Source organism: Schistocerca cancellata, chromosome 5, assembly GCF_023864275.1.
Source record: "Schistocerca cancellata isolate TAMUIC-IGC-003103 chromosome 5, iqSchCanc2.1, whole genome shotgun sequence".
Lineage (NCBI taxonomy): Eukaryota > Metazoa > Arthropoda > Insecta > Orthoptera > Acrididae > Schistocerca > Schistocerca cancellata.
In genome coordinates, this window is record NC_064630.1 from 126,513,977 (window position 1) to 126,586,065 (window position 72,089).

Here is a 72,089-nt window from a genome sequence, read left to right on the forward strand (position 1 = left end):
AAAATCAAATAGGGGTAATGGAGGAGTCGGTTTAATAATGAATAACAAAATAGGAGTGCGGGTAAGCTACTACAAACAGCACAGTGAACGCATTATTGTGGCCAAGATAGACATGAAGCCCACGCCTCCTACAGTAGTACAAGTTTATATGCCAACTAGTTCTGCAGATGACGAAGAAATTGAAGAAATCTATGATGAGATAAAAGAAATTATTCAGATAGTGAAGGGAGACGAAAATTTAATAGTCATGGGTGACTGGAATTCGGTAGTAGGAAAAGGAAGAGAAGGAAACGTAGTAGGTGAATATGGATTGGGGCTTATAAATGAAAGAGGAAGCCGCCTGGTAGAATTTTGCACAGAGCACAACTTAATCATGGTTCAAGAACCATGAAAGAAGGTTGTATATATGGAAGAAGCCTGGAGATACTAGAAGGTTTCAGATAGATTATATAATGGTAAGACAGAGATTTAGGAACCAGGTTTTAAATTGTAAGACATTTCCAGGGGCAGATGTGGACTCTGACCACAATCTATTGGTTATGAGCTGTAGCTTAAAACTGAAGAAACTGCAAAAAAGTGGGAATTTAAGGAGATGGGACCTGGATAAACTGACTAAACCAGAGGTTGTACAGAGGTTCAGGGAGAGCATAAGGGAACAATTGACAGGAATGGCGGAAAGAAATGCAGTAGAAGAAGAATGGGTAGCTTTGAGGAATGAAATAGCGAAGGCAGCAGAGGATCAAGTAGGTAAAAAGACGAGGGCTAGTAGAAATCCTTGGGTAACAGAAGAAATATTGAATTTAATTGATGAAAGAAGAAAATATAAAAATGCAGTAAATGAAGCAGGCAAAAAGGAATACAAACGTCTCAAAAATGAGATCGACAGGAAGTGCAAAATGGCTAAGCAGGGATGGCTAGAGGACAAATGTAAGGATGTAGAGGCTTATCTCACTTGGGGTGAGATAGATACTACCTACAGGAAAATTAAACAGACTTTTGGAGAAAAGAGAACCACTTGTATGAATATCAAGGGCTCAGATGGAAACCCAGTTCTAAGCAAAGAAGGGAAAGCAGAAAGGTGGAAGGAGTATATACAGGCTCTATACAAGGGCGACGTACTTGAGGACAATATTATGGAAATGGAAGAGGATGTAGATGAAGATGAAATGCGAGATACGATGCTGCGTGAAGAGTTTGACAGAGCACTGAAAGACCTGAGTCGAAACAAGGCCCCGGGAGTAGACAACATTCCATTAGAACTACTGACGGCCTTGGGAGAGCCAGTCCTGACAAAACTCTACCATCTGGTGAGCAAGATGTATGAGACAGGCGAAATACCCTCAGACTTCAAGAAGGATCCCAAAGAAAGTAAGTGTTGACAGATGTGAAAATTACCGAACAATCAGTTTAATGAGTCACGGATGCAAAATACTAACGCGAATTCTTTACAGACGAATGGAAAAACTGGTAGAAGCCGACCTCGGGGAAGATCAGTTTGGATTCCGTAGAAATATTGGAACACGTGAGGCAATACTGACCTTACGACTTATCTTAGAAGCTAGATTAAGGAAAGGCAAACCTACGTTTCTAGTATTTGTAGACTTAGAGAAAACTTTTGACAATGTTGACTGGAATACTCTCTTTCAAATTCTGAAGGTGGCAGGGGTAAAACACAGGGAGCCCCAGGCTATTTACAACTTGTACAGAAACCAGAAGGCAGTTATAAGAGTCGAGGGACATGAAAGGGAAACAGTGGTTGGGAAGGGAGTGAGACAGAGTTGTAGCCTCTCCCTGATGTTATTCAATCTGTATATTGAGCAAGCAGTGAAGGAAACAAAAGAAAAATTCGGAGTAGGTATTAAAATCCATGGAGAAGAAATAAAAACTTTGAGGTTCGCCGATGACATTGTAATTCTGTCAGAGACAGCAAAGGAATTAGAAGAGCAGTTGATGGAATGGACAGTGTCTTGAAAGGAGGATATAAGATGACCATCAACAAAAGCAAAACGGTGGTCGACGACGTCACCCGGCAGCAAACCCGTAAGATATTTGAAATTCTCTGGTTGTTAGCCGCTTATCGACACGGATGAGTTGATCAAGACACTCTTCACTGCGAGGGATGACAGCTGAGCAGGGTCGACCGGATCGTGGTATGTCATACACATCCTTTTCACCACCTTGAAAACGCTGTAGGCTTACCCATCGCCTTACATTGCTCGCGTCTATTGCATCGTCTCCATACACCTTCAGCAATCATTGATTGATTTCAATCGGCGCAATTTCTTCAACAGTGAGGAATTCAGTCACAGATTGCTGTTTTACACGCGCGTCCGCATCAGACTCCGTTTTGGAACACTCTTCTGCTGGCGCCAACTATCGCAGAACAACGGAACCACCTGCAAATGAAAGAGAAAAGTTCAAGCATTAGCGCTACACCAAAGACAGCTTGCTCCGACATCCCAAATCACCACAAAAAAGGGAGGCATTACTTTCGGAACGACCCATGTACAATTGTTACTGGAGTGCCTTCTACGCTCTCAGAACCTTTGCAGAGGGTGTAATTTTCGATGATGGATATTTTCCCAGTGCATCAGCATCGGAAATTATGTTCTTAATCGCATGCTTTACTTCTGCTAAGGTATGTGGATCGCGTTTCCGCAGATCATTGGCAATTGTTGGGCATGTGAAAAACAGGAGTCTATGGCCGCCGCTGCATACGATTTCAGGATCTCGAATGTTTCCACTAGCATTTTCTGATCTTGTGGGTGTGTAGCCCTGCCTGATTTGCGATCTTTGATGATCCTTTTGGGTAGAGGTGCTTGGGGTGAACTAAGGGCATTTACTATTACTTAGCAGTTGTTCATTTTGCTCCTCCAACGATATACTTCGGTCGCTGTTACGAAGACGTTGTATGACGTTTCATATTCCGGAAAAGAAAAATCTATATCTTAATGATGTTTCTTTTTTATACAGATTCCAAGTTCACAACAAGAATGGCCAATTATTGCACAACAATTTGAGAAAAAGTGAGATTTTCCACATGATACGCACGGAAAACGTATGTTACAACGCAGGTACTGAATACTGTAACTGGAAGCAACTTTTCAGCACTGTCTAACTTGCTCTAGTGGATGCGGATTACTGTTAGCTATATGTGGATGTTGGCTGTCAGGAAAGGATATGCGATGGCAGTATCTTCAACAATACCCAGTTATGCAATAAACTACAAGGAAAATCATTGAACATTCCTTCCCTGACTGTCCTACAAGTACCATATCAATCTAACTTCATCATTTTACCTTATCAGGCACAACAGTTGCATTAAACGAATATGCAGTGAAACCATTTGAAGGAAAAACTGATGGAAGCTGTATGAAAAGATCAATTATTGATTCACAAAGTCACGCAGAGTGGCGGAAAATGCTTTTTGTTATAGTCGGCGCATGTGCGATGGGCCACAGCATCTCCGCAATAGCGATGAAGTGGGGATTTTCCTGAACGACCATTTCACGAGTGTATCGTGAATATCAGGAACCCGGTAAAACATCAAATCTCCGACATTGCAGCGGCCGGATTAAGATCCTGCAAGAACGGGACCAACGAGGACTGAAGAAAATCGTTCAACGTGACGGAAGTGCAACCCTTCCGCAATTTGTTGCAGGTTTCAATGCTGGACCATTAACAAGTGTCAGCGGGCGAACCATTCAATAAAACATCATCGATATGGATTTTCAGAGCTGAAGGCCCAGTCGTATACCCTTGATGACTACACGACAGAAAGCTTTACACCTCGCCTGGGCCCGTCAACACTGACATTGGACTGTTGATGACTGGGAAGATGTTACCTGGTCGGACGGGTCTCGTTTCAAATTGTATCGAGCGGATGGTCGTGTACAGGTATGGAGACAACCTCATGAATCCATGGACCCTGCATGTGAGCAGGGGACTGTTCAAGCTGGTGGAGGCTCTTTAATGTTTTGAGTCGTGTGCAGTTGGAGTGATATGGCACCCCTGATACGTCTAGAAATGACTCTGACAGGGACACGCACGTAAGCATCCTGTCTGATCACCTGCATCAATCCATGTGCATTGTGCATTCCGACAGACTTGGGCAATTCCAGTAGAACAATGTGACACCCCACACGTACAGAATTGCTGCAGAGTGGGTCCAAGAACACTCTTCTGCGTTGAAATACTTTCGTTGGTCACCAAACTTCCCAGATATGAACATTACTGAGCATATCTGGGATGCCTTGCAACATGCTGTTCAGAAGAGATCTCCACCCCCTTGTACTCTTACGGATTTATGGACAGCCCTGCAGGATTCATGATGTTAATTCCCTCCAGCACTACTTCAGACATTTGTTGAGTTCATGCCACGTCGTGTTGCAGCACTTCTGCGTGATCGTAGAGGCCCTACACGATATTAGGCAGGTGTACCAGTTTCTATGGCTCTTCAGTGTAGAACATATAAAAACTCGGTTCTGATCACGCAGGGATGGGACAGCATTCACTTTAGCAACTTGAGGAAACCATGTAAAACTCGGTGTGGTCGGATGGATGGACGGATGGATGGAAGGATGGATGGATGGAAGTTCGAACCCTGCTTCTCCCGCTGTACACTGTGCCACCTTACTCGGTATATGATTTTCCTACAAGCATGTTAAAACTCTGTTCTCAATCATAATAAGAGCCAAAGTTTTGTTTTTTCGAATAATAAGAGAAATTTTTGCATCCAGAAAAGTTTTCTACCTGAGAAGTAGCAGGCTTAATGCTTTGCACACAGCAAAAATGAAAGCACAGTGGCAGTCGAAATGCCAGGCTTCCAGTGGTATATTGCTGGTGAGAGCACTTCAGCTCACTCGTTGTCAAATGCCAGCTATTTTAAATCGGGCTACGGTGAACAGTCCCAAGATATACTTTGTCACATAGGTAGATCGTTCAGGTTGTCATCTGATGTAAGCTCAGCTAGTGGCCAATGACGACGGCCTCAGTCATAGCATCCATAGAATTACTGTAGTGGTTATAGAATTAAATATTGAAAAACAAGAAATGCTGTCACCGTTTGATTGTCATACCACTAAAAGGATAAGTAATGTAAATAACAATAATAGTGGTGTTGATCGACAGTGAAAAAGCTTAACAGAGCCCGTAGAGTCTCCATCAGATCATCTATAAAAACCACTGGAAACATGCTTCTATCAGAGCACGAAGAAGGCGAACATGTTCCTGTTTAAAAGACTCTAGCTGAAAAGCAGGGTACCAGCTGCCCTATTCTTCCCTCCTCAACACCTTTGAAAACCTTCCTAAAAATTTTGGCATGCAGACATATTCAGGTCTTTTTAACACACAAGCTCCCCTAAATGTAACTCGTTCTTGTCCAGTAATCCATCACTGTAAGTCGCTCATACCCATCCACTCCCACTTGATTATTCTCACTTGCTCATTCATCACAATTTCTTGTCATTGCATCTTCGTGTCTCTCTGTCTCCGTCCCCTCTTTCACAGCCACAGTCTCCTTCGTTCTGTCCAACTACCTCTGTCTTCTATCACTGTCACTGTCTCCCTCCTGCTCTCTCGTACTGCTACTATCTCATTCATTCCTTCCGATCGATGCTGTATCTATTCACTGTCATTATCTCTACCCTTCTCGTTGTCATTGTCATAGACTCCGTCTCCTACTATCGCTGGCCCCCGCTCACCTCCACTTTCTTCTTGATTCCTCTCCCAAAGACACTGTTTCCTTCACTTTTTTTCCTAGCACTGCTCTGTCGGTGTCAACTTTGTTTCACTGCCACTGTGTCCTCCTCTTTCTCTAAGACTCCTATTGTTTCCTACGCTCTTTCTACACCACAACCACTGTTCACTATCATCCAGTACTTATCACTTTCCCTTCTCTTTCCCACTGCCATTTCCTCCTCCTCTCCCAGCATAAAAAAGCGCGAATATGTTCGTATGCCAAAATATTTTGGAGAATTTTTAAAGGAGCTAAGGAAAGTAGGTTCAAATGGCTCTGAGCACTATGGGACTTAACTTCTGAGGTCATCAGTCCCCTAGAACTTAGAACTACTTAAACCTAACTAACCTAAGGACATCACACACACCCATGCCCGAGGCAGGATTCGAACCTGCGACCGGAGCGGTCGCGCGGTTCCAGACTGTAGCGCCTAGAACCGCTCGGCCACCTCGGCCGGCAAGGAAAGTAGAATAAGATAGCTGGTACTCCACTTTTCAGTCAGTCTTTTAAACAGGAGCATATTCGCCTGTTTTGTTCTCTGACAGGAGTTTTCTCCGCTGGTTCCCTTCTTTCCCTGCAAGGCATGTCATTCATATGAGAAGCACTCTACGGGTCAATAAAATTTTGATAGTTTACAGTACTTGTATGAAGGTGAAATAACGCAAAACTAGTTTTGCACCTCAGACCGTATTTTACGTACACAAAAATTTTGCACTTCAATACTACGATATGGGGTCCCCAATAGCCTTCTAATGATAACGGTAACACTAGAGCATATTTCACGGTGCTACGCCACTTTATAAATACGTTTCCGCCTCACGACGGATTTCACATGCGTATTTTACGTGTGCAGGTGGGGTAACTTTGAACCTCTGTATCTCGGGAACGGGTACAGATATCATGAAAATTTTCAAGAGTGGTTGAGATTAGGATCTTAGGAAGATATGATTAAAATTTCCGCCATTTGCGGTGGACGCCGTCTTCGACTCCGCGGCTCGGTTTTGTTACGAAAAAATGGTAAAAAAAAGCTTTTTTTTGGGGGGGGGGCGAGGGAGGGAGGGGTTCAAAGTAACCGCCCATTAATTAATAAGGATTTTTGAAAACAAGAAGATTACTCTTGCAGGTAAACGCTTAGAGATTATACTGTAAAAATTGGAGCAATTTTTTCTGTTATTTATTGTTTACATGTCGCTTCTTACCGGATTTTACGTGCGTATTTTAGAGCAGAAGTGGGGTAATTTTGAATCTCTGTATATCAGAAACAGATAAATATATAAAGCAAATTTTCGAAGTTTCACAAGATAGGGATCTTAGGAATAAATACATCATAAAAATTTCTGTCATTTGCGGCGCATAGCCGTCTTGGAATCCGCGGTTCGGTTTCGGTACGAAAAAATTATGAACCTTTTTTGAGGTTTTCTAAAGAACCGCTCATGAACTAACGATGCCTCCATAAGCCCCTTAAGGGGCACCATACACCCGCATCAATTGCAAAAATAATCAACCAATTTGCTCCATTTGCCTAAGCAGTAGGAATGTGTAATATTCATACTTTAACCATATACTGTAGGACAGTTACAGTAAGACGATCCTTCTGTTGGGTATACAAATGGTCCCTCGCCCACGGACTATCAAAAACACTTGACAGTACCATTCTATCAACAACATAATCCGTGGTATGAGCCCCAGAAGAACTGTAATTCTTCAGTGGCATTTTGGAACAAGTTAGGTAGCGTATGCTCGCATGCGTACCGATTGCAAGTGATTTTGCTCCATCTTTAATCATAATTTACCAGAGACATACTGAGCACAGAATTGTTTCCAGTGATTGGAAGACCAAAAATGTCACTTTATTTATTTATGTTTTAAGATCCCATAGTAATCTACAATATTACCATCCTGTATTCAAGAGGTATAATAAAACACATAAATACTAATAACTTGTATTAGCTTCTTTAGTATTATTACAGCACCAAGTCTGTGAGGAAGGTTTTCCACAAGCTTACGCTACACAGACGGTGGAATTTATTTCCAATTTTCTTAAAGCGTGAGGAATGGAGTTTCTTTATATTAACGTGAACGAATGGCATGCAGCAATACATTATGTAAGGTTACACTTACCCCTGTAACATATTTTTATTTATTAATTTTTTTCTTATACCTTCATAAAATACCATGAAAAACTGTTAGCAGATTTTTAGTAACCAATATTAATTACGAACAAACGTTGAAATAGATTTGATAATGGTACAGGGTGATTCAGTTGCCCACACCGATCGGTTTTATGCAATCCACAACAGCTTCATTTACCACGTGCAAGAATTTCATATTCTTTCTCTCGCTAAATGCAAACTATTAGTCCTACAGAAAAAAAATGAACAGGACCGCTTTGTAGGAAATTTAAGTAGCTAAATTTTGTACTGGAACTCTTTTTCGCTAGAGGCAGTAGTTCCAGAATTATTCAAGGCAAATGTACAAAAGGGACCTTCAGACACGTTTTTCTCGAATAACTCTAAAATCGTGGCCTCCAGTGGAAACGTATCCAGTACAAAATTTAACTACATTAAAATTCCTACAAAATGGTCTGAAGTGGTAATGTATGGGATCGGCACCTACAAGTTAGTTATGTAGTGGGTCGGTCTTTTTGCCGCACACACTCACTGTGCTCAAAGTGTAGAACGTTGTGATAGTGTTTGACGGAAACTTGGCCGCACAACGGTATATTTATTTGTGGCAGAAATACACAACCAATTAACAATATCTTGTAGTGCCGAAAGTCTGTGCTCTTGTGATCGCAGTAACAGCCACCGCACAATAGATGTGCTCGAATACTGTTCCCAGAGGGTATACGCTCCCCAGTGATCGAGCACCTCGTGCGATCGCGTAACAGCGAGAAAAGCGATGGATGCGTAAGCGGACAAAACTGATAACCGTCCGCCGACGCGCAGGGCACCGAATACTTCGCGGTAGTAATGTAACAAGGTGAACGATTGATTGATTGATTTCTTTATTAATCCATGTAACAATTTACATTATATAGATTTCGTCAGCAAAATCATATAGCCTACAGTACAATATGCCTACAATTTATAGTACACATAAAATTAATATCTACACACATTTTTAAAGTATCTTACATTAGTTTTATATCCTTATGTAATTTTATTATAGTACTGTACAATTCTGGATTTCATATTATAATTATTTCCTCATGTATTACAATGCAGGCTACTTTAATTACACTATATGTTTTAATTCAGATAGTCCGTTACTGCATAATAACTTTTATTTAATAAAAATTTTTTAGTTTTGTTTTGAACTGTCCAATTGTGTCAATATCTTTTATATTTTGGGGTAATTTATTATATAATTTAACGGCATTGTACAACAAGCTCTGCTGAGTTTTAACTTTATTTTTCCTCTCTAGATGCAGATTGTATTGGTTTCATAGCTGGGTACTAAATAATTTTTAACTTAGCAGTCAATATTTTTTTTTACATACATAATACTTTGAAAAATGTATTCACAGGGGTCAGTTAGGATGTCCAGCTTTTGGAAATGTTCAAGGCAGTGAGCCCTACTGCCACTCTTGGTTATTATACGAATTGCTCTTTTCTGTAATTTGAGAACTATTTGAATATTTTTACTGTTGACTCCCCAAAATATTATTCCATAGGTAATAACAGAGTGGATATAAGAAAAATATACAGATCTGACACATGTAATATCACACACTGCAGTCAGAATTCAAAGAGCATTGCATGCTGTAGCGATTCTGTTACGAAGTATTTTAATGTGTTCTTTCCACTGACTGTCAACATGCATACCGAGAAATTTTGTGTAGTCTACACATTCTATAGTTTCATCATTTTACTTGGAGTTGTTATAGTGTGGTTTTTTGCAGACATATAAGTTAACAGCATTTTTTTTTTAAATTTAGTGTTAGTTTATTATTGGATACCCACTCACGTACACTGTTTAGTGTTTGTTCGGATTTTTCTTTCAGTGCATCTGGTGATTTGTCACTGATTAGAACATTTGAGTCATCTGCAAACAATATTGTTTGTCCATGCTTGATGCTCTGTGGGAAGTCATTTATGTAAATGAGGAATAGTATTGGGCCAAGGACACTACCCTGTGGGACACCTATATTTACATAATTTGGGTCTGAAGTATATTTTACAATATAGTTTGAGCAACTTGAAATATGTGAGATTTCAGTTATCTGTCTTCTATTTTTTAGATACGACTGGAACCACTTTTTCACAAGTCCCCTTATTGCCAGTTCATTTAACTTATTTAACACTATGTTGTGGTCTACGAACGAACTGCGCTGTCTGAATAATCCCATACGCGTCGTGGGGAGCTCACGTTAAGCTCGACCCACATGCCCCGCAGCAAGCAGAATCGTATACCTGGAGACACACCTACACTCGTCCGTTGCTTAGCTCTCGCATTGCCGTCTATTTCGTCTTGTGCGCGCTCGTGCGCGTCGGGCCATTGCCAAAATTTTGCCTAACGGTTAAACTGAAGGCGCGCCGGCGGATGCTGGGCACCGCTTGCTTGTGCTGGCTGTTAACTACGCCTACCGCATTTCTCGCTGCGGCTGTCCTGTTCATTTTTTCTGTGAGACTAATAGTTTGTGCGTAGCGAGCGAAAGAATATAAAATCTCTTTTGGAAGATACTGTAAACTGCAGTCGCTTGTTGGTGTATGTCTCTATACGCAGGCTAGTCTCAGCCACTAAGGGAAAATGCTTGATATACTGTAGCAGTCGGAATCAAATCTTGTTCTTATAGAAAAATCTGACTACTTTGTTGCTGAGGTGGACATTGATGTTTTCACTAACGCAAAAAATTACCGAATAATTTCACACAGTTTAAATAGGTTTCCAAAGTTCTGCAGCCAACATCAGAGAATTTTGAATATATTAACAATATTTAGACCTCTGTATTTCACTGTTGTCATGCTCAATCTCAAACACAATGTAGCTGGCAAGAGCACTTAGGGTAACTATAACCTATGGAATTTGCTATGTGAGCTATGACCATACTTAACATAATTATGAATGAACATTAATATTATTGAATTTAATAAGGGTATGACAATCTCAGTTTGTAGTGGTCTACTGCATTTCCATCTTGAGAGGGACTGCAAGTGCTGTTCCTAAAAAGCACACAAAATAGTATGGACACACATTCATCACAATTGTGCAATCTGGGTTCTGTCGGATTCCAAGTGTATTTATCGAATGATGACATTGCGACAACTTCATAAACTCTTTTTCATCATTTTATTCCAATGCTAAAAGTAATTGTGTATAGTGGACATTGGAACAGTCTAACAAAGTTTGCTGTTGAGAATGAAATAACTGTGTGCTGGAGCTGACTCGAAGTTATATTCCTGCTTTTCACTAGCAGTTGCTGAAGCTGTGATTAAGTCTGACATTCTGCTGTATTATTTCTCCAAAGGATATTAGTAGCACAACTTGGTGATGGAGCATCTGTAGAATTTGCAAGGTTTGGAAAAGATCCAATGATAGGGTGAAGCTTCAAGTAGGCACATGTGGTAAAATTTCCCCACATGGCATGGGCCTGGTGTAGAGAGCTGTTCTGCACAGTATTGCAACAAATGTCAATGAAAGCTTACACTCTACTAAAGAGTAAACAGACTGCCATTTCATCACACAACTTTGTTAAGAATACTTCTACTGCTAAATAATAGCAGCTTAAACTGAAATTTAGTAATTAAATTCCCTTGCACTACTAATTTTGCTCTTGGGCTTTCCTTAAAAATGTGCAAGGCACTTTCAAACATCTACGACTTCATCTTACTGAGATATGCATGGATTTTTATGTGACATGTTTGTATTTTCTAAATAGACTCTGTAAGGGGATTGTAGACTCTTTTATTGATATAGCAAAATGTGGCAGCTATAATGCAATTTGATGGGCACAACTGAAACCGGATTTGAATGCAGTGAGAGACAGGATACCTGGTGTACATGTAAAGAAATGTTTGCACTAGTAAACCAGATGAATGTATGAAACACATCTTTGAGAAGACTGACGTCACTGTTGATATTAAGGCATTTGGTCAATCAATTAATGGGCAAGAAGCTATCAGACAAAACAGAGTTACCTTCATACCTATGGTAGAAGTGCAAGAAAATCTAGGGATTACAGACCTATCAAGGGAAATTTATGAACTTTCTGCAGACCCCTTAAATATTGCCTTTAGAAAATGTGGGGATGTGCTGAAAAGTATGTCTCCAAATTCTCTTTTGTGAAAACTCTTAAATATATTTAAATAAAATGAATGTCATTAACATTTTACATCTTTATTCTTCATCTCTAAATATTTGCAGTCCTCTGCCACTAGAAGGCTCCAAATTGTGTCATTTAACATGGTGGCGTGTAAAATAACTATGCCAGTGCATGAGAAACATCGTGCTGTGATCGAGTTTTGAATTTGAGGAGTTTGTCCACACATGAAGCATCTATCCTTCAGATCACAATGTCAGAACACATATGAGCACTGCAACATCCACACCAATCTGATGCCTCAGATTTACCATCATCACTCATCCTCTATTTAGTCCTGACTTGGCCTCCTCTGTAGTTTCATCCGTTTCCAAAATGTAAAGAACATCTTTGAAGACTTCATCTTATTAATGATGAAGCAGTACAGGCAGAAGTGGAGTTGTGTCTCTATCAACAAAGTAAAATATTCTACAGTGATGGTGTCAATGAACTGGTCTTTCACTGGGAGACGTGTGTTCATTGCCAAGGTGACTATGTTGAAAAATAAACATGTAGACATGAAGAATAAAACTGTAGAATGTTAATAATGTTTGTTTTATTTAAAGAGATTTAAGAGTTTTCACATAAGAAATCTGGAGGCATTACTTTTCAGTATGGCTTCGTACATTACCACAGTATTATGGAGAAACCCTGCTGTTTACAGCCCCAACAAGCCCATTCAAACCTCCACCTCTCCCATCCTTCAACCACAAGCTCAAAAATAGAAACAAGAGGAGTGAAATAGTAGCAGTGTCATGAAAACTGTGGAAAAAGTGAAAATGTGTTCATATCTACATAATGACTTTAATCAAGCAATAAATGAACCGAGTAAATATGACACAAAGAATATCAAAAATTAATTTTATGTTTATTGTTTCTGTGTTTTTATGACATTGCAAAAACACAGGCTACAATACTATCAAGAATTGTAAACTTAACTATTTAAACTTTGGCTCATGCAAAATTTCCACTTTTTCCTTCTAACTTTCAAATTTGACAAATAAGTGTAGCATGTTTTTCATTTATTCCCTTCATAAGTGAACAATTTAGTAAATTATTTTGAACATTTTTGTAATTGTATAATTATTTTCAAGTTCATAAAATCTAACAATGCCTGGTACAATGTTTATCACTATCTTCATATCCAATGAAATGTTTTGCTACCTAAAACCTTCTTTACATGAAACTAGTTAAATATATTTCCAGTATACCTGCTCTTGTAAAACATTATCCAAATACCAAAAATCTAAAAAGACTGAGTGTATTGTGTATCTTGGAGTGTAAAACTTTCAAAATATGCCTTGTATAATGTTTTGTTTCTAGTGGGCATGCCCAATGTATTAATATCATAACAATGCATTTCATGATGACTTTGTTTGCCTTGCTAAAAACGTATATAATTGAAAGTGTCTTTATTATGCCTACTGTAATAAAACTGCATTTTAAGTAATAAAAGTTTACAGTGCCTAATATTATATATATATATATATATATATATATATATATATATATATATATATATATATATATAAAATAGAGGGAAACATTCCACGTGGGAAAAATATATTTAAAAAGAAAGATGATGAGACTTACCCAACAAAAGCGCTGGCAGGTCGATAGACACACAAATAAACACAAACATACACACAAAACTCTAGCTTTCGCAACCAACGGTTGCCTCGTCAGGAAAGAGGGAAGGAGAAGGAAAGACAAAAGGATTGGGTTTTAAGGGAGAGGGTAAGGAGTCATTCCAATCCCGGGAGCGGAAAGACTTACCTTAGGGGGAAAAAAGGACAGGTTTACACTCGCACACACACACACATATCCATCCACACATACACAGACACAAGCAGACATTTGTAAAGGCAAAGAGTTTGGGCTTCTTTAGCTAGAGTTTTGTGTGTATGTTTGTGTTTATTTGTGTGTCTATCGACCTGCCAGCGCTTTTGTTGGGTAAGTCTCATCATCTTTCTTTTTATATATATATATATATATATATATATATATATATATATATATATATATATATATATATATATATATAATACAGGGAAACATTCCACGTGGGAAAAATATATCTAAAAGGAAAGATGATGAAACTTACCAAACAAAAGCGCTGGCAGGTCAATAGACACACAAACATACACACAAAATTCTAGCTTTCGCAACCAATGGTTGCCTCATCAGGAAAGAGGGAAGGAGAGGGAAAGACGAAAGGATGTGGGTTTTAAGGGAGAGGGTAAGGAGTCATTCTAGTCCCGGGAGCGGAAAGACTTACCTTAGGGGGAAAAAAGGACGGGTACACACTCGCACACACACACATATCCATCCACACATATACAGACACAAGCAGACATCTTTTTTAAAGACAAAGAGTTTGGGCAGAGATGTCAGTCGAGGCAGAAGTGCAGAGGCAAAGATGTTGTTGAATGACAGGTGAGGTATGAGTGGCGGCAACTTGAAATTAGCGGAGATTGAGGCCCGGTGGATAACGGGAAGAGAGGATATATTGAAGAGCAAGTTCCCATCTCCGGAGTTCGGATAGGTTGGTATTAGTAGGAAGTATCCAGATAACCCGGACGGTGTAACACTGCGCCAAGATGTGCTGGTCGTGCACCAAGGCATGTTTAGCCACAGGGTGATCCTCATTACCAACAAACACTGTCTGCCTGTGTCCATTCATGCAAATGGACAGTTTGTTGCTGGTCATTCCCACATAGAATGCATCACAGTGTAGGCAGGTCAGTTGGTAGATCACGTGGGTGCTTTCACACGTGGCTCTGCCTTTGATTGTGTACACCTTCCGGGTTACAGGACTGGAGTAGGTGGTGGTGGGAGGTTATGGTGACCCCATCTCCTTTTCTACGTTTTCCGTAGATGTTCTACATTGCTGACATCGATGAACCGATTCTCGGTATGGATTTTTTGTCTCATTATGAAGTATCTCCAAACGTCATACAGGGTTCAGTGCTCCACCATCCTACGAACACTCACATACCGTGCACCCTCACCTATGCCCAACATTCTGTTTCCACCACAACATACGATATCATATGCAAGTGCTCCGCCCTCATGGGCAACATTGTGACCTGTTACTGACCTACTGTCAGAATACGACTCGGTGATGCATCTCCACTAGGACAATGAGAAGCTCAAACAATGCATCACATCCACTTACAGTGAGCTCGTGGCGGCTTGTACCTCATTCTGCAATCCATGGCACCGCCCTCTAAACATGATTGCTTGGCCGAGCCTAGCTCAAACTCTCACCGGGTTAGTACACAAACTTTACTTGTGTGTGATGTTCCAACCACCTGTTGCGCTCAGCTTATCCAGTGCTGTGTGTTTCAAACAGTGCTGTTAATGACAGTCGCACACGCGTTGTGACCATGCCCACCTCTCAGGCAGCTACTGCACTTGTTGATAAACATTACTCCTCTCTCACTCACCAGCCACATGACCCAGCGGCCATTGTGGCCCCACATGCGACGCCAGCGCTGCTCTCGTCCGTGCTGGTTGTCCAGTGCAAGGTTAACAGCAGACAGTCACCGCCTGTTCCCCTTCACTCAGCACTGCATGTGCACCCACCCCCTCCACACAAGCACACCCGTGCTCCCGTAAGAGACATGTGACTTTCGTGCTACCTTTCCCCACTCACACTAATGGCTACACCTCATTGCGCCCTACTCATCTGAGGACTCGGCGACAGCACGTTAACCAATCTTATGTGCAGTTCTCAGTTTCTTCCGTCACTCATGGAATGACATGCAAGATAGTTACCACTGCCGGCCCTCCTATTAGGCATAAGATCTGATGCCTCAATCCTGTCAAGTTGCGTGTGGCCCGACAGCAGATTAACGGACTTTTGGCAGCAGGTGTTCTGCAACCGTCAGACAGCAACTAGTCTTCACCAATCCACCTCATCCCCAAACACGATGGATCTTTCTGAATGTGCGGTGATTACAGATGGTTAAACGCTCTTACCGTCATGGACAATTACGCAGTGCCAAACATCAATGACTTAACTCATATGTTATCGGTCTTCAAGGCTCTGAAGACGCCTTTAGCTCACGCTGTGACGCTCGCCCACCCTGACCCCTCGGCCGAGTTATTCATCACTAAGGATGCCAGCGACATTGTGGTGGGGCCAGTGTTGCAACAACACTAAGCCGACACGGTTTCCCCCCTTCATTTCTTCTCCAAGAAACTATCTATGGCCCAGAGAAAATACTCTGCTTTCGATAGAGAGCCCCTTGCTGTTTACGAGGCAATCAAACATTTTCGCCCTGACGTCGAGGGACGTTCGTTTTTTGTCCTCGCTGATCACAAACCACTGGCAGAAGCATTCTGCAACCCACCTGAGGACCCACCCCCTTGGCATTACCGCCACTTTGACTTTGTTTCTCAATTCACAACAGACGTCCATTACATAAAGGGCGCAGATGACCTCACTGCGGATTTCTTCTCACGGATCAGTGCCATTTCCTGCATCGTTGATCTTTCCTATCTGGCCTCCCACCAAGCTTCTGACGAAGATCCTCAGGCTCTCCTACGAGACCCACAAACATCACTTGTTTTCGCAAAGGCTAAATTTCCTGGCATTTCCGACATGTGTGGTGTGATTCTTCGACTGGCACTCTATGCCCTTTGCTCCTACCCAGGCTGCGCCAACAGGTTTTCGACCCCCTGCATAACCTAGCCCACCTAGGTGTTCAATCCACCACACATCTCCTGTCAGAATGTTTTGTTTTGAAGAATATCAAACGGGACTGTCAAACCTGGGCACACAGCTGCGTTGCTTGCCAGCACAACAAGATCAGCCACCACACCTGCCCGCCTCTGGGCAAGTTCGACATTCCTGCAAGACGATTCCGTCACGTACATATTGATCTGATCAGGCCTCTTCCTCCTTTGGAGGGCCATAGATATATCTTATCAACTATCAACCGTTTGTCTCGCTGGGTCGAGGCTGTCCCTCTCCCTAATGTTACTGCTGAGACATTAGCCGAGGCTTTCATTGGCTTGTGGATCACTTGTTTCGGGTGCCCGACCACTATCACCTGGGTTGGTGGAGCGATGGCATCGCACCCTCAAGACGGCCCTTCGATGCCATGATTGTCTCTGGTCTCTGGCTACTTGGTTTACGCTTGACCTATAAACCTGATCTACAGGGGACTATATCCAAATTTGTTTTCGGCAAGAATCCGGTCCTACCGGAGGAACTTATTCTTTCCCAGGTTAGTGAGGATCTTCCCTCCTCACCAGATTTCATTAGCCAGATGCGCACGCAATTTCAACAAACACGTTTGCACCCACCCATCAGTCACTCAACACCTGAGACTTATGTCACCTCTGCACTCTCTGACTGCTCCCACATCATGCTGTGTCATGATGTGGGTAGGCAGCCTCTTCAACCTCATTATCTTGGCCCCTATAAGGTCCTGCAGTGGGGGGGACATGACTTTTGATACCACGATAAAAGACCGCACACAGACAGTTTCTCTGCGTTGCCTGAAACTGACTTTTGTTGACCCTGACAGCCTCACACTGCCACAGTCTGACTCTGCAGATGATCCATCCTTGATTGAGAATGAAGATGTCCTCCCATCAGCCTCACCACACACCTCTTCCACCGAATACTGTTTGCCACCATTCGCTGGTTTCCCAACCTCACCTCCTGTTTCACCCTGCACATGTTTCGCGCCCTCACCTCCAACATCAGACACACACACACCTACTATCAGTTCGTCCTGCAGCAAGCTGCCGCACCAAGTGAATGACATTTTATAGTGAAGTTCGACAACCGAGTGGTCATTTTTTTGACAGATACCGAGGTCCCGCCATCAGACGGTCCCTCACACATCAACATTGCACACAACCTCACACTCCTGCATGAGTGTGACTGAGCATCTCTACTTGCTTTCATTTCTACGGACGGCTCGATCCACTTAAGGGCCTCACATGCCTCCACCATGCCGTCGACCACCCCATCCGCTTACTCCCGGGACGGCCGCTGTCTCATCCGGTCATGGTGGCTGACTGACTACAAAGTGGACCTGCCTCTTGCCACTCTGCCTGCACAACCCATCTCGTTTGAGATGGAAGTATCTGTGGTGCACCTGACTACGTGCAAGATTTCCACCAACACCAACATCCTGCACGCCCTCACCCTTGGACATCTTTAGTACTCCGTACTGCGGGGGTGGGGTTGGGGGGGGGGGGGGGGGGGGCTGTGTGGCATTGATAGTTCGTATCGACCATGAAACTTAATATCTGTGAACTCTAAGTGCTCTGTCGAGCCTCCATCTTACATTTACTTTAGCCAGTTCTTTGTTATACTTCATTCTGTATGGTCACAGTGTCAAGTGTAAATATATACAAGCTACAACATATATGGGAGTTAAATTTTCTATATCTTGATTACTGATCCTGTTCCCATAATCTGATACAGGAACAAAGCGAGCTGAGTTTCACAAGATCTCTTTTTGCAAAACCCATGCCAATTTTTATACACGAGATCTTCATTGCAAAACAATCATAATTCTTGAGCATAAAACATTCTCCATAATTCTGCAACAGATTGATGTTGACGATAAAGGCCTATAATTATATGCATCCGTCCTATGACCCTTCTTAAAAGTTACAATTACTACAGACAGATTGGTAGTATCAGTTACTACTCACAATTTGTTACCTTCTGTTATTTCAGAGAACTTATTGTCATCTTAATTACTATGAGTATGCCACATCCTGTCATTATTGATATCAGCCAACAATGAGACATTAATAGCTTCTGCTACTACTGAGACTTTACCAGCTCCTGGTAGCACAAAAATATTTTACCAGCTTTAACTTCTACTGAGAATATACTATATCCAAATATTACAAAAAATATGCCATGTTCTGTGGTTACTGATAATTTACTGTCTTCAGTAATAAATGCCAAACAGTTATGCTCTTTTCTTGTTAATAGATTACTAATAGTAGTTTTGTTACCGGATACTGTTAATGGTGTCTTATGTTACCAGTACTATTTTACTAGTTGAGTTTGGAACCTCATTACAAAGTTTTAAAGACAACAGATATGTTATAAATGAGTCACACATTAGTAAATGCTTATACTTTGGTTATGACATATGTGAGCTGAGTATACAGTCAAGTAATTTATATTTTGGATGCAAGAAGAGTGTGTTCCAGGTAAGAAAACATTGAGAAGGCTTAGTGTGTATCGGCACAGGCGTCATCTGCACTGAATTATTGGGGAGGGGAGACTCAGCAAAAAGGGTATAGATCATGAGAGGGTCCAAACAGGAGATCCCCTTGGAAAATTTGGAAAATGAAACTAGGGCCTAATACCACATTTTGGAGCATCCTGGATGCCTCAGACCATATACTGTACTGGCACTTAAAACTCCTAAAGTGTGCCAATTGATGCCTGGATTACAATGCATATTGTGATTACTGAGTATAAAAGTAACAGACAACGACCTCTATATTTTTAAATACTGTATTAATAATATTATGAAAAGAAAAGTTAGCTCCCTCCAACCATCACACAGAATCCAGAACCTCACACAGAATCCAGAACCTAAACAGAGCCAAAATACTGTCATGAACCTTTCCTTCAGAAACCTTAGCCTCACAGAAATGTCAGTCCTTTCCAAAGGCTTCACCTTCTGCCCCACTCCAAAATTCAATCATGGAGGACTTGTTAAAGATCTTCTCTTCTTCTCCCAGTCCCTACAGTGGAACCACTTTTTTGCCACCAACCCTACCAATAGAGACTCAACCAAAGACCAATGTTGAACCTGCCTAACTCAGTTCACTCCTCCATCCAACTGTGATCCATCCCAACTGTGATCCATCCCAACTGCCCCCAGATGACCCCCTGTTAACCTTCCAGAATTTCTTAACCTTGAACCTTGCCTCACCATCATTCCCCAAATCCCTCAACATGCAAACTAATCTTACATCCACAGAAAGAACCACAGCCTACCATCTAAAAACTGATCTTGACCTTATAATCCTACCGCAGACAAAGGCTCCACCACTGTAGTTTTGAACCGCAAGGATTACCTGTCAGAAGAACTCTGCCAGCTATCAGATACATCCACCTACAAACCTTGCCACAGAGACCCCATTCTAGAAATACAGCAGGATCTCTAGACACTCTTCAAATCCTTAGGCTCATCCCAGAACCTCTCCTCGAAGTACACCTCTTATTCATCCCCACCACTCCCTGCACTCCTACCTTCTACATGCTTCCTAAAATTCATAAACCCAACCACCCAGGATGCCCCATTGTGGCCGGTTACTGTGCCCCCAGTGGGAGAATCTCTGCTCTTGTAGACCAACACCTTCACTCTACTATGCGGAACCTACCCTCCTATATAAAAGATACCAACCATTTCCTCCACCGACTCTCCACAGTTCCTGTCCCTTTACCATACGGTGCCCCGCTCACCACCATTGATGCTGCCTCCCTTTACACTAACATCCCTAATGCTCATGGCCTTACCGTTATTGAACACTACCTTTCCCAATGCTTGCCAGATTCTAGACCATAAACCACCTCCCTAGTCCGCATGACCAACTATATATTCACCCTTAATTACTTCTCCTTTGAAGGCATTACCTACAAACAAATCTGAGGTGCAGCAATAGGCACCCACGTGACACCATCCTATGCCAACTTGTGCATGGGCTATCTAGAGGAAGCCTTCCTAAAAACCCAGAATCCTAAACCCCTCACCTGGTTCAGATTCATTCAGATTCATTGATGACATCTTTGCTATCTGGATTGAGGGTGAGGACAGCCTATCCACATTCTTCCAGAACCTCAACAACTTCTCTCCCATTTGCTTCACCTGGCCCTACTTAACCCAACAAGCCACCTTCTTAGATGTTGACCTCCACCTTAAAGGTGGCTACATCAGTACCTCTGTCCATATCAAACCTACTAACCACCAGCAATATCTCCACTTCGACAGCTGCCACCTATTCCATTCCGAGTATTCCCTTCCATACAGCCTAGCCACCCACGGTCATTACAACTGCAGTGATGAGCAGTCCCTCTCAAAATATATTAAGGGACTCACTGAAGCCTTCACAGACTTTAATTATCCTCCGAACCTCGTACAAAAAGAAATCTCTCATGCTTTATCTTTCTAGTCTCCCACCACCTCTGGAAGTCCCACCATCTGGAAATCCCACCATTCCCCTTGTAACTCAGCACCACCCAGGACCGAAGCAATGAATTACATTCACTGCCAGGGTTTCGACTACCTCTCATTGTGCCCTGAAATGAGAGATGTCCTGCCCACTATCCTTCCCACCCCTCCCACAGTGGTATTCTGCTGTCCACCGAGCCTACACAATGTACTTGTCCATTCCCACACAACTCCTCCTCCCAACTCCTTACCTCATGGCTCATACCCCTGTAACAGACCTAGACACAAGACCTGTCCCATACATCCTCCCACCACCACTTACTCCAGTCTGGTCACAAACACCTATATCATCAAAGGCAGGGCTACCAATAAAACCAAGCATGCAATCTACAAGCTAAGCTGCAACCACTGTGATGCATTCTATGTGAGCATGACAACCAACAAACTCTCTATCCGCATGAATGGTCATTGACAAACTGTGGCCAAGAAACAAGGATCACCTGGCTGCTGAGCATGCTGTCAAACATGACATCCTTCATTTCAATGACTACTTCACAGCCTGTGCGATATGGATCCTTCCCACAAACACCAGCTGTTCTTAACTGCACAGACAGGAACTTTCCCTGCAATAAAAAAAAAAAAAAAAATGTGTGACTAGGGCCTCCTGTTGAGTAGACTGCTCGCCTAGTGCAATTCTTTCGATTTGACGCCACTTCGGCGAACTGCGCATCGATGGAGATGAAATATTGATGATTAAGACAACACAACACTCTGTCCCTGAGTGGAGAAAATCTCCAACTCAGCCTGGAATTGAACCCGGGCCCTTAGGACTGACATTCTGTTGTACTGACCACTCAGCTACCAGGGGCTGACTTCCCTGCAATATATCCTACATTCTCGTAACCCTCCTGGCCTCAACCTTCGTTAGTCATTGTCTTCACCTGTCCAGCCTCCCTGTTTCCATTCCAGCCCTATACAGCTCTCATTCCATTGTCACACCCAGTCTTTTTACTTCTCTCCTTTTTTGCTAACTGCCCCCCCGCCCCCCCCCCCCCCTCACCTCTTCCCTACCCTCTGTCAAACTTCCTGACTGCACACAGCTTCCCACCCTCTCTCCATCTCGCCCCTGCATGATCCCCAGCAGCACTGCACTGTTCGCTGCCTCTACTCTACTATCCCTTCCCCTCCCTGCTCCAGCCTCCTTCTTACCCCCACCCAGTGACCACATCCATCATCCATTGGTGCTGCTGCTTGCAGTGTGGCTACAGTTGCCTGAGACTGCAGTCACATGTGTGTGAGCTGCGTTTGCTTGAGTGCGTGTCTGTCATCTGTTTTTGACAAAGGCCTTATGGGCCAAAAGCTTTATTTGTGACAGTCTTTTTTGTTGTGCCTATATGTTACTCAGCATCTCTGCTATACGGTGAGTGGCTACTTTCCTTTTCGTAATATTGTTAAATACTGTATTAATTTGATTTTAAAATTGGTTTAAGAAAGTGAAAACAATTCACCATAAAAACTATGTATTTCATAGTTTGAAATAGACACCTATTCTTTTGAATATGGGAATGCTGGAAACCTAATACTTTACAACAGGGGCGGGCAAACGTTGCACGCGGCTCATGAGCGCACAGCGCTGCACGTGTGCTGCTCGCGTGCAGGCATCGACCGGGGCTGGGGCGACAGCCGGCAGGTTGCGGCAGTGTAGTGCCAGGCTGAGCTGCGGACGTTGATGCGAAGCGAGCACTATTTAGTGGACGTTGTATTTCAAGAAACGGAGAAGTGGAGATTTGCTATCTTTTAAAAGTAATGGGAGAATCATTTTTCTTTGTGCAAAAACGTGAAAATTCGAAATGTTTAATATGTGGCAGTATTCTCGCTGGTCAACGGAAGTTTAGTATTGAAGGCCATTATAATAAATTTCACAAGGACGAGTATAATTTATTGTCAGATTCTGAGTGGATGGGGAATTGACTGAGCTTAAGAAGAGCAATCTGACGATACCAGATGAATCTGTCGTAGTTGGCCGGCCGGAGTGGCCGAGCGGTTCTAGGCACTACAGTCTGGAACTGCGCGACTGCTATGGTCGCAGGTTCGAATCCTGTCTCGGGCATGGATGTGTGTGATGTCCTTAGGTTAGTTAGGTTTAAGTAGTTCTAAGTTCTAGGGGACTGATGATCACAGCAGTTAAGTCCCATAGTGCTCAGAGCCATTTGAATTTGTCGTAGTTGCTGTTGTCACGAGAGATCTGCGACTTTCTCTCGTCATGTCTCTCATCTAACTGATGTAACATTTTATGGAGCACTGTTTTCAAGTTTTCAGGATGACAACAACAATAGCCCAGCGGTATGTGCAAGTTATAAGACTGCGCTTAATATTGCGAGAGCTGGAAAACCATTTGCTGAATTAATAAGTCTCGGTTAAGAGCAAACATCAGTGATGAAAATTTATGTAACTGTTTGTGTTTGTCTGTATGTAGAAATCTTGTTCCAGATATTAAACATATTGTAAACTCCACCTGTGATAATTAAATAAAACGTATCGTACGTAATAGGTACTCTTTCAAACCATGATTTCTTTCAAGCACTCCTACTAACCTTATTCATTCACTCAATTAAGCAAGCTAGGAAACAAAACGCATTACAGAGGAAGGAGCGGACAGAAGGTATGGTGGGGATGGGAGATAAGCGGGTGGCCAGCTTGCCCCTGTGTGCACGCGGAACACCTGTTAACTGCACGCATGTAAGTGCACTGCACATGTGCAGGATTCCTGCCCACCCCTGCTTTACAAGAATACCCTCCAAAAATTTAAACTATGTAGCTTTTTTTTAACTGAGTAACATGAGCGAAGCTACACCAAGTGGATTGCTAGTTTTTAATATATCTTTTTGTAGAGAAGAGCCGAGGAAAAATAATATCTGAAGTGTATAATTGGCTATATTTAGATCACTTTCAGAGTCAACTGATAAATCCTTTAAACAAGATCTTCTGCTACGCAGTAATAGTAAAACTGAGTGTGTTGGAATACATTTTGTATTAAATATTTACTTGCCATCATTTCTTTGTCTTTTACAAAAAGACAATATTGATGAATTGCACTGAACTCTCTTCATAGGAATTCATCTTGACATGTGCACTGACTATAACTTTATTATTATACCAACACCAGACTGCAAGTGGCAGTTGTATGGTGTTCGACTGTTAGCCATCTACCTCTTGGCCACTCCTCCTTCAAACTTAACAGCCAAACCCAGCAGATTTGTGCTTGACACAATTAATTAAAACTGGTATAATTGTCTCTTTATGAATAATATAAGTGGATTTGATATACTGGCACTTTAGTAAATCCTGCAAAGCATTAAATCTTATGGCTCAAAAGCTTTTAGTATGTGTAATTAGTTAAGCCTGGATGCACTCATTCAGTGGTGTCCGGCTTTGTCAACTAAAACTCAAGGAACTGAAATTACTTTTCCAAAAATATTTGGGTGGGGTGGGGGGTGAGGAGGACGATATTCCTACCCACCCCCATCCCCCACCCCCTTGCCTGTGGTGATGCCCATGTGTGTCAGAAAGTGAAAGTATTTATTACAAGTGCATATAATACTTGATTTTTAATAATACAAGAGGTATTTAGTAACTTTATGGCAGTGAACCGCATTGGTCACCTACCTTGTTTCTGGGGGGAATGGAAGGCACCCCCACAGGCATACATTTGTGTAATATACACACTTATAGAGACTAGAATTATTATTGGATGTGACACATGAATACTAACAATAAGTATTACTGAATTTAAAATAGAACTACTGAAAATACAAACAGAATGCAAAAACTATGAAATGCTTTACCAAGTGACCAATGTACCGATTTCAAAATTTACGTACTGTGGTCCTTGCAGGATCTTCAGAATATGATCGGGAACTTAGGGGAGAAAACATTTGGCACTGCAATGATTTCAGATTACATCTATTTTGGAAGTTTCATAGATAACAATACATTTGTCTTATTGACTGTTGGGACTGCTAGAAGGTAAGTGGTTACATCATCATAATGGAAATAAGAGTAACTAGTAGTGAGTGAAGTGGAAATATTTTTATGTACACATGGAATGATATACGTAAGTATTATTTTGAGTTTGTCTAAGGAACTTTCATGTTCTGGTTTGCTGGTGTACCTATTAAGGTTCATTATGATGGGTCAAATAACGTGAAGATTCATGAGGAACCTTAACATTAATATTGAGGTCAAGCAATCATTTTTTTCTCTTTAAGAGGTGTGCACCTACAAGTGTAGTTTAATGAAGTGTGGAGTGGGGACTCAGAGAGTCTACCACGATTCCATCCTTCCTCTGTGGAAGGAAGAAATCTTCCTTTCCTTGCTACAGAGGAGTATTTACTTAACAGTAATTGTCGTGGTCTTTGTACCCTTTTCACTTGGTGTAGAGAGCAATATTTTTTTCTGCCATGAAAGATGGCCAGTTTCTTGTTGGAATTTGCTCTAATACAAGAATCTGCCAGAAATTGCTGTGGTCAAGTACTGTCCCTGGCAACTTGCATTGAAAATGGTTTTTAGAAGTAATTCAATATGCTAGTGACCTTCACTGATCTAATCTTTGTCTATGACACAGTCAGGAAGGAAGGCCTATTGGTAAAACTCTACAGCCCAGTTCCCTGCAAAGATTTCCTCCAGCTTATGACTGGAAAACTAAGTGATAGAATCTTTCAAGTAGTTTAAACAGAAGAAAAAGCAAATTATGAAGCCTTCCTCATTGCTCTGTTATGGCCCCACTTCTGTTCAACATTTACACATCATTGGCATAATATTAATGAACAACTACTGCAAAGATTACGTCACTGTATCCAGTATACAAGGAAATGTTATTTCACAATAACAATTTGAATGCAGTGCAGTGATGTGAGTGCAGTCTAGCTGCCTATGGAAATATACCTAAAAAACAAAGATGATGTGACTTACCAAATGAAAGTGCTGGCAGGTCGACAGACACACAAACGAACACAAACATACACACAAAATTCAAGCTTTCGCAACAAACTGTTGCCTCATCAGGAAAGAGGGAAGGAGAGGGAAAGACGAAAGGATGTGGGTTTTAAGGGAGAGGGTAAGGAGTCATTCCAGTCCCGGGAGCGGAAAGACTTACCTTATGGGGAAAAAAGGACGGGTATACACTCGCACACACACACATATCCATCCACACATATACAGACACAAGCAGACATATTTAAAGACCTAAATATGTCTGCTTGTGTCTGTATATGTGTGGATGGATATGTGTGTGTGTGCGCGAGTGTATACCCGTCCTTTTTTCCCCATAAGGTAAGTCTTTCCGCTCCCGGGACTGGAATGACTCCTTACCCTCTCCCTTAAAACCCACATCCTTTCGTCTTTCCCTCTCCTTCCCTCTTTCCTGATGAGGCAACAGTTTGTTGCGAAAGCTTGAATTTTGTGTGTATGTTTGTGTTCGTTTGTGTGTCTGTCGACCTGCCAGCACTTTCATTTGGTAAGTCACATCATCTTTGTTTTTTAGGTATATTTTTCCTTCATGGAATGTTTCCTTCTATTATGCCTATGGAAATAGATTGATATGATCACACATCACACCTGGGGGCACTGTAGAGTGATAATATATGCAAACAGGATCTGTGATTATTGACATGTTCCAAACCTGAAGAGGAAGGTACAAAAACTAATGAAAATCTGTAGTCTTCGTCAAAAGGTCAAGCCTCCTAACTAAAGGCTGTCGAGATGCAGTAAATTTGATTTTACATAGAAAACATTTACAAATTGTCTCTGCTGATGTATGTGGTCCACTGCCTTGAGGAAGAGCATGTGTGAAGCATTTAGTGGCTTTCAGTGATATCTTCACCATGTATGTGAAGATCTCTCTAATAAAAACTGCAGTGAGCAAGCCTCAATATTCCTCATGTTGGTAAACCACTCACATTGTTGTCCGACACTGCTACCAATTTTAAGGGATATCAATGAAGAAACTTTTTAGAATGAATTCAAATTAAACAGATATTAACTTCCCACTAACATCCCAAAGCAAATCCCATGGAAATGATGTTTCTTGAGCTAATTGGATTTATACAGACACACAGTCACAACTGTCAAACTGCTTGGATAGATTGTCTCCATCCACATGAAGAAATTTTTAATAATTTGAGACACCCACCAACTAACTGCACTCCTGCAGAGATTGCTTAGGAAAACTGAAAAGAATGAGTGGGTGGATAAAATCCCACAAATCCTGGCAATAACAATTTGCGGGGAGAAAAAATAGACCAGCGTTAATCACCTTGATAGTGAAAGCCTGGAATTGAAACAAATACTTTGATGAAAAGATTCATAAGTTTGAGGTGGCTATTACTGTATGTAAGCCCATTTGATATTTTAAGATTACCACGTCTGGGAGTTTATTTTAAACGTGTGTAAAGAAATAAACAATTTTGTAGTTTGTAAGTAGTAGTTTACACTGTGTACCTGTAATTACAACTCAAATGCTTTAATCATGCATCTAATGAAGGTTTTTTTATGTATTAATTTGTGTGTGTATATTAATGGGAAAATGATTTAAGAATATATAGACATAAATGTGAAGAGACTTCACCAAGAAGTAATATAATATAATACATTTCATGTTTTGTATGTATATTTATGTAAGATTTTTTACAGGATTACAACAGATATGTTATTAGATGTTTACATCTAGTTGTTCCTCAGAATAATTGAACTAAGTGAATGTTAGAAATGAAGGCTAACAAATAAATTCATGAAATGAGCCTCAACCTGTAAACCTATAAATCTATAGAGACATGTTTGATAAGGACTGTCTACCTGAATTTTGAATGGATAATTATGTATTTTTTTTGTCAAGTTAGGCAGACTTGTCCTATATCTGTTTTAAGGAGGATTTTTGCATTCGAAGTATTACTGCATAAATCTCATAGCCTTCGTACTAGTTTGGTTGTTTATGGGGATGAGTACTGATGTGCTATAGCATTGTCTTTGATGATTCCTTATGTCAATTGTTGCACTTGTGTCTACAGGAGCTAGGCAAGCAGAGGTAGGCTGTAGAAAGATAATTTTGTTAATTCTTTAGAACTGCAATTGAAGTTGCATTCTTTTAGACTAGCTGAACTGTCTGGAGATGTAGCGCAGTCAAGGTTAATTGCGCAGAGTTAAAATGACTGAACTAATGGATCATAAAATTATGCTCACTGTTGTTAGATGGATTGAAAACAGTGACACGTGAAGTGTGATCTATTTTGCAAAGTTTTTGAAATTGACACATGAGATGACTTGTGAGTTGATATGAACTCGTGGTTTTTGTGTGTGTGATTATGTGGAAATCATGAACACTATGTAAGAGTGTTATGAGAATGTGGCATAAGTGAGATGCACATGAACTGCTGCAGAAACTTATGCTATCCTCACACACTGCTTAGCAACAGTTACATTGCTTGAGATAGTATTATTGAGACAATAGTGTTACAAGGCCAGGACTCAAAGATTTTCAAAATAAAATGAGAAACTTGGTGTTGTTTTCTATCCAAAAATGGACACAGTGGCTGTGCCATAGAGGCAACAACAAATTTCCATGCTATCTGTGAGATCATTTACTCAGTATGGACTGAATCACATGTTGATTGTAAGGCTGCACTCACGTAATAGACTGCTCATTCTATATTTACCTTGAAGACTCTTACTACCAGTTAAACAGTATTACTCATGAATACCTCTGCTGCCTATTCATTCATTTCTGTACAGGCAGTTGCAGATTGATTTATTCTTCTTCTTATTATTATTTTTGTGGTTATGACTTACTAATTTTTATCATCTGCCTGATGGCACCCTTCCCAAGCCAGTTTCATCATCTCTGAGTGTGTTTGCTGATGGCCATACCTCACAAGTTTGGCTGGTACTTGTCTGGCTGATCCCACTGCTCTATGTACTATGTCATAATTTACCACATTACCAAGAATGCTGACACCATTCTAATGTCACAGCTGGGTTACTATAGTCTTCAAGAGCAAAACAATAATACAAAGATTTTTTTCTGCTATCAGCAACATGCTCAAACTCTTCGTAATTCTCCACTTACATCAAAACAAAATGAACATTATACATAATGCTTGTTCATATATGTTATGCACTGAAACCAATAATTACATTGACAAGTTTTTCAACTTCATGAAACTAGTGAACTGCAGTGCATCCAGTACACGTTTGTTGTTGTGTAATAATATATCTGGGCTGTTATATTATGACTATTTCTTGTTCACTTTTCTCCATAAATTTAATGATTAACTGAATGCAAGTGCTGATCATTTAGGGATCAGACAATGATGGAATTGTTTGAGAATGATGATTGTTAAGAGATCATGAACTGTATGTTTTATTATGTATACTTGAGAATTATGAACACTTTTAATTACACATTGCTAAGCCACATTCCACATGCCACAATATGTTACTGGTCACATTCACAGTGAAACTTACACAGCAACTAACCACAATGCAAATGACCATTTTAAGAACTCATTAGCAAAACAGCCTAAGTCCTGGCTAGTACACTGCTTTGACTTAACTCCCATACTGCTACGCTGCAACTACAACACTCATGCTCATGTGACAACAATTACTGTCCCCTGAAAAGCACTGCCTCTGACTCAGATACACCACAGGTGGCTGTAATACACACTCCATGGCCTGCTGGACCAATAACTTTGCCATTTAAATTAATAACTGACATCAGTTATCTTGTTGTGTGATGGTACCATACCCTCAAACATCTCTGGATCTCAATAAATAAATTTCATCTTGAAATTTGTGGTGACATAAAGTTTCAGAGCGAAATTGATCACCCAAGATGGGCCCCAGTAAATAGGAAAGACACAACAGAACAAGAATATGTGTAATTAAATTGACAAATTCTTAAAATATTCCATTTAGACTGTGTGTAAACAAATAAAAATATATTTAAGGCTGTAGTGACTGTCACTTCAGCTACAAACTTTATATTATGATCATCAAAGCAATGCAGAGGAGAGCTGTGAGATTTGTTACCAGTAGGTTTGAACAAAACATAACTGTTACAGAGAAGTTTTGGGAACTCAAATGGGAATCCCTGGAGGGAAGGCAGCATTCTTTACAGGAAATGCTATTAAGAAAATTTAGAGAGCCAGCATTTTAAGCTGGCTGCTGAACAATTCAGCTCCCACTAACATACATCATGCATAAGAACCACAAAGATAAGATGCAAGAAATAGGGCTTATACGGAGTCTTACAGACAGTGGTTTTTCCCTCACTCTGTTTGCAAGTGGAACAGGAGGGGAAAAGACAAATAGTGGTATAGGGTACCCTCCACCTTATGGTCAATTATGGAGTATCTACATAGATGTAGATGTAGATCATGTAAATGTTGCTAAAGAAAGATAGAAATGAAATTATTCACCGTAAGTGTCTGTGACAAACAGCTGTAATTGCTACTCAGTCGACAGGTGCACTTGAAGTGCACATTTTTAATTAAGAATGAATATTTTAGTTAGTAAGAGAAATAATTACTGAGTCTATGGCAAATGCATGTAATCATATGATATTTTGACATAAAAGTTTTCTGGGTATGGTATCGCATCATATTGTATAAAGGCTTGTAACATCTCTTAGCAAAAGACATATTATGTAATAAAGAGAAAACATTGTGTATCATGTTTTGTTCTTGTATAAAATTATGTACTTTTTTTTTATTATTTATTTTAGATAATATCTGTGTCGGCGAGTACTGAAACTGCCACAGACGATACTTATTAAATATCAAACAAAGATGAGAATATGTGACTAGTATAAATAATACAGAACGAAAATTAATTTCTCTGTCGTCTTCTTGGAGTTACGTGAGTAGGATAGCCTGTGACGTTATATTGTACGCTAGCATAGCATTCTTTTGTCAAGTTTGTAAGAGGGACGCCATTAAGTAAGGTTTTGGAAAGGTGTGTAATTAATCGAATTGTTTAAATGTTTTGAATAGAGTTACTTAGTGAAACCTTGCATTATGATTTGTAATAAGCTTGCCTGGTATTTTATCCCATCCCTTCAAGACATTTTCAGTTATTTAAATATTATTCGTGGTGCAGAGCTGTGCTACGAACAAACGAGCCGTTGCCGCGGCGCATTCAAATTGCATTAAATGAAATCTATCATACCGCAAAGAAGTGGGCAGGTAATAGTGAAGTACAATTATTTCTTTCAGCTTTCGGAGTTACAGAGCAGAGCAGCAGATTTTATGATGTGTTTTACAGGTTGATGCGGGCTGCTGATAATGTATTACTAACAGTGCAAAAAGATAATTTACTTTCATCACATAAAAGAAATCTTGCTGTGCGTAGTTCTGGTCTGGCAACCTTATATAAAAAACATCTTTTTTCTCCAATAATAGTCTCATGTTCTCGTGTTAGTCGTGGTACTTATTGTTGTTTTACTGTTAACAAAAATCCACTGTAAAATTATGACGTTGAACAATCATTGCGTACTGTAACATCAGTATTGATAACGAAGTAATTTTCATTAACCTTTTCAATAACTATAAAGTAAGGAAGATATGTTGAACTTTATGGCGAGTTACAGTAACAAAAAAATGTTCCTTTAATAGAAAGCCAGATCCAGAACAATAAGAACATAATATATTTTGTTTTGTTGAAAATTAATGATCCATAGAAAGGCATAGCACAGCATCACTAAAAGGTATTTCGGGTCTCTTTTCGTAGTAACATATTTTACCTCATACATTAGTTGTTACGCGAATAATAATAATAATAAAACAAAACAAATAGAAAAGAGACGAAGCAAAACTGGCGGCCAACGTGGGGACCGAATTTGCAGTGAAAATAACTGTTTTATGTGTTTTCTTTCATTGTCTATTGTTATATACATGTATGTATTTAGTGATAAATGTATGAATGTGTATCATGATTAATGCCATGTATTAAAGAATGTACAAACATTCTTTCATGAAAAAACGCACCACTGCAAGCGAGTCAGAGGAAACGATCCTGATAGTACTGAGAAACTGTAACGACTAAATAATCCGGGGGCAGCCGAACCCCGAAATCAGATAAACTAAAGGTAAGACTACAGTGTAGTTGTTCTGTTTGTAGAAGCTTAACTCCAGTGAAGTGATCTCATATCGCTAGTGGTGTGCCTAGTTTGACGTTAGTATTTATGACAGGCAAAGTTGAGTGTAGATAGTAATTTTTAGTGTGCAGAGTATTGTAGATAAATTAACATATTTTGTGTGCAAGTGGCAAAACTGTCAGATCTTGTGTTCGAGTAGGTAATTTATGAATATGGTTAAATTGCGTAGTCAACGTCTGAGCAATATGGAAACTGAGGAACAGCCATTAGTTAGTGCAGGAAATGTAGAAACGGGTGTATTAAGCAGTACAAGTACTCTCTTTGAGGATATACCAGGCGAAAATGTGGGGGCAGGGGCACAGGAAGTGATGCCACCGCCCACCAGTGCTCAAGGAGATGTAGATAAAGAAATTGCACCAACCCCAGAAAAGCAGGAACCAGAGAGTGGTAAACTGCCTGGTGGGTATTCACTTCAGGCGATATTAGAGCACGTGCTGGATTACCAGTCAAAATTTGCACAACAACAAGCTGAAAAGGACGAAAAAATTGAGATCTTTCTCGCACAGCAAGCTGAGCAGGATCGCCAGCAAGCTGAGCGGGATCGCCAGCAAGCTGAGCGGGATCAGCAACTTGTGCAATCGTTAGAAATTATGAAAAAAGAGATTGCCTGTATGAAACAGAATTATGAGTTGATACCTAAGGCCGTGCAGGAGCTGACCGTACAGGTCAACAACCTGCAAGTAGCAAACACTAACATTGTAGGTGAGATAGGTGTCTTGGCCAACCGATTAGAGAAGCTAGAAATAGATTCCACACAGCTTGTAGAGCAGAAGTGGAATGAACAAGTGACTAAACTTGAAACTGAATTCAACTCTTGGATAGAAGCAAAAGAGAGCGAGATCGACAAAAATATTAATTCTAAGGTACAAGCAGCCATGGCAGATAGAGATTCTGAATCATTCAGTACTGCAGTAAATAGTCAAGTACAGAACGACGTGCAAACCATCAAACAACTACTCAGTGAGGATATTCCGCAGTGGCAAGTGAATATAAGCAAACGGATATCTGACTTGGAAAAGGGTTTAGCACAGAGCAGCAAACATCTTGAACATGAAACTATGCCAACAGCCAATGTTTTTGGCAACGCACAAACTTATACGCGACGCAACAATGGTGAATCTTTAGGCGATAATGCGAAGAGCTTAGCTTCGGTTCGGAGCACACAGCCTATGTCCCAGGAGCAAACCAGTACAGTCCAAAAATATTGGTTGAAGAAAGTTTGATAAAAATAGGCAGCTCCAAACGTTTACTACTGAACGGAAGTCAGTACACCCAGTAGTATTCATAAAAAGCTTTAAAAATATCTTGCCTAGTGTGTGGAACGAAGCACAGAAAATTCAATACGTAATGTCATACATTCAGGGTGATGCAGCATTGTGGGCTACGGAAGTAGCAGACAGCTGCATGACGTATGAACAGTTCGAAAGGGCGTTTTTGTCAAAATACTGGCCGCCTGGTATACAAGAGCAGCTAAGAAAAGAAGTATACAATCCTGAACCATACTCACCCCGTCTTGGGAATCTGAGACGGTATTTCGAGAAGTATATAAACAAGACACGCTACTGGGATGAGCCTATCTCACCAAGAGACATAATAAGATTCCTAAAATCACATTTACCCATTCATATCAAAGAGAAACTAATACACGTACCAGAGAACGACATGGAACATTTCCTGTCTGTTCTAGATTCAATAGACTTAATCCAGGAAGACGCAAAAGCAGCGTGTGATCACTCGCGGAATAATGGATCAGGGTGTAAACATGACAGAAATAATAGTGCACAAAACCACAACCATGGAAATGGTGGGGGTGGTAACAAGCGGCAAGAGCACTCGCAAAATTGTAATAATGGGGGAAGTCAGAACGGGTATGGTCAACTGTCCCATAATAAAAAGCGTCAATTTGACGACCGGTACGATTTCGGACTGCCAGGGACCAACCGCTGGAAAAATGCGTGAGGTCAATGGCATAGCAATTACAGCGACAGTAATCGAAATTGGAATCAGAGTCAGCGACCAAGCCCAGAATGGCAAGGTAATGACCGGTACGATAACAACAGACCACCACTGAAAAACGCGCCTATTGCGCAGTCGTGGCGGCCTACAAATCAAAATGTACACATAGTAGAGGTCGCGGACAATAGCCGTCCAAGTACCTTGCAAGCAAGTCATCCAACAAACTAGAATCGGCCACGATATGCTCTCCATCGCTGGCCGAGGGGTGGAGTGAGAGCAACACGAATGACAATAATATCCCTGGAATACATATGCTGCAATACAACGACGGTATCAGTATGGATAAAGATCTACTGACCAAACCGCATGAATGTAAGGAAGATAGCAACGAAACTGTGCAAGCCACAATAGAAGCGAAAATCAATGATGTTGCCATGAATAGAATCATCGACACAGGTGCCTCGGTGAGTGTAATGAGTACAGAATTGTTTAAAGCGCTGGGGAAAGGACGTAGCATACCGACTTTCTCGTTTAATAATTGCAAGGTGTCTGGAGCTATAAGTGCACAGAGCCAATTAGTTAAGTACCAGGTGCAGGTGGAGATTTGTAAGGAGGGCGAAGGCATAGTGAGCTCGTTCCTCATTGTTAAAGGGTGAAAGGTGGCCTGCATTCTGGGAGTAGATTTTCTCCGTGAGAGGGACGCAGTGATCGACCTCTCCTTGGTAAAACTAAGCATAGTTAATAAAGGTAGAAGGATTGAGTTGTCTATGATGAAATCATAGGAGGTACTTGTGCCATGTTGCAACCAAATAAATATCAAATGTAGGAACCCCTGGGTACTACACCTCGATGATTATTCACACGTGGCAGATCTCTATTATCCTAGTATTGAATATAGAAATTCTGAAACAAATGTTGATGCATTTCAAACCAAAGTACAGGAATCTGAAAGTTTAAGCAACATACAAAAGCAACAGTTGACGCAGCTGCTATTGGAATATACCATGGTATTTACCGACCGACCAGGAATAATAAAGGGGTACCACTATCACATAGAGGTGATGCCCCACAAAACATACTGTCGCGCATATTACTCCATCCCTTGGTCGAAGAGGGAAGTAGTGGCTAAAGAGATTCGAAAGATGTTAGAATGTAATAGTAAAATTATTAATTCAATGACCTGTCAGATGTAAACAGTAGCAGAAGATTTCAACTGGGTTTTAGAGTATAAGTATGTTAGCTTTAAGAAAGAATTTGTGTGTATTTAAAATTTTGAGGAAGCAAAACATAAATAACTAAGCATAGCATGAAAGTAGAATCAGTAAACTGAGCAATAGCATGCAGGACAGTACGACCACCAACAGGTTTCACCAGAGTTTTTTGACCACAAAGGGCGCATGGCCAGTGTGTGCGGAAAACTCTTGTTGTTGCCACTTTGAGCTCCAGGCCACCCCCCCCCCCCCCCCACCCTCTCCTCACCCATGGGGGCCTCGATTCTGACCATACAACCGCACGCTCCTTCCGCAGTACTGTCTGTGTCTGCGTATGCTGCACCAGCCATCTACGTCATTCCCAAGTTTGACAATGTCAGTGCTATTCCTGCAATTTCTGGTCCAGTTTATGGGCCCTCATTACGCGCGGCTCACCCCGTTCGCTTCCACAGTAATGACAGTGCCTGCTGTGCCTTGTTTTCGGGTGTCTTCAGAGACATTACAACCAGCCGTTGTTCCGAACGTATGTGCTAGTAACATTTCTGCTCCTGTGATGCCAGACCCCAGCATGGACTCTTGTGCAGCGGGACCACAGGCCTTCCAAGACACACTGCACCTCCAGGCCACCTACCCAAGGTACCTCCCCTATATGAGGACAATCCAATTTTATTGTTCACACTGGTGGAGCAGTTCTTCGAGTTGCATCAAGTGACTGATGACAACTCCAAGTTCCTATGTTTGGTCAAATACCTTCACGACCACTCAGATTAAATTTGTGATCTCCTACTTTTGCCTCCACTGCCACCGAAGTATGAGTTCACCAAGAAAACGATACTGGACTGTCTTGCCTGCTCACCACAGGAATTGATAATCAAGATTCTGTACGAGGAACCCCTGGGGGACCGCACTCCATCACATCTTTGGGGCTGCCTCAGGTTACTCGTGAGTGAACACATGATGCCAGACATCACCCTGTGGATGGTATGGTCTGCCAAGTTACCTACCAACCTACAGATACACCTATTGCTGCACTCTTTTGAGTCTATCGGTTCTCACCCATGCATCACAGATCAGCTGTATGCGTTCCTGCACCAGAAACACCCAGCTCATCCACCATCACTGTGTGACACTACACCTCCAGTTTACTGGCCGTCTGCAGGCAGGGGTGGGGACCGTTCCACTTCCATGCCTTCTATGCCACCAGGCAGTACTCGTTCACTCTCTCCTCTTGCCAAGCACTCAAGAATCGCCCATGATCCATACATGCTGGTTTACATCCTAGAACAGATCAACGAGGACAAGCCTCCCCTGCTATCACAGTCACCGCCACATCCGGCTCATCCATACTGTTGCTACCACAAGATTTTTGGGGCTGAGGCCTAGAAGTGCAGGTTACCTTGCCAACACCCAAACACTGACCACAGGAACTAAGCTATGCCGAGTCCCGCAGAGAATTTCACAGGTGTCCCCTCACATTGCACTCTGTCCACTCGTCCCCTCGGCTGAGTGGTCGTTTATACGTGACAGACATTTCATCGCAGTTTGTCTACCTAATTGGCACTGGCACTGATGTGTAAATCATACCTCAATCGCTGGCTCCTACCGACTTTTCACTGATGAAGTCTCTCCTACGAGCTGTCAATGCATCAACATTACAAACTGTCCGTTCTGTGAAAGTGATGGTGCACCTATCCTCTTCTCTGCATTTCCCGTGGATCTTCTACGTCGCCAACATCTCGTTATGGATTTTTTGTCCCATTACAAGCTCTTCCCAAATGTAGTCCAGTGTTCAATGTTACAGCACCTGTCTAACACTCGGATTCTCCTTGTTCAGTTTACGCCGCACTTGGGATTTACTTCGAGAGTGTTCCACCCTCGTGGGCAAGATTATGACCTGCGTCATTAACCTACTTTCAGAATATGACTCAGTGGTGCACCTCCACTGGCGAGAACGACGAGCTGAAACAACGCATTGCTCACACTTACAATAAGCTCGCTGTGGTCCACACCTCGCTGTTGAAAGTGCAATCTGCAATTCCTTCACCAGATCAAACTTCATTGCCAAGCATCTGTTCGAACACTCATCAGGTTAGTTCAAAAACATTCACTGCGTGTGACGATTCGTGTTCAGTGACCTCTGCACTGCTCAAGTGCCCACTACGCGCAGTGCCTGATGTTTCAAACAGTGTCTCTAATAACAGTCGTTTTCACAGCACGACCACGCCCACTTCACAGGCATCCGCTCCGCTTGTTGATAAACATTCCTCCTCTCCCGTGTGCCAGCCAAGGAACTCGGTGGCCATTGCTGTCCCTTGCGTGACGCCAGCGCCTCTCTCACCCGTGCCAGTTGCCCAAGGCAAAGTTAACAACAGAGAGTTGCTGCGCGTCCCACTCTGTTCCATGCTGCACACACTGCCGACCTCTACAAACAAGCGCACGCTGTGCTCGCGTAATAGGCATGTGGCTTTCATGCTGCCTTTTCCCACTCACGCTAACTTCTACGCCTCATGTCCTCCCACTCCTCCCAAAACTCCACGTCAGAACATTACTCAGCCTCGTGTGCAGTTCTCAGTCTCTTACGTCAATGATGGAATGACACACAAGATAATTACACTGCCAGCCCTCCTATTTGACACAAGGTTAAACGCCTCAACCCCATTAAGTTGCATGCAACCGGCAGCAAATTAACGATCTTCTGGAGGCAGGCATCCCACAGCTATCGGACAGCAACTGGTCTTCACCAATTCCCTTGTCACCAACACAACGGTTCTTTTCGAATTGTGATTACAGATGTTTAAATGCTCACACTGTCATGGACAACTACCCCATGCCAAACATAAATGATTCCTCTCATATGTTATCGGGTGCCACAGTCTTCAGTGTGATTGACTGCACATGTGCTTATCACCAGATTCCCGTAGCGCCGGAAGACATTCCAAAGACTGTGATCATCATGCTGCTCGGTTTGTTCCAGTACAACTTCATGTCATTCAGTTTAAAGAATGCGGCACAAACGTGGCAACATTTCATTGACTCAATCTTACGACGATTCGAGCTTCACATACCTGGATGACATACTCATTTTCAGCAAAGTGACTGAAGACCTTGAAGACCATTTGTCCCAGGTCCTCCAGACTTTGGCATCCAACAGTGTCGAGGTCAACAAAGAAAAATTCCAATTATGTCAGTCTTCTGTGACGTTTCTGGGTTACACTGTCTCCGCAGACGGAATACAGCCTCCCAAATCCCGTGTGCAGGCTATCACGTCATTGCCACTGACAGCTACATACAAAGAACTCAGACGTTTCCTAGGTACTATAAATTACAACTGCTGTCATCTACCTTCTGCTGCCACCGTGCTGGCCCCGCTGACGGACTCATCCTCCAGAAAACAAACTTCGGGCGTTAAATCTGTCTGTTGGACTGAACCCACACTAGAGGCTTTCAGGGATCTTAAAACAGCTTTAGCTCACGCAGTCATATTTGCCCACCCTGATCCATCTGCCAATTTGTTCATCACTACAGATGCCAGTGACATCACGGTCGGGGCAGTATTACAACAGAGCAAAGCCTACACAGTTTCACCACTTCATTTCTTCTCCAAAAAACTGTCTACAGCACAGAAGAAATATTCCACTTTTGATAGAGAGCTTCTGGTGGTGTACGAGGCCATCAAACATTTCTGCACTGACATCGAGGGCCGTCCTTTCTTCATTCTTACTGATCACAAACCACTGGCAGACACCTTCTGCAACCCCTCAGAGGATCCTCCCCCCCCGACGCTTCCGCCACTTTGACCTGGTCTCTCAATTTACTACAGACGTACACTATATCAAAGGCATGGAGAACATCCCCACTGATTTCCTCTCGCAGATCAATGCCGTTTCAAGTATTGTTGATTTATCTGACCTCGCCACTCTACAGGCTTCGGATGAAGACACTCGGGGTCTGCTCACAGACCCGCGGTCTTCGCTCGTGTTTGCCAAGGCTAAGTTCCCTGGCATTTCGGACAAAGTGTGCTGCGACTCTTCTATGGGCATTCTGCAGCCTTTGCTCCCGCCCATTCTACGCCAACAGGTTTTTGACGCTTTGCATAATCAGCCCACCTTGGTGTCCGAGCCACCACTCACTTCATCACCGAGTGTTTTGTGTGGAAAGATGTAAAATGGGACTGTCAAACATGGGCAGACAGCTGCATTTTCTGTCAACAAAACAAAATAGGATGTCACACCTCTCCACCACTCAGGAAGTTTGACATCCCTAAGGGATGTTTCCAATATGTACATACCAACCTTATCGGTCCCCTGTCTCTGTTGGAGGGCCACAGGTATATCCTGTTCACAATAAACCGAATGTCTCATTGGGTGGAAGCTGTCCCCTTACCCAACATCACAGCAGAAACTGGCCAAGGGATTCATTTCTTCCTGTATCATTAGGTTCGGCTGTCTGTCCACCAGCACAACTGACCAGGGTCGACAGTTCGAATCTGCACTTTTTATGATTCTCAGTAATCTTTGCAGTATTAAGAAGATCCATACCTGCCTGCCCTCCACAAAGCGATGGGTTGGTGGAACGATGGCACTGCACCCCTATAACTGCACTCAGGTACCACGACTGTCTCCAGTCCGAGGCACTTCCTTGGGTGTTGCTGCGCCTACATTCTATATTTAAATCAGATTTACACATGATGATTTCTGAATTCGTTTTTGGTGAAAATCCGGTTTTACCTGGGGAACTAATTCTCCCCCAAGATCTTGGGGATTCTCCCTCCTTCCCAGACTTTATCAGAAGGATGCGTGCACACTTTAGAAACACCCAGCTACACCCAACTGTCAGCCACTCCCCACCTGACACTTACATGCTGACTGCACTCAGCTCTTGCTCATATGTCATGCTCAGGGATGACTCTGTCAGACAACCCTTACAGCTCTCTTACCTTGGCCCTTTCAAACTACTCTGGAGGGGCGAGACAACGTTCAACATTGTGGTAAAAGATCGCCCGCAAACCGTTTCTCTACACAGGCTCAAGCCTGCCTTTGTAGACTCCGACACCCCTCTGCCATCCCAGTTGGACTGCCCAAGCACATGTTCTTTTGACAGACCCACTAACGAGTCTGTTCAACCTACGGTTGGGTTTTCTCTGTCCAATGATTCACCATCACAGTTCGCATGTTCCTCAGACATGTCGTCATATCCATTCACAGATTTTGAAGACATTTCTGGTACTAGAGATGCAGACACCCCGTCCTTCGTTTTGCGCTGCAATGTACCACCTGACCGCATCGACGACATGTCGATTATGGTGTTAGACAATCGTATGCTTGTACGTCACATGTTTGAGCTTTCATTTCTTCGGACGGCTCAGTATGCATTCGGGGAAGGCACGCTCACATGCTGCCTCCTCTCCCATACTGCTACTCCCAAGTTGGCAAACACATCATTCCCCTCCCCATTGTTTTCCTGCTTCCCTGCTAGAAAGCAGGAATTGCAGTCACAGACTGAGAAAATTTTTATTGATATTGATAATGAATGTTCATTGTTAACAGCAATTGTGTAAAGACTGTGATAGTATTAAAACTTACTTCTGTTTGAGTCCTTGGAATAATAAGATACAAACTTGTATGCTAATATTTTAACATGTGGATGGAAAGGCCTGTGATGTGATAATTTCTGTTTGTTACCTCAGAATATAATTATTGTTCATTAACATAAAATAACTGATGTTATTTAATGTTCACATGTGTTTAAAGCACCTTACCTCCAAGTTATTGCCATTTTCACCATTGTTGACTGCTATTGCTGCAACATCCTCTAAGTTGGGCGTGGTACCCACATATTGGCTAAAAACTGGCTTCATTAATCAAGAGAAGTAATATGTGCAAGCAATATAAGCACACGTGGTCAGAATTTTAAATTATTTCGGGTACAACAGGATGTGGCCAGCAGCATATGTTAAACAATGATGCAGCTCATTTTCTTTTACTATTTTACTACTTATAAATGTTTTCTATGTCTGTAGCAGCCATACATGCAGAAACCACATTTCCCCAGAAAATAAGATACCTCATGTTCTACTGTTTAATTTTCTGTTTAAGAGAATAGTTGTCTTCACACTCTTATAAAGATAGCCACAAGGCAAATGGTCATTATTGTCAGACTTTCAACTAACTGTATGTTCTATTACATGATATGTACATCGTTCTCTTAACAGTGTTGCATAAAAAACTTACATGAACCTTGTATGAAACTTAAAGAACTTTCAAAGCAAAGCTTTAAGGGATAATAATCACTATTTTTCTTTTATATTTTTCATAAAGTTTACAGAAATTAAATGCAAATTTTTTGCCTTTATTCATCACATACATTTTTAATGAGTTGGGATATATTACAATATGATTAGGCTACAAATTGAAAGCAGCAGCATATGCAGAAGAACATGGAAACAGAACAGCTGAGTGGCATTTCGTTGCACCAAATAACAGAAAAAACCATTCCTAATATTGACAGGGTAGTAAAGAAGGGTTAAAAAATAAGGAAGACTGAATATGCAAATAGAAGACTGAATGCAAAATGGCCACAACTACAAGAAGATGTACTGAAATGGATTCAAGGACAACATCAAAATGGCACCGGAATTAACACAAAAATGATTCAATTACACACTCATAAGCCAGTGCTACAGTGGAACTTACCAGTGAGCTAAAATAAAAATATCTCAGAAAATGCCGCAAGAGTACAAAGATGAAATATTATCTTTCCATTGCTTCATTATTTTACATCAAAAGAAAACAAGTGTGGAATTGAGCCAAATAGTGAATATGGATGAAATTCCTATGACATTTGATGTGCTGAGTACCAGGACTGTTACCATGAAAGGTGCTAAAACTGTAACTATAAAAACATGTGGACATGAAAAAAATGCACTACACTGTTGTCATTTCGTGTTGTGCTGATGGTATTAAACTTCATCCAATGATTATTTTCAAGCACAAAACAACGCCAAAACCTTCTTGAATACCACCAGATGGTGGTGTATACATACATGAAAAGGGTTGGATGGACAAGGCTGGTATGAAATTATGGATTAATAGTGTGTGGGAGAGAAGGAAAGGTGCTTTATTGAAGAAGAGTTTTCTTTTTGTGCTAGATAAGTTTAGTAAGCATTTGAAAAATTCTGTTAAGGAGAAACTGAGACAGGGAAATACAGAGATTGCTATTACCCTGAGAGGACTTACTCCACAATTGCAACCTACTGATGTCTCAATAAATAAGCCATTTAAATTGTATATGGAGAGGAATGGAGCAAATGGATTATGGATGAAATCCAGCACAAATTCATACAAAAGGCAGCTTTAAAACAACCTTCAGTCAAACGAGTGTGTCAGTGGATAAAACAGATGTGGCCTACAGTGAGAGAAAACATTATTGTTAAATCTTTCAAGAAGTGTGGCATAAATTGTGCTCTTGATAGCAGTGAAGACCATCTTAAATGTGAACAGAAGAACAATGATGATGAAGAGGAGGATGAGGATGAGGATGAGGATGAGGAAGAAGGAGAAGAAGAAGGAGAAGGAGATAGTTTAGATGATTTTCAGGGATTTTAAAGGCCAGTTCGGTTTTGGAATTTTGAAGGTAAGTCTGGTTTTATAAACTAAGGTTTTTTTTCTGGCTTTACAATCAAATAATAAAAATGGTAAAAATTTTATTTTTTATAAAAGGTGCTAAATTTTTAAGTGGTGTCTTGTAGTCTGTATGGTCCAATAGTCCATAAAGTAAGGTAACTGATGTCAAATACCTTGCTATGTGATAGTACCATACCCTCACATGACCTTGTCTCAAGACTGGTTTAAAGCAGCTCTTCATGTTGTTCTGTCTTGTGCAAGCCTCTTCATCTCTGAATAACTACTGTAACCTGCATCCTTTTGAACCTGCTTACTACATTCATCCCCTTGTCTCCCTATGCAATGTTTATCCCCACACTTCCATCCAATACTGAACTGGTGATCCCTTGATGTCTTAGAATGTGCTCTATCAACTGATTCTGTCATGCTATGACACAAATTTCTTTTCTCCCCTACTGTATTTAGTACATCCTCATTGCTTAGATGATCTTCCATCTACTCTTCAGCATTCTTTTATAGCATCACATTTCAAAAGCTTCTGTTCTCTTCTTCTCTGAACTGGTTATCATCCACATCTCACTTCTATTCAAGGCTACACTCCAGACTACCTTCAGAAATGACTTCCTAACTCTCAAATCTATATCTCTGCTTTGACCATCATTTGTAATTTTACCACCCAAGTAGCAAAACTCATTGTCTACTTTCGGTATCTCATTTCCTAAGTTAATTCCCTCAGCATTATCTGACTTAATTTGACAACATTTCATTTTCCTTGGTTTGCTTTTGCTGATGTTGATCTTATATCCTCTTTTCAAGGCAATGTCCAGTCCATTCATCTGCTCTTCCAAGTCCTTTTCCGTCTCTGACAGAATTACAGTGTCATTGGTAAAAGTTTTTACTTCTTCTCCCTGAACTAAATTCCCTCTCCACATTTTTCTTTGGTTTCCTTTACTGCTTACTCAATGTACAGACTGAACAACATTGAGGATAGGCTACAACCCTTCCTGATGCTTTTCTCAACCAATGCTTGCATTTTGTGTCCTTTGGCTCTTACAAGTTCTGTCTGGTTTCTGTGCAAGATGTAAATAATTTACCCTTGTTACCTTCAGAATTCAAAGAGTGTATCCCAGTCAACAATGTCAAAAGCCTTTTTCAAATCTACAACAAATATAAACATATGTTTACTTTTCCTTAACCTATCTTCTAAGATAAGTCATAGGTTTAGTACTGCTTCATGTGTCCCTAAATTTCACTGTAATCAAAACTGATCTTTCCTGGCACCGGCTTCTACTAGTTTTTCCATTCTTCTGTAAATAACTTGTGTCAGTATTTGTAACCATGATGTACTAGACTCATAGTTTGATAATATTCACACCTGTCAGCATGTGCTTTCTTTGGAATGGGGTGTAAACTAGCTCACGTCCACAGTAGAATTACTGCACATGCACCCTGGGTAACGCTAAATGAGCTAGAGCGATTTTTGGCAGTCAGACTAAATCTTTGATCTCCTGGCTAATGGATCCAAGAAGACCAGTAAGTCAAGGTCTTTATCAGGCCCAAATGACAAAGGACCTTGGAAAAATAATCCGTATATGCCAACTAAATGCTGATGGAATTAGCAGAGCCAAGAGTGACCATATCTCAAAGCTCCTGCTAGAAGAAAATATTGACATGGCCTTGATCCATGAAACTCATGTAGAAAACGACAACTAGCAACACTATAGGTGTAAAATTCATGGATATGAACTACTAAGTGCAACCTATTATTGATCATACGGTGTCACGACCTATGTCCGGAACAACATCGAAAATGCCCAACTAGTACAGTCGAGCACAAATGGCAATATCTATTAATTAACTGCCAAAATAGCTGATATAACTGTTGTTAACATATATAAGCCACCGCAAATACAATGGCCCCAAAGGATGTCATATGTCCATCCACACCCAACTATATATCCTGGCGACTTTAATAGTAATCATACAACTTGGAAATATAGAACAACAGATCAAAACGGAGAACAACTTTTAAATTGGGCAGATTCTCATAATCTCAGCTTAATTTTCAGTGCAAAAGATAGGGGAATCTTTAGATTGGTGGCATGGAACATGGAAACGAACCCAGACCTATGCTTTGTTACACAGGACACCCAAAACCATCCAGTGACAGTTTCAAGGAGGATATTGAACGACTTCCCACATACACTGCATTGCCCTATTATACTTGAGGTTGGCATAAAAATTCCAGTTATTCATTCCACTCCCAGACCCAGATGGGACCTGAAGAAAGCAAACTGGGGCAAATTTGCAGCACAGTTATATGGGATTGTCAGGTGGATATCTATAAAAATATGAACTATGATCGGTTTACAAGAGCTGTCATCTCCACAGCAAAGAGGTTTGTACCATGTGGCTTCCATAAGGAATATATCCCTGATTGGAACAGCGAAACTGAGGAGCTGTATCAGGAGTTCCAGAACGGTGGAGACCCTGAGGTATCAGACGAGCTTCTCCACCAACTTGACATGGAACAACTTAAGAAATGGGAAGAAATGACTAGCAATATAGATTTTAAAAGATCAACCAGGAAAGTTTGGAGTCTCTTGAGGAAACTAGGTAGCACTAATAACCCCCACCTGGGAAATACCAGAGGTAACAGCTGACGGAATTGCCACACGAATTGTAACGCTCTCCAGGGCTCCCAGCATGAAACAGCACACAAAAGGTATCAAAAAGCAGCTAAAAACTCTTTACTGGTCAGCAGGAGCTCATCCAGAATACTCAAGACCTTTCAACATAACAGAAATAACAGAGCATTAGATGACACCAAATCTGGCAAGGCCCCTGGCACCCAGAATTTCTCAATAACTGTGGAAAACTTAGAAAGATGTGGCTGGCTAAATTTTACTCAAACATCTTATCAACAGGATATCTCATGCAAAATCAAAAAAGAGCTGAAGTTATCTCACTATTAAAACCAAATAAACTGAAGAACCTGCCAGAGAGCTACCGACCTATTGCACTTCTTAGCGCATGCTACAAATTACTAGAAAGGATGCTTCTAAACAGATTAGGCCCTGTTATATTGGAAAGTGTCCCAGTGGAACAGGCAGGTTTTAGACCACAGCACAGCTGTGCTGACCAAGTATTAAGCCTCACAACACACATAGAAGTTGGATTTGAATGTCAAGTAAAAACCACTGCTGTTTTTGTCTACTTAACTGCGGCCTATGATACAGTTTGGAGAGAGTGCCTTCTTTATGAACTTCTGAGTAAAATACCACACATCCAAATAGTATCCTTAATAAATAACATGCTTTGTGAGCGGCCTTTTCAAATAGTCATGGGAGAAAGCAAGAGCAAAGTAAGGAAACTGAATAATGGCCTACCCCAAGGATCGGTGCTCGCACCTACTCTTTTCAATCTATACATCTCTGACCTGCCTCAAACAAGATCCAAGAAATATGGTTATGCTGATGACCTAGCACTGACTGCCTGCAGTAAAATCATAGAAAAGGCCAGCAATATTCTCAAAGAGGACCTCTCCATGGTGGGAAAATACTTCGCTGACTGGAGACTTACTCCTAAAATGAATAAAACTGAAGTGTCCAGTTTTCATTTCCAACAATGGACAAGCAAATAAGCAACCAGTAATATATTTTAACAACCACCTCCTATCCTACAATCCATACTCCAAATTCCTGGGCATCACACTGGATAGAACACTGTTGTATAAAAGGCACTTGGAGAACACCACAGCCAGAATTAATACAAGGAACAACATAATCCACAAATTATGCACCACAACCTGGGGTGCAAACGCATCCAAACTTAGAACTTCAGCTCTTAGCCTGTTGTATTCCATTGCTGAATACTGCTCCCTGGCTTGGCTAAATAGTTGGTTAAATAGTAGGTTCCTCTCAGAGTATGCTGATACACTAGCTCCATATTTATCAATTATATACAACCACTCGCTCACAGAAAGATCTGTACCTAAAGACTGGAAAATTGCTCAAGTCACACCAATACCCAAAAAGGGAAGTAGGAGTAATCCATTAAATTACAGGCCCATATCACTAATGTCAATTTGTGGTAGGGGTTTGGAACATATAATGTATTCGAACATTATGAAGTTCCTTGAAGAAAATGATTTACTGATACACAGTCAGCATGGATTCAGAAAATACCGTTCTTGCGAAACACAACTAGCTCTTTATACTCATGAAGTAATGAGTGCTATTGACAGGGCATGTCAAATGGATTCCATATTTTTAGATTTACAGAAGGATATTGACTCCATTTCTCACAAGCGTCTTCTAAACCAAACTGCGTGCCTATAGAATATTGCCTCAGTTCTGTGGCTGGATTTGTGATTTCCTGTCAGAGTTCATAATAATAGACAGGAAGTCATCAAGTAAAACAGAAGTAACATCTGGTGTTCTCCAAGGAAGTGTTATAGGCCCTCTATTGTTCTTGATCTATATTAATGATATAGGAGATAATCTGAGTAGCCCTCTTAGATTTTTACAGATGATGCTGTCATTTACCATCTTGTAAAGCCATCAGATGACCAAAACAAATTGCAAAATGATTTAGATATCTGTATAGTGTGAAAAGTGGTAATTGACCCTGAATAAAGAAAAGTGTGAAGTTATTCACATGAGAAGTAAAATAAATCCACTAAATTTCGATTACGTGATAAGTCACACAAGTCTTAAGGCTGTAAATTCAACTATATACCTTGGGATTACAATTACAAATATCCTAAATTGGAACAATCACATACATAATGTTCTGAGTAGAGCAAACCAAAGACTGCAATTCATTGGCAGAACACTTAGAAGGTGCAACAGGTCTACTAAAGAGACTGCTTACACTACACTTGTCCACTCTATTCTGGAGTATTGCTGTGCAGTGTGGGATCTGCATCAGGTGGGACTGTTGGATGACACTGAAAAAGTGCAAAGAAGGGCAGCTTGTTTTGTATTATCATGAAACAAGGGAGATAGTGCCACAGACATGATATATGAATTGGAGTGGCACACCAATTTTCTCCTCCAATTGCGAAAACGTTCTGTTGGCACCCACCTACATAGGGAGAAATGATCATCACGATAAAATAAGAGAAATCAGGGCTCGCACAGAAAAATTTAAGTGCTCAGTTTTCCTGCGTGCCGTTTGAGAGTGGAACAGTAGAGAGACAGTTTGAAGGTGGTTCAATGAACACTGTGCCAGGAACTTTATTGTGAATAGCAGAGTAATCACGTAGATGTAGATGTAAGGGTTTCTACTATGTCTTGTCTTTTTACCTGTTTGATCCTCTGCTGTCTTCACTATTTCATCTACCAAAGCTAGCCATTTGTCTTCTGCTATATTCCTTTTCCTGTTTCACTCTGTCATTGCGTAATGTTCTCTCTGAAGCTCTCAACAACATCTGTTTTTTTCATCTTATCCACTTTTCCAACATAGCTATGACAATTTACAACTGTTATACCAATGGTTCCTGATCAGATTGTCTCCCAAATCATTTACATACATAAGGAGCAGCAAAGGGCCTATAATACTACCTTGGTTCCTGTGTTCTGCCTTTTTAAATTATTTAAGTTGTCTGCCAGATTAAGGGTCCTAACAATCCATGCTCCAGCCTGTAGATTGCCAATTTTGTTTTTCCTGATGACAAAATCCTCCTGGGCAGTCCCTGTCTGGAGATCTGATTGGGGGACTATTTTACATCTGGAATATTTTAACTAAGAGGATACCATCATAATTTGACCATACAGTAGAGCTGCATGCCCTTGGAAACAATAACAGCTGTAGTTTCCCCTTGCAGTACCAGCACAGCAAGGCTATGTTGGTTGATGTTACATTGCCAGATGAGTTTCCCAGCACACAGTCCCAAGCAACTGGAAAAAAGCGTAGGTGACTCTAGTATACAACAAAGATAAAAGAACGGACCTGCAAAATTGCAGACCAATATCCCTAACTTCTGTTTGCTGCAGAATCCTTGAACATATTCTCACTATGAATATAATAAACTTTCTTGAGACTGAGATGCTTATGTGTAAAAATTAGCATTGTTTTAGAAAGAATCGCTCGTGCAAAACTCAGCTTTCCCTTATCTCACATGATATACTATGAACTATGGATGAAGGGCAACAGGCAGATTCCATATTTCTAGTTTCCCAGAAAGCATTTATATCTACATGGATTCTTTGCATATCACATTTAAGTGCCTAGCAGAGGGTTCATCAAACCATCTTCACAATTCTCTGTCAGGAAACAAAGGGTGTTATTAAGAAAGAGACATGTATCAAGCTATCAGGTATCATCCAACTGGGATCTAATTACATGTGGGGTCCCACAAGGTTCCATTTTAGGGCCCTTCCTTTTTCTTGTGTATATCAATGACCTTTCATCAGTAACATTACCAGAAGCCAAGTTCGTTTTGTTTGCCAATGATAAAAACATTGCAATAAATAGCAAATCAAGTGTAGTCTTAGAAAGGTCAGCTAATAAAATATTTGTGGACATTAATCACTCGTTCCTAACCAATTCTTTATCACTAAACTTTGAAAAAACACACTACATGCTGTTCAGAACTTGTAAGGGGTGTCCCACGAGTATATGCCTAACATACGATGACAAGCAGATAGAAGAAGTGGACAGTGTTAAATTCTTGGAATTACAGCTCGATAATAAATTCAACTGGAAGAAGCACACCACAGAACTGTTGAAGCATCTTAACACATCTCTATTTGGAATGTGAATTGTGTCAGACATAGGGGATATAAAAATGTGAAAGCTGGCATACTATGCTTACTTTCATTCCATAATGTCACATGGGATTATTTTTTGGGTCAATTCATCAAGCCAAACTAAAGTTTTCCAGGCACAAAAGCGTGCAGTAAGAGTTATATGTGGCGTGAACTCAGGAACATCTTGCAGAAGCCTGTTTAGGGAACTAGGGATACTAACTACTGCTTCCCAATATATTTATTCCTTAATGAAATTTGTCATTAAAAATATGTCACTTTTTCAAACCAACAGGTCAATTCATGGAATCAATACTAGAAATAAGAATAATCTTCACAAGGATTTAAAGTCACTTAGTCTTGTACAAAAAGGTGTGCATTATTCAGGAACACACATTTTCAATAACTTGCCAGTAGCCATAAAAAGCTGAAATTCAGTTTAAGAGAAGCCTAAAGGATTTATTGGTGGCCATCTCCTACTCCATTGAAGAATTTCTCAGATCTAACTCCAGTTCAGCGCAGTAATGTGTTAATTGTAAATAAGTATTTAGTAGTAGCATTACACGTTTATTACCTTATAAATAAATAAAAAACTTTTTATTTTAAATTCAGTGCATTAGTATTTGTAAAATGATTCTTTCATATAGCGTTCATTAAAAACTGGGCTCATGAACTAGCTGCTCGAAATAATTTTCAGAGAATGTGTTTAGCACAATTTCGGATGATGTTTTATTCACACCTCCAGAATTAAACATGTATTTTCATCAACATATTGAGGTAAATTAAAGTCACCACCAACTATAATTTTATAAGTGGGGCATGTGTTTGAAACCAAACTCAAGTTTTCTTTGAACCGTTCAACAATTGTATCATCTGAATTGTGAGGCTGGTAAAAGGGTCCAGTTATTATTTTATTCGTATTTCCAGCAGTGACCTCTGCCCATACTAACTCACAGAAACTATCTACTTCAATTTTGCGACAAGATAAACTGCTTCTAACAGCAACAAAAACACCACCGTGAACTGTGTTTAGCCTATTCTTTCAGAACACCATTAGGTTCTTCGCAAAAGTTTCAGCTGAACTTATCTCTGGCATTGGCTACCTTTCAGTGCCTATAACGATTTGAGCATAATTGATTTCTATTAGCGCTTGGAGCTCTGGTACTTTTCCAACATAGCTATGACAATTTACAACTGTTATACCAATGGTTCCTGATCAGATTGTCTCCCAAATCATTTACATACATAAGGAGCAGCAAAGGGCCTATAATACTACCTTGGTTCCTGTGTTCTGCCTCCACAATTTTTTGACTGAAGCCCTTTTTGTGTTTTCCCAAGACATCCTAACCTAAAAAACCACCCAGTCCACACCACACAGCCCCTACTACTCATGTAGCTGTCTCTTTCATGTTGTTGACTCCTCATGTAGTGGACCCCTGACCTATTCAGCGGAACCCGGAACACAAAACCCAACCACCCTATGTCACAAGTTGGGGAATCTGCAGCCTACACTGTTGCAGAACCATCGGAGCCTGTGATTGAGACCCTTCACTCTGCTATGTACCAAAGGTAGTTAGGTTTTTAAAAATCTGCGTATCACTAGACACAGTTTGTGTGTTTTCATCAGGGTCTACAGTAGATTTCCATAGCACGAGCTGATAGTCAGTTCATCTGCATAGTTTAGTTTTCCACAGTCTTTAGTACGGACAGGGACTGCGGTCGTTGTGTGCAGATGCGAGCCGAGTTGGTGACACTTCGCTCTCAGCTTCAGGCTGTGATGGCTTCGGTTACACAGCTTGAGGCTGCAGTGTATGAGCACCACTGTTGTGAGCCGGCCATCGGGATCCAGCGGATGTCCTGCATGTCAGAGTCCTCTGATCGGTCCTCACCGGTGGCCAACCCAGTTATTGCTTGCACTGAGGTTGACCCCTCACCTGTGGTCGAGTGGGAGGTCACCCCAGAGCGAAGCAGGCGGCAAAAGACTTCACAGGCGGCCGCACGTAAGGCCTCCCTGGTTTGTCTGACAAACAGGTTCCAGGTGCTGTCTGTGGCTGACACTGTCGCTGAGACAGATGCTGTCACCTGTCCTGTTTCAGAGGAAACCACTCAGCCTGCAAGATCTGGGCAATCGCAGAGGGTGGGATTATTGGTAGTTGGGTGCTCCAACATTAGGCACATTATGGGGCCCCTTAGGGACTTGGCTGACAAGATGGGTAAGAAAACCAATGTGCACTCCGTGTGCATACCGGGTGGAATCATTCCAGATGTGGAAAGGGTCCTCCTGGATGCCATGAAGAGCACAGGGCGCAGCCAACTGCAGGTGGTTGTTCACGTCAGTACCAACGATGTGTGTCACTTTGGATCAGAAGAGATTCTCTCTGGTTTCGAGCAGCTAACAGAAGTGGTAAAGGCTGCCAGTCTTACTTGCAAGATGAAAGCAGAGCTGACCATTTGCAGCATAGTCGACAGGACCGATTGCAGACCTCTGGTACAGAGTCAAGTGGAGGGTTCAGGTGATTCAGGCGATTCTGCGACCATGTAGGCTGCAGATTCCTCGACCTGCGCCAAAGGGTGGTTGGGTTTCTGGCTCTGCTGAACAGATCAGGAGTCCACTACACGCAGGAGGTGGCTTCATGGGTAGCAGGGGCTGTGTGGCGTGGACTGGGTGGTTGTTTAGGTTAGAGGGTCTCAGGTAAACACAAGGAGGACTTCAGTCACAAAGGGAGCAGGCTGAATGCAGGAAGAACGTAGATACAGGAACCATTGGTATAACAGTTGTAAATTGTCGTAGCTGTGTTGGGAAAGTACCAGACCTCCAAGTGCTAATAGAAAGCACTGATGCTCAAATCATTATAGGCACTGAAAGCTGGCTAAAGCCAGATATAAGCTCAGCTGAAATTTTTGCGAAGAACCTAATGGTGTTCCAAAAGGATAGGCTAAACGTGGTTGGCGGCGGTGTGTTTGTTACTGTCACAAGTAGTTTAACTTGTCGCAAAATTGAAGTAGATACTTCCTGTGAGTTAGTGTGGGCAGAGGTCATTGTTGGCAACTGGAATAAAATAATTATTGGATCCTTTTACCGACCTGCCAATTCAGATGATACAGTTTCTGAAAAGTTCAAAGAAAACTTGAGTTTGATTCCAAACACTTACCCGACTTGTATGATAATAGCTGGTGGTGACTTTAATTTACCCTCGATATGTTGGCGGAAATACTTGTTCATTTCCAGAGGTATGCATAAAATACCATCTGAAATTGTGCTAAACGCATTATCTGAAAATTATTTCGAGCAGTTAGTTCATGAGCCCACACAAATAGTAAATGTTTGCGACAACACACTTGACCTCTTAGCAACAAATAATCCTGAATTAATCCTGAGTCGGCAGCAATTGAGAGATTTATACCAGATAAATTAACAAATGATGGAGCTGATCCTCCTTGTTACACAAAACGGGTTAGAACACTGTTGCAGAAACAACAAAACAAACATGCCAAATTTAAACAGACGCAAAATCCCCAAGATTGGCGATCTTTTACAGAAGCTTGAAATTTAGCGCAGACTTCAATGCAAGATGCCTGTAACAGTTTCCACAATGAAATATTGTCTCAAAACCTGGCAGAAAATCCAAACAGATTCTGGTCATATGTGAAGTATGTTCAGGGCAAGAAACAATCATTGCCTTCTCTGCGTGATAGCAATGGAGATACTATTGAAGACACTGCTGCTAAAGCAGAGTTACTAAACACAGCCTTCTGAAATGCCTTCACAAAAGAGGACGAAGTAAATATTCCAGAATTTGAATCAAGAACAGCTGCCAACATGAGTAACGTAGAAGTAAATATCCTCGGAGTAGTGAAGCAACTTAAATCGCTTAATAACAGCAAGTATTCTGGTCCAGACTGTATATCAATTAGGTTCCTTTTGGAGGATGCTGATGCATTAGCTCCAAACTTAACGATCATATACAATTGTTCACTCAACGAAAGATCCGTACCCAAAGACTGGAAAGTTGCACAGGTCACACCAATATTCAAGAAAGGTAGTATGAGTAATCCACTAAATTACAGGCCTGTATTGTTAACATCGATATGTAGCAGGATTTTAGAACATATATTGTGTTCAAACATTATGAATTACCTCGAAGAAAACTTTCTATCGACACACAGTGAACATGGGTTTAGCAAACATCATTCCTGTGAAACACAACTAGCTCTTTATTCACATGAAGTGTTGAGTACTATTGACAAGGGATTTCAGATTGATTCCATATTTCTGGATTTCTGGAAGGCTTTTGGCACTGTACCACACAAGCGGCTCATAGTGAAATTGGGTGCTTATGGAATATCGCCTGTTATGTGACTGGATTTGTGATTTCCTGTCAGAGAGGTCAAAGTTCATAGTAATTGACGGAAAGTCATTGAGTAAAACAGAAGTGATTACTGGCGTTCCTCAAGATAGTATTATAGGTCCTTTACTCTTCCTTATCTATATAAACAATTTGGGAGACAATCTGAGCAGCCGTCTTCAGTTGTTTGCAGAAGACGCTGTCGTATATCGACTAATAAAGTCATCAGAAGATCAAAACAAACTGCAAAATGATTTAGAAAAAATATGTGAATGGTGTGAAAAGTGGCAGTTGACCCTGAATAACGAAAAGTGTGAGGTCATCCACATGAGTGCTAAAAGGAACTCATTAATCTTTGGTTACACGATAAATCGGTCTAATCTAAAAGCCGCAAATTCAACTAAATACCTAGGTATTACAATTATGAACAACTTAAATTGAAGGGAACACATAGAAAATGCTGTGGGGAATGCTAACCAAAGACTGCGTTTTATTGGCAGGACACTTAGAAAATGTAACAGACCTACTAAGGAGGCTGCCTACACTACATTTGTCTGCCCTCTTTTAGAATACTGCTGCGCCGTGTGGGATCCTTACCAGGTAGGACTGATGGAGTACATCAAAAAAGTTCAAAGAAAAGGCAGCACATTTTGTATTATTGCAAAATACGGGAGAGAGTGTCACAGAAATGATACAGGATTTGGGCTGGAAATCGTTAAAAGAAAGGCGTTTTTCGTTGTGATGGAATCTTCTCACGAAATTCCAATCACCAACTTTCTCCTCTGAATGCGAAAATATTTTGTTGACACCGACCTACATAGGGATGAATGATCACCACGATAAAATAGGGGAAATCAGAGCTCGTACGGAAAGATACAGGTATTCATTCTTTCTGCACGCTATACGAGATTGTAATAATAGAGAATTATTAAGGTGGTTCAATGAACCCTCTGCCAGACACTTAAATGTGATTTGCAGAGTATCCATGTAGATGTAGATGTAGATGTAGATGGTCCTGTCGACTATGTTGCAAATGGTCAGTTCTGCTTTCATCTCGAAAGCAAGACTGGCAGCTTTCACCATCTCTGTTAACCACTTGAAACCAGAGAAAATCTCTTCTGATCCAAAGTGACACACACCATTGGTACCGACGTGAGCCACCACCTGCAGTTGGCTGCACCCTGTGCTCTTCATGGCATCCAGAAGGACTTGTTCCACATCTGAAACGACTCCACCCAGTATGCACACAGAGTGCACATTGGCTTTCTTCCCCTTTTTGGCAGACATGTTCCTAAAGGGCCCTATAATGTGCGTAGCACTGGAGATCCCAACTATCAATAATCCCACCCTCTGTGATTGCCCAGATCTTGCAGGCTGAGAAGTTTCCTCTGAAACAGGACAGGCAATGGCATCTGGCTGAGCGACACTGTCAGTGACAGACAGCACCTGGAACCTCAATGTCAGACTAACCGGGGAGGCCTTACGTGCAGCGCCCTGGGAAGTCTTTCATTGCCTGCTATGCCCTGGGGTGACCACCCACTTGACCACAGGTGAGGGGTCAATCTCAGTGTGAGCAGTAACTGGGCTGGCCATTGGTGAGGGCGGTTTTGAGGACTCTGATGTGCTGGATGTCCGTTGGATTCCCACGGGTGGCCTACAACAGTGGAGCCAATCCACTGCAGCTTCAAGCTGTGTAACCAAAGCCATCACAGCCTGGAGCTGACAGTGAAATATAACTAACACAACAGTCACAGTCCCTATCCATACTAAGCTGGCCGGTGTGGCCGTGCAGTTCTAGGCGCTTCAGTCTGGAACCGCGTGACAGCTACGGTCGCAGGTTCGAATCCTGCCTCAGGCATGGATGTGTGTGATGTCCTTAGGTTAGTTAGGTTTAAGTAGTTCTAAGTTCTAGGGGACTGATGACCACAGATGTTAAGTCCCATAGTGCTCAGAGCCATTTGAACCATACTGAAGATCACTGAAAACTGAACTACCCAGATAATGGACTATCAGCATGTGCGGTGGAACTCTATTGTAGATGCTGTCAAAAATGTAGGAACTGCATCTAATAAATTACATTAATATGCAGAGTTTCAAAAGCCTAACTACCAAAGCACTCAGGTGAAACTAAATAAATTGTCCCTGATTAGGAACTTGTAATATGCCAGAAAATCAGTTTACTTTCTGACACAAACGAGAAAGTGAGAATTCTGGCTATTAGATATTAAATTAACATGCAGAAACTAAAGAAACTAAACTACCAAAGCAAGCAGATGAAATTATACAATTTGCTCCTGGTTAGGAACTAATACAAGTCACAAAATTGGTTACTTCCCTGTTGCTGTGTGTGTCTCGGCCAGCTGCTACTGCCTGAGAGCATTTGGGCATTTGACAGAGTACCCCATAGCAGGCTGTTAAAGAAGGCATGAGCAATGGAATAAGTTCACCAAATACATGAGTGGCTTGAAGACTTGTTAAATAGCAGAACCCAGTATTTTGTCCACAATGGTGAGTGTTCATTGGAGACAAGGGTATTGTTAGGAGTGCCCCAGGGAAGTATGACATGACCACTGTTTTTCTCTGTATACTTAAATTATTTGGCTGACTGGTCAGACAGCTATCTGTGGTTGTTTGCTGATGATGCCATGGTTGGTAAGGTGTCGAAGTTGAGTGACTGTAGGAAGATACAAGACCACTAGCAGACCCTACATGTGGAAAAATGTAAGTTAATGTAGATAAGTAAGAAGATCAAACTTTTAATGTTGGATACAGTATTACTAGTGTCCTCCTTGACAAAGTCAAGTTATTTAAATATCTGGTCATAATGTTGCACTGCGATATGAGGTGGAACGAGCATGTGAGAACTATGGTATGGAAGGTGAATGTTGATTTTGGTTTATTGGGAGAATTTTAGGAAAGCGTGGTTCACTGGTGTGACCTGCTATTGAGTAATGCTCAAATTTTTGGGATCCATACCAGGTTGTATTGAAGGAAGATATCAGAGCCATTCAGAGGCAGGCTGCTGGATTTGTAACCAGTAGGTTCAACCAAAATGTAAGTGTTACAGAGATGCTTCAGGAACTTGAATGAGAATCACAGGAGGGAAAATGACATTCTTAAACACTACTGAGAAAATTTAGAGAACCAGCATTTGAAGTCGACTGTCAAATGATTCTACTGCCACCAACACACTGTGAATAATGACAAGGAGATAAGATACGAGAAATTATGGCTCATAGGGAGGCATACAGACAATCGTTTTACCCTCGCTCTATTTGCAAGTTGAACAGTAAAGGAAATGACAAATAATGGTACAGGGTGGTGGCTTGCAGAGTATCTCTGTGGATGTAGACATACAGTGTTGTGGCGTAGCCAGAGCCACGCCACTCTGAGGTAGCCGAAAGGCACGCGATGTAATGCAGACGGGCGTGAATTCTGGAACAGGATAACTATTGAATGGTAGCAAGAAAAGTACGTAGTTGCTTTATACTTAACTTTTATTCTCTGATGAATACAGCGTTCTTCTTGAGACATTTATACTATAACTCTCAAAGTAGGTAAGGCTAATGGCGCCTTGCTAGGTCGTAGTCATGTGCTTAGCTGAAGGCTATTCTAACTGTCTCTCGGCAAATGAGAGGAAGGCCTCGTACGTCTAGTCGCTAGCAATGTCGTCCGTACAACTGGGGCGAGTGCTAGTCCGTCTTTCTAGACCTGCCATGTGGTGGCGCTAGGTCTGCAAGTACTGATGGCGACGACACGCGGGTCCGACATGTACTAATGGACCGCGGCCGATTTAAGCTACCACCTAGCAAGTGTGGTGTCTGGCGGTGACACCACATACAGCAGCCAGGCTGTTGCCCTTGCAACTAATGAAAAGGCTGCTGCTCCTCTTCAGTAACCACACATATGTCTGGTCTCCGAAAAAAGTGTTCAAATGTGTGTGAAATCTTGTGGAACTTAACTGCTAAGGTCATCAGTCCCTAAGCTTACACACTACTTAATCTAAATTATCCTAAGGACAAACACACACACCCATGCCCAAGGGAGGACTCGAACCTCCGCCGGAATCAGCCGCACAGTCCATGACTGCAGCGCCTTAGACCGCTCGGCTAATCCCGTGGCTGGTCTCTGAACAGATACCCCTTAACTGTGGTTGCACCTATGGTACAGCTATTGAATTGTTGAAGCACATAAGGCACTCCACTGTGGTGAGGTGTATGCTTCATGGGGGGACATGTTGATATACAACTGAAATGAATTGCAACATTTTTGGCAACATCTTCAAGAGTTCACTTGACAACATTTAATCCTTTTTCTGTTCACTACATTGACATCAAATGCAAGCAAACATCATTGCAGTAATTATATATGTGAAGATTGTAGGATTCTCTTGGTGTTTACCCTTGCTTTTCCTCAAGATATGCCCAAATGGGGAAGCAAGTTTTAAGATTCCAGGGAGTAATGACATCCACCCCTCAACAATACACATAATTGTGTGTAGAGAAAATGTCAAAGCAAATAACACTGAATGAAAACATCAAATGAGCTGTTCACGATGACAAACATATCTGAACAGAACAAAAGCAAATCTCTGAAGATCAGATGCTTTGTTTCAACTGACAATGATTAACTGTGAAATCCAAATCAATATAAACACAAATATAAAATCAATATAAATGTGAAATGTCAGAGCCACCTAAATGCATTGTGCATCAGGAAACAGATTCTATTCAGTGTATACGATGAAGAACAAAAAGAATAATGATTATGGGTGTATGGGAAATATCATGTAGATGCAAATAACCAAAAATTCCAACTTGATCCCATGCCTTTTCAAGTGACTTCTGAATGGAATAATGAAAAAGTTTTTGGTCTTCAGCCAAAGGATTTTGAACAAAGGATGGCAGCAGCAAAATTTTGTAACTAAAGGGTTTATGCTCTGATTTAGCAGCCAAATAGGAAATAATATGTTTGTGTTATGAGTTTTCTAATTACCAGAGTAGCTACTGTTTTCATGGTGATGGTCTTTTGCATTTGACACATTATTTGCTCAGAATCCATCATCTAATTAATTAGTGACATTTGTCAATTATTGAGGAATATACTAATATAAGTCTCCAACATCAAAGGGTGAAACTTACAACTTTACTTAAGTGTTTGAACAATTATTTTCATACTGGATTAATAACTTTTTTCCATCATAGACTATTTTCGTGGCATGGTGGGTATTGGTAGTTTATGGTTTGGTATTACAGAGCCTGCAGTTTGATGATGAGTTTATTTCAATCATTACTAATGAGTGCTTCAAAATTTATCAACACCAACCATCAAATTTACAATTAAATGTGAATTCCACCATGTGCAGCTACATGCCAGCTACTAAAATGACAAAACCTGCTAAAAGCAAAGTAGTAAAAAAGATTCATTTTAATCTAAATGAAAATGGTATGAATAATACTGCATGGACATGAGGGTGCTTGTGGAATGTGAGTGAAAGTCATTCCCTGAAGATTAAATGCTGTAATGGATGCAAGAAGAAGTCTATCCAACATTAGCTTCAATGATGACATCTTTGGAATTATTCAAATCTTCAGCTTCCAATTGAAGTTTTAACTCTCACTTGAAAACAATAGTAATATTCTTTCTACTGATTTTGACTTATGATTAATGTACAGCAGTTTCCACATTTATCTATTTTGTAAATAAAAAAATGAATTATTGGATGAGATGGTAAAAATATCAAGATCTCCGTCTTGTTATATTGCCAAAACTGGTCAAATTTGAGTTAAGGAATCACAATATTAAAGAATTTCAAATTAATTTTTTGGAGCTATGTAATTTTATGAATGTGAAATAATAAAAATTATTGGTAAGAAAGATTGTCAATCATTTTAACAGCATTTATTTAGGTCTCAATATAACATTTGATTAATGAAGATGCTTTATTCCTACAGAAATTAAGTCAGTTTAATTACTGCTACCAAGTGCCTTTCAGGAAAGCCAGTTATAAATATTCCTCTATTTATTGTTCTTACAGAAAAATTACAGGGTTTCATTATTTTAATACACTGGGTATGCAAAGACTTTTTTCATTTTATTGTCTCAGTTGAAAACAATTACGTGTTATTACAGCACCTTTTTTGCTTTTCATTTACTTATCGTCATCATATCAATGAACCAAATTTTATTATGTGCTTGCCAGTTTTGAATTTCTTTAACAGAATGCAGTCTCAGCTTCATTTATTCTTGTTTTCTGTTAACATCTACATCTTCTGTTTAGTCAAAAAATCTTGAACCCATTGCTAGCAAGTCGCCTCTTTCAATTTTGAAAGGAGATAATACCTTTACTGGATATATAAATGTTACAGGTCAGGAAAAAAAAACATATGCTTTTGTTGCATGCTTGTGAAAATCTGATATCTATGACAAACACAAAAATCTACAGCAGTCACTTAAAAATAACAGGTATTTTCCTACTTATTTGTAATTTTTGATGCTTATCTAATTGTCTGTAAAAAAATCATTTCACCCTTACTAGCAGTAATTTTAGTACAGAGTGTGTAATTTTATTATAAATGATCCATTCTTATTTTAGTTATGATAAAAAAACTGAACTGTATTCTCTGAACTCAATGTAATGGTAATGGATCCTACTGCTCTTCACTGGTGTTCTTCAATGGTTTGACTCCCCTGAAAGCAGAAAGAAAAGGAAATCATTCACTCATCTGCCCATCACATTCTGTAGATAACAACATGAACAAGAATCTTTAGAGATGTGGGAGCAGTGAAAGTTTACAAAATGAAGCAGTTGGTAGAAACTGCATGTAGAACATAAGTTCCATTTGGTTTTATAGATGGTTTGAAATTTGTATGTGTGATAGTAGAGGTGGGTGTTACGCAGTAATGTTGTAAAGTTTCAGTGTTGTAATGGCAATGTTATTTCACAGTTATAGGAGAAATTGGCAGCAACTACAAGCTTTGTGCTGTTATTAGATTTTTGCATGCAGAGAAGCAAATGCCAGGACAGCTCAACAGCCAATCATGCCAACTGTTTGGACCTGATACAGTGAGCAGCAGTAAGTTCAGATGAAACAACAGGCAACAGGCAGTTCACTTAAGACAAATCAGTATGCACAATGAGTATAGTGGCTGATAATTCCTACTGATGCCAGAACTTATGAAAGTGCTTAAAAAACAATTTTGCAGAACTGACACTTCACAATTTCAGAAACTTCTTGCCTATTCCCACTTGCCCACTGCTGCATAAAACTGCCATCTGATGACTTGGTTTTCACAAAGTGTGTGCAAGATAGATGCCAAAGCTGTTGATGGAGGAACAGGAAACAAATGTCTGCCCACAGCACTGTCATTCCTTCAGCACTATGAAAAGAAAGGTAACTTTTTTGCTTATATTGTCACAGGGGATAAAACTTGGGTGTCACACGGAACAATAGAAACAATAAAAGTAAAAATAAGGGAGGGAGTAAGTGAGAAAGGGAATATTTGCTTGGGGAGAGGGGTGGGGAGGAAGAGTGTTGGGGGAAGCAAGAACAGTATCTGGATAAGGAATGAATGGTGCAGACAGAAGAGAGAATGGAAGAGGTAAGGTGAGACATTAGGAAACAGGTTAGCAGATGTTAGGCCAGGATGATTGTGTGAGTACAGGACATGCTGGAGAGACAACTTCCATCTGTGTAGTTCTGAGAAACTAGTGCTGGAAGGGACTATCCGAATTAGCTTGTATACTGAAGTAGCTGTTGAAGTCATTTGTGTTGTAGTGCATAGCATATTTGGCAACTGGATGGTGAAATCTGTGCTTTGCTGCAGTTTGACAGTGGTCATTCACGTGAGTAGACAGTTGGTTTCTTGCAATGCCCACATAGAATGCTGATATATAAAATGGCTGCTTTCACATGGGACCTTGCCTTTTACAGAGTAGAAAATACCTGTGACAAGACTGCGGTAGGAGATGGTGGTTGGGTGTATGGGACAAGTCTTGCACCTGGATCAACCACAAGGGGATGACCCATGACATGCACAATTGGGAGCAGGACTGAAGTAGGAATAGGCAAGGATATTCTGTAGGTTGGGTGGGCAGCAGAACACAACCTTGGTGATGTGGATGGGATTTGGGGTAGGATATCTTTAATTTTGGGGTATAGTGAGAGGTAGTTGAAGTCCTGGTGAAGGATGTGGTTCAGCTTTTCAAGTCCAGGGTGATCAGAGGAGTGCTGCTTGATGGCTGGTTAACAGGTTTACTAGAGTCAGATGAGGAGATTACGTGGGAGGTCTGTTTATATATGAGCTGGATATGATACTGTCTGTCAATAAAGGCTAGAAAACAACGTTATGGGATGAGTGTCAAGCAGCAGTTTGTTTCCGAGTTGGCTCAAGATGCCAATTTCAATAGTAAGTCCATTGCCAAGCCATGTGCCAGACAAGATTTCATCTTGGAGGTGGCTTGTTGTGTTGAGTAGGACCATATGAAGTGCATTTGGGAGTAGGATGAGTTGAGGTTATGGTGGAAAGAGCATGAGTCCAGATCATAAAGATGACATCAATGAATCTGAATAAGACAAGGGATTTTGTGTGTTGATTAGATAGGGAGGATTCTTACAGATGGTCCATAAATAGGTTGGCGTAGGATTGTGTCATGTGAGTGCTTAAGGCAGTACTACAGATTTGTTGATAGATTTGGCCTTGAAAAGTGAAGTGGATCAGGATGTGGTTGACTAAAAGGAGGGTGGTTTTGGTATCAGGAGGATACTGAGAAAGGTAGTGGGCATGGGAGATGTTAGTGAATAATGATGTTGCATCCACAGTGAACTCCGTGGGACACTGGTGGTAACAGGACAAGAACTGTGAAAAGTGTTATAGGAAGTGAGTGGTGTCTTGAATGTAGGATGGGAGGTTACAGACATTATTTTGGATGTGTTGGTCAACAAAAGCACAGGTTCATTTTGTAGGAGCATTGTACCCAGCAACAATGGGACAACCAGCAGGGAGACACGTGTGGGTTGTCTTTGTAGAGTTTGCTGAGTAGATAAAAGATGTGAGTATGGGGGTTTGCTGGTGTAGGAAGGGAGATGGGTTCAGGGGTCAGGTTTTAGGATGGACTTAAGGCCTTGAGGACCAGCTAGAGGTCCTGTTGCACATCTAGGGTGGGATCATGATTGCAAGTTGTGTATGCAGAAGTGTCAGAAATTTGGTGGTGTCCCTGAACCACGTAGTCATGTGATTAATGACTATTGCAGTGGAGCCTTTGTCTGTGGGAACAATGATAAGGTCTGGATTAGTTTTCAGGTTACATATACTGGTAGTTATGTGCTCCATGGGAGTGATGTTGGACTCATAGGATAGGAAGGTGAGGCCAGATCAGAAGTGAGGAACACCTGAAAAGTTACCAGGGGATGACTGGATGGAAAGAATCATGGTTGCAGGGATGGTGGAACCATTTTAAAAAAGAGTTCTGTATGGTGTCTTGGTTGGCTGTTGTGAGCGGAGTGTGTGGCAAAGAATTGTTTCCACTTTCAAAAATGAGTTAAGGAAATAGTCTTTTACAAGTCTGGTATGGTTCAACTTAGGTTTAGAATTACAGGTGATGGCTTTAGAAAGAATGGACACTTCTGCAGGGGTCAGAGTTTTGGGAGACAGCTAGAAAACAACATTATGGGATGAGTGTCAAGCAGCAGTTTGTTTCTGAGTTGTTTGTGTCTGAGAGTAAAGGAAGTTTTTAGGGATTTGAAAGGCGAATAAGCCAGCAGGGCAAGGGAAGGGAAGCTATGAGGGTTTAGTGTATGTTTGGGAGGTGGGGAGTTGTATCAGAGTGGTAGTCTCTTTCCTGGTTGTAGGTAATCCCATGTTGGCACAGGACAGGAGTAGATGGAACAACTTCCACAGGTGGTGCAGGGAATGCTGTTTCTATTGCAGAAATACCATTCAGGAAGTTGTCATCACAGAGTAAAAGGATTTTGCACAGGAGTAGAGGCTGTCAAGTGCGGTTTGAGGTTGGATTATATGATTGTGAAGGGCTAGATTGGTGAGTGTGAGGGACTGATGGATTTGGAAAAGGCGAAGGTTATTGTGGTGGGATGGGTGGCAGCTCAAGCTGCCAATTTCAATAGTAAGTCCATTGCCATGCCATGTACCAGACAAGATTTCAGAAAGAGGATGTATGCTTGGAGTTTTGCTAGGGCAAAGGAGAGTTTTCAGAATTTGTAGCAATAGAATTAGCAGGGATTCATGGCTGGATGGTCAAGAGACAGAGAGTGACCGAAAAAAACTTAAAACAGAGTGTAGATAAGAAGGTGAAAATTAATGGTTCAGGTGTTATAATGGAAATAAATGGTAGGTGCTGTATATGACTATGAGAGGGGAGGATATGCTTGACAGAGAATTCCCAATAATTCCCATTGAGTAGTTCAGAGAAACTATTGCTGAAAGTAACCAAATGGCCCACTTAGTGAGGAAGCTGTCGAAGTCATTTGCGTTGTGTTGTGGTGTGCAGGAAGTTAGAAGGAAGATCATAAAATGTTTTAATGAATCAGAAATTAGTAGTTTCACTCATAAACAGTTATGTTTGGCCACAAATTCTCACACGCCATGATAAATAAACACATCTGATAGCTATGATACAATCATACATAAATATGCATTACCGACTAACAGTCAAGTTTGGCAGCATGAGTCACTAGTGAAGACTGTGTTAATAACAGCACTGAGATTAAAAGTAAAAAATAGTTGTCACTGTAAGAGTAGGGAGTTGATGTACTGTATTTACAGTATGATGGGCATTACAATAGTGGGCATACAAATTGCGCAATGAAGGATAGCCAGTGTGGTCTGGAAACAAGTACTCTAGAGGAACAAAAAGTATTGACGTATTAAAGAATAAAGAATGGGCAAATGAGTAGTAGAAGTGAAGAATGATAGTAACAGAGGTAATAGGAAATGGGGTGGAAAAGAGCCAAAAAAGCAATATATATCAAAAACAAAAATTTCTGGATGGAATAATATGTAAAATACAGGAAAGGCAAGTATTCATTTATAACTAACTCGTGTCGTGCATAGGAACACACAACAGTAAACAGTATTTATACTATCTTCTGAGCTCTTTCTCTTTCTCTAGGAGAAGCACACACATTCATACTCACTAACACAAAGACAGCAAAATTACACACCAATGATGTGACTTGGCTGTAGATTATCAAAAACAGTTACCTGGTCTGATCAAGGTTAGAAGAGGGTAGGGAAGAACACAGGGTGATGAGGAGGGGGAAGCAGGATGGTATGAGGCAGGTCTTTTGACAGAAGACTCAGCAGTTGCACAACAAAACAAAAGGAGATCAGAGGGTAGAGTATATAAGGTTTAGAAAAAAGGAGATGGGAGGGGAGGAGAAAAGGTGGAGATGAAGGAGATAGGGAGTGAAGAGAGAGGGGTGGAAAAAGCAGAAATAAGGGTGTGAAAAGGGGACAGGGAGGAAGGGAAAGAATCCTCACAGAAGCTGGAGGAAGAGTGGTGGGAGAAGCCAGTACACAATTTGGACAGGAAAGGAGTGGTGGGGACAAAAGAAAGGAGAGAGAAAAGTAAGATTGGAAGTGGGAAATGGGTTAGAGGAGGTTTAGGCCTGAGGGACTATTAGAGGGCAGGACACTCTGGAGAGAGAATTCCCAATAATTCCCATCTGTGTAGTTCAGAGAAACTGATGCTGGAAGTGAGTAACCAAACGGCCCACTTAGTGAGGCAACTGTTGAAGTCATTTGTGTTGTGGTGTGAATCACATTCAGTTACTGGGTAATTAAGTTTGGGGCTTGCCACAGTGTGGCAATGGCAATTCATGTGAGTAGACAGTTGGCTACTTATCATCCCCACATAGAATGCTGCACAGTAATTATACAATAAATGATATATAACTTGGCAGCTTTCACATGTGGCCTGACCTTTTATAGGGTAGGGAATGACTGTGACAGGTCTGTGATAGAGGTGAAGAGTGGGACAGGTTTTGAACTTAGATCAATCACAGTTGGGAGGAGGACTGGAATACGAATGTACAAGGATATTCTATAGGTTCGATGGGTGTAAGAACACAACTTTGGGTGATGTAGGTACAATTTTAGGTAGGATACTTTCAATCTCAGGGCTCAGAAAGAGGTAGTCAAATACCAGGTGAATGATGTGTTCAACTTTTCAAGGCTAAGGTGATACAAGGTGCTCAGTGGAGTACTTTTAACACGTTTATTAGTGTCAGAGGGAGAGGTGACACAGGTGATCTGTTTATGGATGATCTGGCAAGGATACTATCTGTCAATAAAGACAGTGATAAGGTTATTGGAATATTTCAAAAACTCCTGTGGGGTAGGGTTTGTGAAGTTTTGGGAGTAGTAAAAAGTAGGAGTAGTGTTGGGAGCAGTAAATGGTAAGAAGAGTGTGGGGGGTTGCTGGCATGAGAAGGGAGAGGGATTTCTAACACTAGCAACCCCCAGCACCCCCATGGGCAACCTCTTGCTATTTCCTCCATTATCTCAACACCTACTACCAAATCCATATCACCTTGTCATTCTCAACTCAACAAACCACATTTCTAGATGTCTATAAATATGTCTGTTCATATCAAGCACACCAACCACCAACAGTATCTTGACTTGACAGTTGTCACATGTTCCATGGCAAAAAGTCTCTTCCTTATGGTGTCACATCTGCAGTGAAAAGCAGGAGTTATCAAAACATACCAGAAACCTTACCAGAGCCTTTGCTGACAGACAATATCTTATCTAGCTCATCCATAAACAAATCTCCCATGTCATCTGCACCTATTAATCAGTAAAATTGTTAAGCAGCCACCTAGCAGCACTTCTCTCATCACCCAGCATCACTCTGGCCTTCAAAAGCTCAACCACAACCTTTACCAGGGCTTTGACTACCTCTCATTGTGCCCTGTGATGAAAGATATCCTGCCCAAAATCCTACTATCACCAAAAGTTTTTTTTTGCCACTCACCCAACCTACAGAATATCCTCCATTGCTAATAAGTGTTCATGTCATGGGTGATTCCCTTGTGGTTGGTCCAGTTACAAGACATGACCCATACACTCAATCACCATCTCCTACTACAGTCTTGTCAAAGGCATTTTCTATCCTATAAAAGGCAAGGTCGAATGTGAAAGCAGTCATATTATATATCAGCTATACTGCATTTATTTTGCAACATTATGTGTGGGCATGACAGGTAACCAACTGTCTGCTCATATTGAGTTGTCACCACCAAATTGTTCCAAACAGCAAATTTAACCATCCAGTTACCAAACATGCTGCATGCCACAGCACAAACGATTTCAACAGCTGACTAGCTAAAGTGGACCATTTGGTTGGTCCCTTCAATCACAAGTTTCTCTGAACTATGCAGATAGGAATTTTTGTTCCAGCATATCGTGCATTCTTGCAATCCCCACAAAACTCCACTAACTATTTCCCAATGCTTCACCTTAACTTTCTTCTTATCTCTTCAGTCCACACCACTCCGCCCCCTCCATTTTCCCCAACTTTCTCTTTCTCTGCTTCTTATATACTCTACCATCTGAACTTGCTTTGTCTTATTGTGCAGCAACTGAGTCATCTGTCAAAATACTCCCTCACACTATCCAATTCCCCCCCCCCCCCCCCCACATTGCCTGTGTCCTTTCCCCCTACCCCTCTCCTCTCATACATCTTCTCAGGCAGCTGCTGTTATTAATCCACAGTCTTGCCTTGTGTGTGCATACAGGTGTCGGTCTGATTGTGTGTGTAAGAGAAAGAAACAAGAGTTGTAAAGCTAGTATAAGATTTATGTATCTCTGTTACCTGTTTGTTAGAATGAACAGCAGCCAACAGAGCCTATTCCGTATCAAAAATTTCTTGAGGCTGTAAGTAATATCAACAAATTAATGATTTATAAAATACTTATAAAGCCAGTGATTACTTATGCCTGTAAACTCACTCATTAATTAAAAAATAATGGAATGCTAGATGAGTGTGGGAGAATGTGACTTTGAAGAATTGTAGGAGCAACTTGTGAAAGAGGAAAATGGAGGAGATGGTACAATAATGAAGTGTACATTATATGAGGGGTGACTGTAAAGTTTTAAGAATGGGCTTGTAATGGTACAATGGTGGTACTTACATGCTACTGTGATGTATCTCCTCCAAAATAGTCCCCATCTCGCTGAACACACTGACTTCAAACGGTGTTTCCACTTTTGGAAACATTCCTGGACATTTTTTCCCCAAAGTGTGTTAAGGACGCTCTCTGTATTTGCCTGGATGTCTTCAATTGAGTTCAACCGCTTCCCTTTCAGTGAAAATTTCAGTTTAGGAAACAGGTAGAAGTCCACACGGGCCAAATCAGGGGAATGTGACAGTTGTGGAAGCACAGGTATCTGATATTTGGTCAAAAATTCAACGATGGAGAAGGCATGATGAGCCGGAGCATTGTCATGGTGTAGCACCTAACTCCTGTCTTTCCACAATGCAGGCCTTTTCTTCCACACCTTTTTGTGCAAATGCTCAAGGAAACATTTGTAGTATTCATGATGCACAATACCGGTAGAATCGAAAAAAATCACCAACATTGTTTTCATCTTCGACTGACTTTGCCGTGATTTTTTCAGTCTTGGTGAACCTGGGGTCTTCCACTGCGAAGACTGCACTTCGGTTTCAGGATCATATCCATGTCATTTTTAGTCCAATTAATCAGTTCTTGGCACCCTTCAAGTTGGTATTCTTGGCACACTTCAAGTTGGTATTGTATCTGGTCACTTCACAACACTTTTGGAATTAATTTTGCAGACACTCGATACAAGTTCAGATCTTCATTTAAAACTGACTGAACTGCATAGATACTTAAATAAATTTCATCAGCCACCTCTCTAATTGTAAGTCTATGATCAGAGTGCATTAAGTCGCGAACTTTCACAACATTTTCATTCATTTTTGAGGTGGAAGGACAGACGGACTGTGGCTCTCCTTCAAATAATTCTCAGCCATTTTTAAATCTGCTGAACTAGGTAAAAGCATTTGACTGGCTCATACAGTTATCTCCAAAAGCTGTTTTTAATAGTTCATAAGTCTCAGGAGCTGATTTCCCAGTTTTAAAACAAAATCCGTTTTTATGTCCATTTTCATTCAGACAGAATCCGGCAACAAGCCCTAACAGACCCACACTCAACCAGTTGCCACAAGGGACTGAATAAAGGAAATGCAGTTTCCTGTCAGAGGCATTCAAGGAAAAGGCAATAACTCACTCCCCACCCTCCCTGTACCTGCCTGCCAAACCAATAAGCAGTAACGGATCCATTCTTAAAACTTTCCAGTCACACCTTGTATATAAAGATTCACCTATTACAAGAATAGTGATATCAGCCAGGCTGGACACGTGACATGGATAAGTGACACAGAAGTAACAAAGTATATTGGATGGAAATCCAAAGGGTCAAGGAGTACAGAGTTGACTGAGAGCTATGCAGATAGATGGAGTCACAGAAGACCTGCAGAAAATGAGCTGTAGGGAGTGGAAAGCTCAAGAGTTGAATTGTGGTAAATGGTGGAGAATTGTTGAAGATGTCACAACTGAACTGTAGAACCTGAAGAAGAAGGAGTTGCTTGTTTGTTAGTCTATGTTATTTTAAATTTTGTAAGATTAAGTATTAAAGTATTGTACGTGAACCATTTTTAGGCCTGCTCTGACATTGCTTAGGTTTTGTGTGATGCAGCTGAACTTAGTTCCTCACTTAAAGTCCTCATGTCATTAACAAACATTGGCTTATGAACAAATCATAAATGTCTGTAAGTTATACAGTATTCCCCAAAATTTAATGGTTACTGACTTAACTATTTCAGAATATCCACCACAGCAGTTGTCTAGGATCTGCACCTGATTTTCAGCACTATTTTCATTTACGTCTTGCTTATTAAGGCACTGGGTAATATAAGCTTTATTCTAGCAGTGTATTGTTCGAATACAGTTTGGAGGGAGGATAGGGTAATCTCCATATATACCGTATTTACTCAAATCTAAGCCGCACTTTTTTTCCGGTTTTCGTAATCCAAAAAGCCACCTGCGGCTTAGAATTGAGTGCAAAGCAAGTGGAAGTTCTGAAAAATGTTGGTAGGTGCCACCACAATTAACTTCTGCCGTCGAATATAAGTAGCGCTACACAGGCATGCTTTGTAGGCACAAAGATAAATACTGGCGCCAAAACCTCCGCGTCAGTAAATAAATAAATAAAAAAAAAAGGGTGGAAGACGAGCTTTTTTTCTCCGCCCCGAGTTTCGACCACTGCATTTTCATACATTATCCACGAAGTAAATACAAATTCCGTATTGTTCATCTTCGAATGTAGCAGAATTTCAATGTACTACGAAAATCCGACATGCAAGACTGTTTGGGATGTTTGTCAATATGGCCATCTCTACTTTCTGAATTTTTTCCTACCTATGAGAAGAGATGGTTGCTAATAGGAACCTGATGAAATGTTAATCACATGCAGTATTCTCTTCACCATAAGAATAATACGAATATCAACATTTTGTCATGTATTCTTTCATGTTTGCTGCTATCTCATTTAAATCCTGCCTGCCTAATAAACTATGAAACTAGAGTGAGACAACAGCAAACGCGGAAGAAGATACGTATCGTGTCATGTTTATATTCGTATTATTCTTATGCCTAATAGTGATACAGTCAGAAATGAAGCACGGCAACTAATTAGATTTTTAATTCTAAGATGACTCTAATTTCTGTGCAGAATTTGATGTACTAAAGAAGATTTTCAAACGGAGAAACATTTTCGCCTAACTCTCGTTCAGAACATGTTCTATCATACGCAGTCTATTATTTGGTTCTTGTTGATCGTTATCAAAGCAAGCAGCAGTGTAAGTAACAACAAATAGCAGTCTCTTGCCAGTGTTTTGCTAGTGAGACAATTACTCTCTCTTTTTTTTAATTGTAAGCGGCAGTAGCGCGCACAAAAGCAAGCCATGCCGCGAGCGGCGACAGGCCACAAACGCGCACTATCAGAATGCGGCAAACAATGCGTGACACAGTACAGTAATGCATTTTCAGCTTAGAGTGACGCAAAAACCTTTAACAAAGAGAACGGCACTTATCAGGTCAAAGAAAAATAAGCAATCAATTCAAACCAGATGAAGCACGTGAAAAAGGAAGGGTACCCGTATAAACACGGACGGAGCGCCTGACGCATAGCAAAGGCTACCTGGTAAAGCTTAACTGCTAAGCTTACGACTCGAACGAAACTACTGTAGCTGTATCGTCATTCATTCGACCTAAATTGTGTCTCATATTACAATGGACCAACTTTGTTTCTATTTGGAGGTGCGGCCCAAAACTTTACTCTCCCCTTGAATTTCGAGTCTCAAATTTCCGGTGTGGCTTAGATCCAGGATTTTTTTTTTTCCTTATTTCGAGTCTCATTTTTCAGGTGTGGCTTAGATTCGAGTAAATATGGTACATGCTGTTCAAACTAGAAATATAAACAAACAAACTGTTATAACGAAAGAAGTCAAAGTTTTCTGTTGTTGAGTAAACACACTCCCCAGAGGTAAACCCCACCACTTCATGAAAGCGCTGAGCTGCAAGACACAAGTGTGCCTGTGACAGGGCACACTTCAAATTATATGCTGATGAACTGTTCAAGCCATTATCACTGAGCACAACATTCTGCAAGTGGTACTCCAAGAGTTTCTAATTTGTCCAGTATTTAATCAGTTATGGCCTTGCCTGTCTTCCACTAA